The 70,470-nt window shown below is 49.9% G+C and overlaps 2 protein-coding genes across 3 annotated transcripts; both read left to right on the top strand.

Annotated features, from left to right (window-relative positions):
- The first annotated feature begins 21,600 nt into the window (after window positions 1–21,600).
- On the top strand, window positions 21,601–35,200 carry Prelp (proline and arginine rich end leucine rich repeat protein). Of its 2 annotated transcripts, none has more exons than XM_026397190.2 (3): window positions 21,601–21,716; window positions 28,841–29,832; window positions 32,611–35,200. In XM_026397190.2, the coding sequence occupies exons 2-3, from the start codon at window positions 28,857–28,859 to the stop codon at window positions 32,784–32,786; spliced, it is 1,152 nt and encodes a 383-aa protein (XP_026252975.1). In that variant the 5' UTR covers window positions 21,601–21,716; window positions 28,841–28,856; the 3' UTR covers window positions 32,787–35,200. The 2 variants fall into 2 exon arrangements, with proteins under 2 accessions (XP_026252975.1, XP_026252974.1); XM_026397189.2 differs by having other exon boundaries at window positions 21,601–21,726.
- Window positions 35,201–39,689: 4,489 nt separating this feature from the next.
- Optc (opticin) lies at window positions 39,690–47,501 on the top strand. The gene is made up of 6 exons (XM_026397209.2): window positions 39,690–39,926; window positions 40,608–40,743; window positions 42,277–42,435; window positions 43,329–43,531; window positions 46,711–46,806; window positions 47,331–47,501. Exons 1-6 carry the CDS (start codon window positions 39,690–39,692, stop codon window positions 47,499–47,501), a joined length of 1,002 nt encoding a protein of 333 aa, XP_026252994.1.
- Window positions 47,502–70,470: the final 22,969 nt, after the last annotated feature.

The following is a 70,470-nucleotide window of genomic DNA, read 5'->3' as shown; positions in this document are numbered from 1 at the left end:
AGTATAACGTAGGTTTCAGCTGGGTCCTGAAATATGCCTTCTTAGAATAAAACCCTATTTCCCAGCCTCCCTTGCAGCTAGGCGTACCCTTTGGCCTGCGTGGCCAATGGGCTATGAACTGTGATGTTCCTTCTACTCCTACCCCATAGCCCTTCACTTCCTGCCAGCGGGGAAGTCAGAATGGGGTAAGCCTGTCTCATGAGGCCATGCAGAGAAGGGAAGAGGGATGACATAACAGAGAGGTCCCAGCACTGCAGGACTCTATGAAGCAGGCTGTCAATGTTTTTTTTTTTTTCTCTCTCTCTCTCTTTCTCTCTTTTTTAAAAAACATTTTTTAGGGCTGGGGATGTGGCTCAAGTGGTAGCGCGCTTGCCTGGCAGGCGTGCGGCCCGGGTTCGATCCTCAGCACCACATACAAAGATGTTGTGTCTGCTGAAAACTAAAAAATACATATTAAAAAACATTTTTTAGTTGTAGATGGACACAGTATCTTTGCTTTATTTATTTATTTTATGTGGTGCTGAGGATGGAACCCAGTGCCACACGCATGCGAGGAAAATGCCCAACCACTGAGCTACAACCCCAGCCCTGTCAAGCTTTTTATATGGGACAAAATCTTGACTTTTCTTAAATATTGTTATTCTGGGTTTCTGTCATGCATGTGAACTGATGTCCTAACCCAGGCAGTGGATTTGAGTAAATGGGTATCGTATGCCCAGGACCTTACTGGCCTTTTGGGATGTAACAGGGAGACCTATGTACACAGGACCCAGTCCCTACCCTTTACTTGCTCGGTGAGCATGAAGAAGTAACTGGAGGACAAAGGAAATAAATATAAGGTGGGTGCTGACATGTTCAGCTCACACCCTGAGCCCCCTGAGTTCAGGTGAGAAATGTCTTCTTCCCCTCTGATGTGGTTAGGGAAGCAGAAAGAGAGAAGCCAGGAACAGATGTGATTATGTTCTAGAAAAGAGACCTACTTGAGTGGTGGCAGAACCAGAAAGAAGTTTCTAGAAACTCACCCAAGAAGCCCAGGAGAGTCCAGCCTGAGTCGGCTGCTTCCCCAAAGGAAGGAGGGGGTTTGACAGAACCAAACCAGAGGGGCTACCCCAGGAGGGAGGATGGCATTCTTGTTGTCCACTTCCTCACGGCCACCAGCCCCAGACCCGGCCTGAGCTGCTATCTGCTGACTCGGGAGGAGAGCTGTCGGGAGAGCATGGAAAACCCTAAGGCGATTACTCCAGCCATAGGTTGCTGTTCCAGGGCGCAGGGGGCAGGGCCTGGGCCCACTCAGCTACTCCTAAGCTAACAAGGCCTAAAGGACCACCAGTCCTGCCCCTGACTGCGGAACTGATGGTGGAACCTTCCTTCCAGAATTTGTTGGAGGGACAGGTGGCATTCAGGAACCAGTGTACAAAGCAGGAAGGCCCATGTCCCACCACAGCCACACAGCACCTGGGTGACACCAGTCTTGCTCTCGACCCCCGGGGCCACCTCCTCCTAGAGACTGTGCTCTTCTCTCCGAGCTTCCTGTGACCCAGACGCCCCCCACACAGCTCAGTCTCTGGACTGGCCCTCTGGATGGTCCCCACTCTCCCTGTCTGCTAGTCCTAGCTTCCCCATGGACGCAGACACCTCTCTGGGACTCAAGAGGTTTAGGACAGCCTGACTGTGCCCTTTACTGAGGAGATTTCAAAAATCCCCCTTTCCCCAGCCACACGTGGGAATCAAGTGCCCTGATTTTTTTTTTAAGATTCCTTTTTTTTTTTTTTTTTTTTTTAGATTTTAGTGTTGTCCTGACACTGTTTTCTAGAGAAGTGACATTGCAAAAGCTTACAGGGGTCTTGAACTCCAGACCTAGACTACTTGGGTTCAAATCCCTGCTCTTCTACTTACTACCTATAACTTTATAGGCAGTTCCTGAATCTCTCTGTGCCTCAGTGTTCCTATCTGTAAAATGGAAATAATAATGGCTCATTTTACAGGTAGGACTGGTGTGAGGAGGGGTCGAGGGGATGCACGTGGAGCGTCTAGGTCCTGTCTGCCATAGAGCAGGAGCTATGGAACCGTTAACGTGATTCTCACGTGGTCTCATGCAAGTCTCATAACACTGGAAAATAGGGAAAAGTGTCTCCTCTTCACAGAAGAGAAAATCAGGCTCGGAAAAGTTAAGTGACTCTCCTCGGGCAACAGGGGCTGCAAGTAACCACACGGTTCCTCAAAGCGGGGATTCAGAGCCCACAGACTTGGCATGTGGAAGCCCTGCGCTCTGGCATCCTCCGTCGCCCTGTCCTGGGGCATTCCTGTGGCTTCCCCACACATTTCTGAAGCCTCCCAAGACCAGTCCGCATTCCCACCCCAAACCCGCCCTGGGTAGGGGAATGGCCTCCAGCTCACAACACTCCTGTCTGCCTGGTGTCAGGCAGGAACCACCCTGGGCTCCTGTGGCAGTGTGGGTGGGCACCGTCGGGTGGGGGAGGGCCACTGCCCCATGTCCTCTCCAGGGCCTGCCTGCCTGCCATCCAGGTTGTCTCTTATCATTAACCAGCAGGGCTTGGCTGGCACAGCTGCCCATGGCCAGAGGAGCCAGCCTGTCCCAGACCCAGGACTCAGCTGCTGAGACGGCTGGTAGACAGCCGAGCCAGGAAGCGGGCTGGGTCGGGGTCCTCCGACAGGCTGAAGGTAGAGGGCGTTGAGCTGCCCGTCTGCATGGGAGCCTGATGGGATCTGGGAGGCAGATGGTGTGGCATGGGATGTCTGGGTGGGATCCCCAGGCAGGATGGCCTGGGAGGGGCCACCGGCAGCTCTGATGAGGTGTTTATGTGAGTGGGTGTGTTGTGAATGCCGATCCCTTCAGGGTGTTCTGGGCTTTGAAACCACAGTCCCTTTGCAGATGTTCTCTGGGGGTCTGATGAGCACCCTCCAACCACAGAGGTACCATCTTTATCTCTGTCACAGATGAGGAGCTGAAACTCCCAGGTCCTGACGCCAGATCAGAGGTCTGGTTACTAATCTCACTACTACACACAGACGGAAGCCAAGGAGACCGGGCTGGTCCCGGACACGTGCCTGAGGGAAGCGGGTCAGGAACAGGGTGGGGAGCAGAGGCCTGTGCTGCTCTGACCCTGCCGAGGCTTGCCAGGCAGGAGGCAGCCCCAGAATTTCGAGATCTTTGGATTTTTCCAGAGAAGCTGAAAATCTGGATTTTGAAAATATGAAATCTCCCATTTTTTAATGTTGACAACCAATTTAATTTCTATTAAAATGTCTAGTGAACTAAAGAAAACACATTCTTGGGCTGGACTCAGCTCCAGGCTGCCAGATTTGGGCCCACACAGTGCCTTCACGGTGCCAGTGAGTCCCGGATGAGTCCCTGCTGTCCTCCACCAAAATAGAACATTCAAATGCCCTGGGGTGGATCAAATTAAAGTCAGCATAAAGAAATGATTTGTTCAGTGCATCTCTAGCAGACTTAGTTTGGGGGCTGAGATACAACTTGATAAGAACACACAAAAGCCTCTCTCTCATGCACCCTATAATTGGTGAGACATAATAAAGACAAGTATATAAATATGAAAGACAAGTATATAAATATGAAACATTCATAGAGTGTTACTACAAAGAAAAATAAAGCCAAACGGGAGTTTAAAAGTTTTGGGCCAGCTGGGCATGGTAGCACACTCCTGTAATCCTAGCAATTTAGGAGCCTGAGACAGGAAGATAACAAGTTTGAGGCCAGCCTGAGCAATGAAGCAAGACTTTATCTTAGAATAAAAATTTAAAAGGGCTGAGGATGTGGCTCAGTGGTAGAGCACCATTGGGTTCAATCCCCAGCACCTCAAAAAAATAAAAACGTTTGGGGCAGATATTTAATTTCATATAGGGTGGCCAGAGAAGGCTTTCCTGAGAAGGAGGGAAGCTGACTCAAAAAGAGAAGGGAAGGAATTGTGGAGATAGCTGTTGGAAGAACGTCCAGAAAGAGGGAATGGCAAGTACAAAGGCCCTGAGGTCCAAAAGAGAGGACTGGAGGGATGGAGAAACAGGAAGGAAGCAGAATGGAGGGGCACACAGCAGACTAGAGGTGAGAGGCAAGTAAAGAGGGGAGAGAGAAGTCAAAGCTTTGGGTTTTACTCTGAGATGGAAAGCCACAGCGTAATAGGATCCTTCTTGTGGCTGTTAAGAATAGATGGAGAGGCTGGGTGTGGTAGCACACGCCTGTAATCCCAGCGGCTCAGGAGGCTGAGGCAGGAGGATCTCAAGTTCAAAGCCAGCCTCAGCAATGGCGAGGAGCTAAGTAACTCAGTGAGATCCTGTTTCTAAATAAAATACAAAATAGGGCTGGGGATGTGACTCAGTGGTTGAGTGCCCCCCGAGTTCAATCCCCAGTTCTCCCTCCAATCAAAAAAAAAAAAAATAGATGGGGAGGGGGTTGGGATTGTGGCTCAGTGGTTGAGCACTCACTTAGCACAAGTGAGGCCCCAGGTTCAATCCTCAGCATCACATAAGAATAATAGAGTAATAAAGGTATTGGGTCCATCTACAACTAAAAACAATTTTATAAGAATAGATGGAGAAACAAAGGCAGAACCAAGAGACCCTTTGGGAGACGTTAGAATAATCTGGGTGAGGGAATGGCGCTAGCTGGGACTGGAGTGGTGGCCGTGAAGGGAGAGAGAGGCCATCAGATTCTGACACTGTAAGTGACCCAGAGCTGTGCTGGCCCAGGTTTAACCACCAGCTCTCGGGTTGAGCTGATTTCTGTGGTGTCAGAACAGGGAACATTGCAGATTTCAGGTTACCAACAGCATGTCAGCTGCCTACCAAGATTCCCAGAAATTTAACAATTGGCTCTTGTAAACCAATACAGGCCAGCTTCAGCCCCCTCCACTGGGTAGAACTAACAAGATCTGCTAATGCAAAAAGACAGAAAGAGAACAAGGAGGACTCCAAGTTTGGGGCAGTTCATGAAATGAAATTGTCATTTATTTGGATAGGGAGAAATAAAATGGATTAGGCTTAGGATGGAATATCAGAGGTCTCAGTTTGGACATGTTTGAAAAATCCACTATATCTCTTATTCTTATACTTCAAAAAACACAATTATTCCTGTTTTACACAATGTTCACTTACATCTATCCACATATTGGCCAGTCAGTTGCTCTTCATTCTTTCTTGACTCTCAGATCTTTCATCCAGGATCATTTTTCTTTTGCTTGACTCTATTTCTATCCCCTGAAAGTACCTGTATTTTACCTTCACTCTTTAAATGTGTTCTCACTGAGGAAAGAATTTTAGGTGAGCAGCTATTTTCTTCCAACATATTAAAAAATTTTAAGATAGCTTGTCATTAATATTTTTCTTTTTCTTTTTTGGTATTAGGGATTGAACTTAGGGACACTTGACTACTGAGCCACATCCCCAGCCCTGTTTCATATTTTATTTAGAGATAGGGTCTCACTGAGTTGCTCAGCACCTCAAAGTTGCTGAAGCTGGCTTTGAACTTGCTATCCTCCTGCCTAGGCCTCCCAAGCAGCTGGGATTACAGGCAGGCACCACCACGCCCAGCTTTTTTGTTGTGTTTTGAGTTACTAATGTTTCACAATAACAGGGCTATCTTTATCCTTTTTGAAATGAATTCATCTTGTGATTTGTGGTCTTTCATCAGTTCTAGAACCTTATCAGCTGTCTTCTGTTTAGATGGTCTCTCTCTCTCTCTCTCTCTCTCTCTCTCTCTCTCTCTCTCTCTCTCTCTCTCATGTTTTCTTGGAACTCCAATTAAACATATGTTGATTTTTCTTACTCTGTCCTCTATGGTCAATGTTTCTTTTCCAGTTTCCATCTTTTTGCTCCCCTGGGCTAAGTTTTGGAGAATTTCCTGTGTCCTTTAGTTTACTGAATCTCTCCAGATCTATCTTTTGAGTTTTCATTTTTATTAATTGAATTGATTATTTCTAGAAGTTTGATTGGGTGGTTTTCCAAATCTAAATCAATTGTTATAGTCTATTAACTTCAAATATTTTCAAACATGTTTGTTTGTTTGCTGCTCGTCATACTTGAAAAAAATTTTTTTCCTGGGAACAATTTGAGACCTGAGAGATGAGGTGTCCTCCTCCAGAGAAGCATTTTTGCTTATTTTGCCTTTTTTCTTTTTTTGCTTTTTGCCAAGAACTTGTGGGGAGTACCGATCTGAAACCATCTTAAATCAAGTTCAGGGTATTGAGGTTCCTTAGACCACACGGTGATAAGAACTCTGCCAAATTGTTACCAGCCTGGTTTAATTTCAGTTCACCTTTACTCCAAGGGTATGAAAGTCCTATGTAGTCCTTGATTATGGAGAGGAATATGTTCCTCTCTTCTTCAAGCCCTGAGCCTCAATTTTTTATCTCCTTGCCTGTGCAGGCATCAAAACAAAAGTTGAAAAATTTATTGGGAATCACAAAATACCATGAGGGCCAAATTTCAATTTCTGTCTCAGGGTTTCCCATTTCACCCATAAATTTTACCTAGTTGTTTCTCTCTTTCTATTTTTTTCTAGGAAAAAAAATTTTTTAAATATTCTATCTGTCTTTTTTATTTGTTTTCAATAGTAGACTTTGTCCAAACAGCCTAGTCCATCATTACTGGACATTGAGAATTCCACTGAATGGTTTTGGGGCATCAGGAGTGACATGACAAGACATTTTTTGTGTGTGAAGATGAAAATATTTTACATCTAATTGGTGTGTGAGAAAACACTCAGCATCATTAATTGTCAGGGAAATAAAAATTAAAACTACAATGTGATATCACCTCGTACCTGTTAAAATGAATATTACCAAAAAGATTAAAAGTATTGGCAAAGAGGTGGAAGAAAAGGAAATCTTTGAATACTGTTGGCAGGTACAAAATGAGTACAGATTGAGTATCTCTTATCTTAAATGTTTGGGACTGGAGATTTTTGGATTGGATTTTTAAAAAATTTTAAAATATTTTCATATACATAAAGAAATATTTTGAGGATAGGACCCAAGTCTAAATACAAAATTCACTTGTGCTTCATATGTACTTTCTAAACATAGCCTGAAGGTAATTTTATAAAATCCTTTTAATAATTTTGTGCCTGAAATAAAGTTTTGCAATGTGGAGTTTTCCACTTGTGGTGTCAAATCAGTACTCAAAGAATTACAGACTTTGGAGCATTTCAAAATCTGAATTAAGGATGCTCAACTCGTTACAGCCATTTTAGAAAACAGTATGAAGTTTTCCCAAAGATTAAGAATTAAGCTATCAGATGATTCAACAAAACCAGTATGTTGAAGAGAGAGCTGAATTCTCATTCATTGCAACATCAGTAAGAATAAACAACATATGGGATCAAGCTAGGTGTCCATCAATAGATAAATGGATTTTTAAAATGTGGTATACATACACAGTGGAATACCATTCAGACTTTGAAAAGAAAGAAACCCCATCATTTGCATGAACATGGATGAATTGGGGGGATATTAAGTGAAAGAAGTCAGACACACAGACACACACACACACACACACACAAATGAATACCACATGATGTCACTTGTACATGAACTCTTGAAACTTTGAGCTCGTGGAAGCAGGGTAGAATGATGGTTGCCTAGAAATGAGGGTAGGAGATTGGAGATATCAGCAGAAGTACAAAATTCCACTTAGATGGGCTGGGGATGTGGCTCAAGCGGTAGCGCGCTCGCCTGGCATGCGTGCGGCCCGGGTTCGATCCTCAGCACCACATACCAACAAAGATGTTGTGTCCGCCGAGAACTAAAAAATAAATATTGAAAATTCTCTCTCTCTCTCTCTCCTCTCTCACTCTCTCTTTAAAAAAAAAAAAATTCCAGTTAGATGGGACAAATAGTTTCAAGAGATCTGTTGTACACCACGGTGACTACAGTTGATACCAATGTATTAAATACTTGAAAAATGCTAAGAGTAAATTTTAAGTATTTTCACCACAAAAATAGTTATGTGAGGAAATTCATGTTTATGAGCTCAATTTAACAGGTACACAAGGTACACATTTATCAAAACATCACATTGTACACCACAAATATATACAATTTTTTATTCATCAATTTAAACCTTTTCCCAACACATCTGATTGTGGTTACATGGGTATCTACATTAGTCAAAGTTCATCCAAGTGGACACTGCAAATGCATACCCGTTATCCTATGCAAATTATAACTCAAAAATAGTTGATTTTAAAAGTAAGAAAATGGTCTCTCTTGCCTCTGGTGAAGAATGGATGATAGAGAACCAGAGGCCTCACCCAGAATGCTGGATGGAGTCAAGATGGCGCCGCTCACCATGGAGCCATCTGTGAGTCCAGTGTCTGATTGCAGGTTGAGGGAGAGCCCCTGATTATAAATGCAGGGCTCATCAGTTTGTATAATTGTTGAGACGGATCCGTAGGTAGTACATGGACTGGAGTGATTCATTGGAATAAATCCAGGGCTAAATGGAAATGATGTGGAAGGACAGAGGAGCTAGAGATGAATGGGATAAACCCAAAGGGGCTTCTCAGGAAACACAGCCTCATCCTACAAGAAGAGAAGCCAGGATGCCTTCCTTGTTGGAAGGGAAAGGAGGGAGGGAGACACTGAAGTGAAGACAATGGTTAGGGTCCCCGGACAGATGGGGGTGGCTTGATCTGGAGATCAGAATGGGTGCAGAGAGCAGGTCTGAGGCAACCTTGACCTCGAAGGGGCAGGAAGGGTGGCAACTCTTGTTGAACCCACAAGAGGGTTTATGTCTCCAGGCCCTCTCAGTCCTCACCAGCCCTCCAGCTATTTGTGGGATTTGGGGGGGCCCTAGCCTAAAGGGACTATCAAAAGCACAAGACGTGAAATCTGTATTGGTGCAGTGTGGCTTTTGACAAGGTATTTCATTAGAGTCTCAGTGTCTTTATATTTAAATTAGGAATAACAACTAAAATGAGACGATATGTGAAGGTTTACATATGGCTGGGCACATGGTAGACATTTAATGCGGGGGAATTTATGATTATTATTCTTGGGGAAAAGACTAATGCAAGGGGAACAAATGAAGGAATAATTTAGGACAGGATATAATTAAGGATATTTTTAGGTAGTACAGACCAGACACCAGCTTTCAGGCTTGGAAGAAGCATAGGAAAAGAATAGAAAACAAAAAACAAAGTTAATTCATCATTCCTGCCTTACAGAAATATGTATTAGCAACCTACTATGGATTGTCTCGCCCTTCATAGCACCTCGGTTTGTGATACACTAAGATTTATTTGTGTTTATTTCCATATCCACCACTATATTGAGGACTCCAGGAGGGCAGGGATCCCGTCTCTTTCAATGGCAGCTGTATTCTCAGAGCCTAGCATAGCACCAGTCACATAGTAAGTGTTCAATGTTTGTTGAACACTTTGTCCAATGAGTTCCAGGCCTGTGCAGGGTTCTGGGATGATTTTATTGCAAGTCCTCATTAGGTAGCTCCTCTAAAGGCATCCTCCAGATCTCCATGACAGCAGAAGGTATCAGGCAGGGGCCTGAGGTCACCATGGAGGAAAGAGAGACAAGGCAGACAGAGATGGAAATGGCCAGGGCTGGCCCAGGAGAGCCCTGATGGGGCTGTTTGCCTTCACCCCAGGAAGACAGATTGGGGTGAAGGGAGATAGTAAGAGAATGCCTTGGTCAAGAAGTTCAAGGTCCAATGTGGTGGTTCGAACCTGGAGGAATACCTCCCAGGCCGGGGTGGGGGGTGGGGGGATTGCTGGAAAGTGAGAGTGCCCCCCCCTTCTGCCACCAACCTTGGGCTTGAGATGAGACAGGATCTAGCTCTGGGGAGGGTCCAGGCAGGAGCAGGGAGCCCAGCTGAAGGCTTGGGGAGTCTTAATGGCACCACAGGGCTCCAGGAGGGACCTGTCACCCCATAGGGCCCAATGGAAAGATGAGTGCTTCTGGGGACAAGCAGCCAGGATGATTTAATCCCACTGCAGTGTGGCAGCTAATGAATGTCACATCCCTCCCTGAGCTCAGCCACCAGGGTAGCCGCACTGCAATGTGGCTAATGAATGTCACATCCCTTTCCTGAACTCAGCCACCCAGAGTAGCCCAAAGACTGGAGGAGAGAGGAAGTCAAGAAGAGTGAAACCAAGTGCCCCTCCACGCACCCAGCCCCTTGGTGCAGACAGACACTGGAGGCCATCACAGCCCTGCTGTGGAGAGAGCTGGCTCTCCTTCTGTCCCCAGCTCTTGCCCTTCTTCTTCTGACCACCCCTCCCGTGCCTTCCCACCTCCCCTCAGTTTTCCGCTCTCCAGAACAAACAGGAGGGAGGGTGGCTGCCTGCCCAGAGAGCTACTGCACTCAGGAGGAGCTCACAGATGAGTAATGCTAGTGACATAATGGCCCCCGACAACACCCCGCCTTTGACCCAGCGCCTGTCTCCCAAGATCCCAAAGCGCTCTTTAAACCTAAGTCCACTTAAGACCAGGGAGGGCTCTTCTGCCCGCCTCCTCTCCCTCACAAGTTCGAAGCCTCTGGTGTCTGCCTCACAGGAAGGACCACAAGTTCAGGGCAACTTAGAGAGACTCTGCCTCAAAAGAAAATCCAAAGGGCTGCAGCTCAGTGTTGGAGAGCTTGCAGAGCATGTGCAAGACCCCAAGTTCATTCCCAATACTAAAAAGAAAAAAAGAATGAATGAAAGGAAGAGGCCTGGATTCCAGTGTGAGAGAAACAAGGTAAACGGAAGGAAAAACTTCCCAATAACGTCTTCTCATCTCAAAGTGCCAGGCTGATAATATTGGTGGGTGGTGCGGAGAGAGCCTTCCTTCCTGAGGGTCTCTATAAAGCAGACCCCACCCCATCCTAGGCTGCTTCCCCCGACGCCCCACGCCACTTTGCTAGCTCCACAGCCTTTCATTGTGCCCTGGCCCGTGGAGCAGACAGTCCAGGCTGCCAGCCACCTTCCAAAACATGTTTTGCCTTTTTGCCTTCATTCTGTGGCTTGGCTCAGTGAGGCCTGAAAATTCCCCACACCTGGGGTGGGCCAAGATGGGACTCACATCACTCTTTCCAACCCGAAGGCCCTGAACGGCCTCGTGAGATGGGACAGCCAGGCCTGTGGCCCTGATATGAGCCAGGGGCAGCTTCCAGGGACCCCATGGGGGCAGCACATAGGGATGCCATGGTGTGGAGGGTCTGGTCTTGCTTCACAGTCCCTATTCCCACCTCAGAGTAGCCCTGAAAAGAGGGTGCCCAGAATAGTCTTCTGAGACCTGGCTGGGGTGGCCGCATTAGATCACTGCAGAGAGGTGACCGGCTCCAAGGGGCAGCATGTGTGCCCGGCAAATTACTTCCCCAGCCCACAGGCCAGAGCTGTCCTGGCTAAATTCTCTGTCTTCAAACGCCAAGGCCAGTGTAAACACTACAAAGGAAACACAGTGTCTCTTGGCAAGGACACCTCATAACAATGCTCTGGATCCCTCCACGACACTATTTCATGAGCCACAGCCATTAACAGCATCTATCCTTTACCAGGTACCCCCAGAGCCAGGTGTCACAGGCCTGGGCCCTTTAATTACCCTGTAAGTGCCTGCATCTATCTTGTAGCTGGTGGGTGGGCTCTTGGAGAAGAGGCGGGAAGCCACCCCACTAGTGCCATGGGGCACTTCTAGTGGCCCTCAAGGCTCCTTCTGTCCTCCCTGGGCACTGAGTGGGGAGGAAGTAGATGAAGGCAGGCATTGCTCCTCTCCTGCCCCCTCGGCTGGGAGAAGCCTTTTTCTCGCTGCTCTTAGGAAAAGCCCCGTCTGTAGGGAACATAGATCAGCCACATCGGAGCATCCAGAAGCCACCCATCTAAAGGCAGAGCCACATCATGTGAGGAGTGGACCTAGGAGTCCAGGCACAACCCCGAGCAAGGGACGAGTGTGGGGACAGAGGGATCTGCTGGAGTAGGTGTGCTCTGACAAGTTCCAGGTTCGAGTGGGGCCTCCACTCTCCGGAGACCCAAGCCTAAGCAGGGGACAGGCATGTCAGCGACACAGTGGCTGTGGCTTCTCCCTTTGCCTCTGCTTGGTGTCCCCTGTCACCAGCGCCAGAAAGTGACAGAGCCCTAGGCCATGGATGGGAGTTCATGCCTTTTCCAGTGTCATGTTGCTGGTGACATCCTGCAGTAGCGATTCAGAGCCTGGAGGGAGCAAAAGGCCTCATCTCAAACATGTTCTTGGTTCCTGTCTTTGCCTCTGGCTGAGGCCTTTGGGAGACTCACAGATTCAGAAGGAAGCCAGGGTGGGCAGCCACGTGGCTGAGCCCCTGTGGCCTGTGATTTGGCCCTGAACAAGGCCAGGGCTGCACATAGGGGGTCAGGAGGAGGGGCCCACAGAGGCCAAGAGGGAGCCCAGGCACGGCTCCCAGAGCTGCAGGCCAACCAGTCATTTTTCCAGACTGGGCAAGCCAAGCCAAAGAAAGGAGAAATACAAAGGAAGGAGGCTGAGGCCTGTGGGAGTATTGAGAGGAGTGGGCGAGGGCGGGTGACACCTGCCAGACAAGATGACAGTTCTGTTATTTCAGAAAAAGCCACAGACCAGGCCTCAGGAGAGCAGGTTTTCAACCCAGCTTGACACCAGGGATAGCGTGGGCAGAGATGCAGTCACAGCTTGTTTTATTACACACACACACACACACACACACACACACACACACATGCACGCACTAGCCCAGAGCCTGCGGGTTCCCATTCATTCTACAAGTTTATTAGTAGAACATAGACAGCATGGATTCTGGAGTGAGGCTGCTGGGTTTGAATCCTAGCTTTGATGCTTTCTGTATACCTCAACACTTACTGATGTATAATACCCTGTGTTTTGGTTTCCTCATCTGCAAAATGGGGATCATGATAATAGTGCCTGCTCCTGGGTTGTCAGAGGATTAGACAAGCTACTGTACCATAAAGGTCATGTCTGGCATGTAGGGAGAACTCGGCAAGTGTTAGCTCTTCTGACCATTAGTATCTATTTGCTGGGAGCTGATTTGTGCCGTGGGGACTCTCTGACCATGCAGAGGAGACAGACATGGAAACAAACCATACCAGCATTGTTAAGTGCAGTAATGGAGCTGTGGCCAGAGGGGCATGGGTGAGGGCAAGCTCACTGCATGCGGGAACCAGGGACAGCTTTTCACAGGAGGTAACATTTGAATTGGGTTTTTCAGGGTGGATGGGAGTTCCCCAAATGGAGAATAAAAGGAAGAAGAACATGGAACCCGGATTGGGCCAAGGCCTAAAGACATGAAAACCCAGGGAATCTTGATCTCTTGATTCTAGTTCTCAGTCCCGCCGGAACTGTGGAAGGAAGAGAGAATGACAGGAACGTTGGGACATACTTGTGTCAGGGGCGAAGGCATTTGAATTTCATCCCATAAACAACTGAGAGGTATTGCAGAATTTTAAGCACAGGGATTACATGATCAGGTTTGTGTTTTGAAATAATACTCTTGCTGGGTCATGGAAAATAGATTAGAAAATGAGAAGACTACAGGGGGAAAAAAAGGAGAATTTTGCAATGACTCAGACAAACACACCACAGCAGAAACTTCCAGAGTTTGTAGGCTTGCTGCCAGGTTGCTGCTGAGCAGAGCGCAGGCTTCTCAATACCCACTGTGTGTCAGACTGGGGTGGTCCTGCATCCTCCAGTGGAATCCAGGTGTGGCATAGGCCGGCGAGAGCTGATAGAGGGGGCAAAGAACAGGGGAGGGCCAGCAAGCGGTACAGGCCCAGGGACGGCCATCCTCTCAGAGACCACTGGAGCACCTGGACCAAAGGGTCATTAATTACCCAGGGCTTGGAGAATACAGTGCCCTCAGGAAGAACATTCTAGAAGATATAACGCAGGCCAAGAAGGGTTTTCTAGACAGTGAGCAAAGATATGGAGAGGTGAAATGGCTTGGAGGGCTCTGGTCACTGTGAGACAGTCACGTGTTGGAGTCTAGAGTTTGAGAAATGGGCCTGGGAAGGGGTCAGAGGCAGAGCTTGGACTGCTCTCTGTAGGCTCGTAATCCTCACCAAGGGGTAGATCAGGACCACTCACAATGACCGGCCTTTAAAAACACAGATGTGGGGTGTAGGGTATTTGCCCACCATGCACAAGGCCTGGGGTCCCATCTGTAGCAGTGATGGGGGTGGAAACACAGGTGTACTTGAATCTGCATGGACAGGAGTGGGGCCTCTGGCACTGTTAAGAGCCTTCAGTTGAATCCAGAATATACTAGGGCCCCAAACTCAAGCCCCTGGATCAGACAGCCACAGAAATAGAACCTGGTCAGATTTGTCTTTAGGAAGTGGGGTGTCGGGGGCAGTCGGGTGTTAAGGTCTGTAAACAAGTCAAAATAACACCTGGTATTTTGCCAGGGGAATGTTAGAGTTCGTAAACAAGTCTGGATGGTGCCTGGCAAAATGTCAGAGGGAGTGGTTTGAGAAGTAACAAAAGCGAGCCATTAAGTGTGGAGATTCCTTATTGGTTGACTGATGTATCTAGTTTATGCTAATTAAGATAAGCTGTGCAAAATGTATAAATAGCTCTGTTGTCCTACAATAAACGGCTCCTACTCCTGCTGTATCAACGTACACAAGTTATTCGTCACCCCCCCCCCCAGCTATTTTGCTGCAGCCGGACTGCGGCAGTCAGTCGGGGAGATGAGAGGCAGGGAGGCCTGTCAGGATGCCACAGGATCTGGAGGGAAATAGTGCTCTACAGGAGAGAAAGGGGCAGCTTGGAAAGCCATGGAGGAAGTAGACCTGAGGGGACTTGGGAAGTAAATGAGGCAGGCTGACCATGATGAAGAAGAGTTCAGGGGACCCCCAGTTTCCAGTGTGAAGGTTTCTTTTCAATATTAAAAATAAAAAAGTTTTCACGTATGTGTGATATGTCAAACCACACTCCAATGTCCTGTATAACTAAATAGAACAAATAAAAAATTTTAAAGAACCATAAAAAATATAAATAAATAAAAATAAAAAAGTTTGCAGGCATGGTAGCACACACCTGCAATCCCAGCAGCTGGGGAGGCTGATGCAGGAGGATCATGACTTCAAAGCCAGCCTCAGTAAAAGTGAGGCACTAAGCAACTCAGTGAGACCCTGTCTCTAAATAAAATACAAAATAGGGCTGGGGATGTGGCTCAGTAGTCGAGTGTCCCTGAGTTCAATCCCTGGTACCCCCCTTCCCCCCCCTAAAAAAAAGTTTGTGCCAATAGCTGGACTTGCAAGAATAGAAAATAGTTAATGATAGATATAAAGTTAGGTATTTAGAAAATTATTTAGGGGCTGGGCTGGTGGCTCAGTGGTAGAGCGCTCACATAGCCATGCATGAGGCCCTGGGTTTGATCCTCAGCACCACGTTAAAATAAATATAAAGATATTGTGTCCACCTAAAACTAAAAAATAAATATTAAAAAAAGAAATTATTTAAAGAATTTGTGTTTCAGCCATCACAGAAGCATGGATACACACAAACAAGAGCATGGGTGTGGGTGGTCCAGGTTCAGATCTTGTACTAGATGTGTGACCTTGAACCTGTGGACCTGAACCGTCTGTGCCACTGTCTCTCACCTGTACTGTGAGTACCACAGCAGTCCCTGCTCACAGAGAGGTGTGAGGACCAGAGCTGGCTCGTGCAGAGGGCTGAGAAGGTGCTGGATATACGGGGACTTTCAGGAGGTTTTGCCATTATCATTACTGTGATTTAAAGATGCTGCTCAGGGGACCTGTGGATGTAGAGACCCCCGAGCCACTGTGGCAGGGCTGCTTTGCTCCTGCCCTACTTGACCTTGTGACAGAAGCCATGAATGACCACACGTGTCCATAACTGGTCACTGTGGCAGTGGGGGCTTATTTAGAATGACACCTGGAACCTGGATATTTAATCTAGGTGCTTATGACTTTCTGCAACTTATGATTTTTTTTTTTTACAACATAAAATTAAGTTACAGTGCAGTGGTGCATGCCCATAACTCCAGCAACTTAGGAGGCTGAGGTTCGAGACCAGCCTGGGCAATTTAGCAAAACTCTGTCTCCAAATAAAAATTTCCAAAGGGCTGAGGAGGTAGCTCAGTGGTAAAGTGCTCCCCGATACCACAAAAAAAAAAAAAAAAAAAGAAAATTAAGCTAGACTACAGTTTGAAAATGATGTGACTGAAACATCCCAGAACCTAGAAGAACCTGACTTGGGAAGGTAAAGTGCCAGCATTGCTCACAATGAGCCTGGCTTCTTAAGGTCTGAGCCTGGCTCCTTAAGGCCTCGGGGACCACAGGAGCAATGCTTACTGGGCGTGCTCCAGACTGTTGTTCAGACACAGGGCCTGGTGGCAGAGGCAGGGCTCTTATTGCCTGTGCACTTGGCGATAAGGTTTTTGGAATGACGTGGTCATTTTCACCAGGTGACCAGCCCAGCCTCTCTCTGTAGGACTGTTCAGCCTGCCCACAAGGTAAGGAGCCCTAGACAGGATCATGGACAATGAGCAGAAAGGGAAACAGGGGTCCTTCAGTACAACAGTGCTCCTGGCGTAGTGGACAAATAAGCCTCACTTCTTCCTTCCCTGACTTCGCCCTCCCCTCCCCCAGGTCTGTGGTGAGGCAGGAAAAGGAAGCAGCCTACAAACGACTTTGACCTCATTTTCCATAAGCCTAAGCGCTGGGGGTTTCTCAGCATTGACACAGTGTCTTGGCAGGAGGTAAGGGGGACAAGGAAACTTCTTTCCCCGCCCCCAGCCAGAAGAAGTGGAGGATGGGAGAGAACGAGGGGCTTCTGTGGGACCTCAAGGATGGGACCAGTGGCCTGCCTCCTGGCAGAGGCCCGGCAGCCAACCTGCCCCCAGAGAGAAATGACAGCCCTGCAGGAGGCTTCTGTCCCCTACATGCAGTGAGAAAGTGCCAGCCAGAAGCCTCACAGGATCAAGGGTGTGTCCAGCAGTATGGTTAGCCCAGGGCCACATGCATGCCCTTCCCAGAGATCCCGCCAAACCGCACTGGGCCCTGGCACCCGATAAACCTGCCTCAAGCTGCTGCACAGGCCCAGGGGAGGGGTGAAGGGGACAGAGAAAAACTGAGATGGAGTTTTCCACTTTCTCATGAAAGGAGCACTCAGATCCAGAAATTAGAGGAGAAAACGGAATGTACTTCTTTTACTGCTGAGTCGATGCACCGTAATGAATACCTGGCAAATGCAATGACCCAAGGTCACCTAGTTAGTATGGAAAGGAGGCACAGCGGGGACCTGAACTAGGTTTGGGAGACTCCAAGTTCAGCACTGTCGACCTTAAAAATCAGGAACCTAAATGTCCATCAAGAGGGAATGATCATATATATGGGGAGTGGGGGAGGAGCAAGGGCAGGGAACAGAGAAAGAGAGAGAAAGAACCTCTGACCCAATGTAGGGAGATCTTTAAAATACACAAGATTAAAGCACCTGGTTACTTATTTGTTGCTTCTATCTGCTTTAGACACATCTGCCAGGATACAAGACACTGGTTCCCTGATAACCTCCTGGAGGAAATCAGGTCATGAGGCTACAGGCCAGAGAAGATTTGTCTGTGTGTAAACTTCTACCCAAACCTTCGGAATTTTGAATCAAGAAAATCACTACCTATTCAAAAAATAAGAAGTTTTTTTTTTAAAAGAAAGTAACAGAGAATCTCCTTGTTCAACCCTTTTCAGTTCAATGAAACAGACCCCTACTGAGTGCCCAGGGTGTGCCAAACCCTTGGTGGGTGCTGTGGCTCTGCCACAGTGAACAGGACACCATCTCGGGCCACCAGGAGCCCACTCACCCCAGGCAACCCAGGCCCCCCAGGCTGGAGAGCGGGAAGGACAACCACAGGCCCCCCCCACAGCTGGGAGCCTCAGCTGGTGAGGGATGAGGGTCTGTCCAGGGCCAGCCTCTGTGGGGCCTGATGACCACTGGGCCCAGACTCCTCAGGCCCACACTGCCTTTCCCGGCACTGGGGAGGTCAGAGCCTGAAGCAGCTCCTTTCTGTGTGTGTAGGCAAAGGGTACCACACAACCTGCCCCTTCTCTGGTCGCAAGCACTCACTGCTGAGGACCAAAGCAGCACTAATCAGGAGGGTCAAAAAGCCGCGAGCCCCTAGATGGCTTTCAGACCAGACTGAAAATGCAGCTCAAATCCACCACAGTGGTCATCCCTCTCCTGCCTGATCTTCTGCATTTTCTGGCCCTGCCTTCTGTCCCTAAATCTGCTGTCCCAGCCCTCTCCTAGGTCGATGCTGCAGCGACCTAGATACCTACACTTCCCACTGTTTGCCCAGCATTCACAGCTATGTCCCTGGGTGTCCTCTGACCTCACAAGGAAGAAAGAAATACCTCCCTGGAGCCAGGTGCTGTGGTGTGGCACCTGCCAATAATCCAGCCACTTGGGAAGCTGAGGTAGGAGGATGGCAAGTTGGAGGCCAACCTGGGCAACTTAGAGAGACCCCGTCTCAAAATAAAAGTGCTGGGAGTGTAACTCAGCGGTAGAGCACTTGATGAGCAGGCGGGAGGCCCTGGGTTCCATCCCCTAGACGGCAAAAACGAAACAAAACCTTCCCAAGGTGAAGCCACACCTCTGTGTGTTGCCCAGACTCTAGGAGAGTAGGGGAGGAACCACCTGGCTTCCAGTGATCCTCACCTTACCCTGGTAGAGGCTGGGAGGGAGACTGGGCAGGGTGACTGCCTTCAAAGGACAGTCTAGGAACATGAGGCTCAGACATGTGGTATGACCCACTTGCCAGGTAGCTAGAGAGCAGCACGGCTGACATTTTAACCCAGGAGTCCTGACTCCAAACCTCAGACTCTTCACAATACTGTTAGAGGAGAACCTGAGGTCACTAGTACAACCTTGTGTTTTGTGAATGATGAATTGAAGTCAGAAAGGGAGAGGAGCATCTCTGAGGTCTCCCAACATGTAAGATACTGTGCCGCTCTCAAGAACCTGGCCCCTCTAGAGGCTGTTTTAGCCTCTATCGAAGGGATGAAGGCAGGTTGGTTAAGATGACCTGATACTCCCTCCCTTCCAGTGTTCCCTGATTCGTCCCAACTCCCATTTCTCAGCAGTTGCTTCTACCAGGGGCTGTGAACTCAGATGTCTTCAAGGACAGGAAGTTAAGTCATGGAGTGGCCCTGGTCTCCAGGATAAGAGAGCGGAGAGGGTCAGTGTGTGGGACAGAGAAGCGCTTGGCCTGCCTAAAGGCATCCAAACCCAATTAAAAAAAAAAAAAAAATCAATGTTTCAGCTGGGCCTAGCGGCACACGCCTGTAATCCCGGCTGCTCAGGAAGCTGAGACGGGAGGACGGTGAGTTCAAAACTACCCTCAGCAACCTAGCGAGGCCCTAAGCACGCTGCAAGACCCTGTGTCAAAGTAAAATATAAAAAAAGACTGGGGATGTGGCTTAGTGGTTGAGCACCCTGGATTCAATCCCCGGTACCAAAAAAAAAAAAAAAAAATTAATGGTTCAATGTGGACCAATAGTTTGTGGGTGTATGTGGGGGGCGGGGGGGTAGAAGAAATACGAATGAGTGTGAGTCGGTAGTTGTTGAAACTGGGTGTAGGTAATGAGGTCATTAATTAATATTCTTCCATGTAGGTGTATGTATGTTTTAAATTTTCCGTAATATGAATTTTAATCCATGTATTATCAAAATTCTATTAGGTCCTTGAGTCACATCAGATCCACAGGTCACCAATCAGAACTGTACTCTAGGCCTTGCTGAGTGTCCCACTGGCTGTGCCTCGCCTTTGGGCCAATTCTGTCTGCATAGCCTAGACAGGGAGATGAGAGAGTGGGAAGGAGACGCTCCTGCTTGGGAAGGGCTGGGAAGCGGGTCGTCACCTGCCCAGGAGCACAGGCTCTGGGGACTGGGTGGATGCAGTGACAACACCTGCCTCTGCCCACACTCCTCGTAGCTGTCCTGCCCCCTGGCACCCAGTTTCCTCTCTGCACCTCACCATACTCTGCTCATCTAGGTCTCTGTGAGCCGGGGTCTGATGCTCTCAGTCTGCAGAGCAGGCTGTGCCCCATCTGGGGGAAACATGAAGGGCACAAGTGGCCCAGTGCTGATGGGAATCTGGAGAGGCACCAGCCGAGCTCCCGCGGGGCCTCACCAGCAGGATCTGGAAGGCACAGGATCTGGGGAGAAAGCGGGTAGGGAGAGAAGGTGTGGGTTGGAAATTTCCTGCTTCTCTTCTCAGGCCGATTGCCATTCACTATAACCCCTTTCTAAACCTTAATGTCTTTGACAAATGTTTACAAATGTCCTGGTTTACAAAATGCTCCACATTTATGGTGTCATTTGATCTTCCCAACCCTCAAAGGTAGAGACATCCCCATTTATACAGGAGGAAACGGAGGCTCCTGGTGATTAGGCAACTTGCCCAAGATCATAGCTTGTGAGTAGCAGAGCCCAGGGCCGACCCAAATTTATTTATTATATTCTTTTTTTTTTTTTTCCTGAGACTCACTATGTTGCCTAGGCTGGTCTCAAACTCCTGAGTTCAAGTGATCCTCTTGCCCCACTCTCCAGAGTAGCTAGGAGTGCAGGTATGTGCCATTGTGCTTGGCTTTGACTTTAACTTTTATGCTCTTTTTGAGGGATGGGTGCGGGGGGGGAGTCCCCTGTCATTGGGCTCTGCAGCTTTCCAGGGACCCATGGAGACAAAAGTAAGTTTCACTGGGGTTCTAAATAGTCAATGGAGATGGCAGGAAGTTTCCTGGGGTTACTACTTTGACTGCAAGTGTGCTGAGAGTTTAGCTGAACAGTGTTGTCAAAGGCATTGGCGATACTTGAATGGATCTTCTGGGATATTGACAGTCACTGGGGAAATTTGGATTTCCCAGTCACTTTATGGGATGACCACACAGCACCCAAATCTCACCTAAATGTGACAGAGACACTGAAAGAAGATTCCAGCATTGTCCACATGAACTAGGGAACAGTGACCTTAGGTCTTCCATCAGATCTGAATTTAGTTTTAACTTTGCTGTGTGTGACTCAGGCCCGACTTTTGCCTCTCTGGTCTTTAGGCCAGCCAAACCAAAGTGATCTCCTGTGCCAGCTCACTGCACGGTAAGACTCCACTCTGTTAACAATCTCCTGGAGAAGATGCTTTGGGGAAGGACAGTCCCTGTTCAGAAGAAGCATCCCAGCCCCCTCACTGGGCTGGGAATCTAACACCAGGGAGAGACCAGCATCAAAGCCAGGCACTTGTAAGGAGGAATTCAACAGGCCCGTGCTGGACCGCTGGACCGGCCTGGCCTACAGAGGCTGCTTCCCATGCCTGTTCCCTTGTTAATTTAGCTTGTTTTCCAAACAGGGGCCAAACAGGCCTCTCCAACAGCAGCAGCAGCAGAAGGAAACATTATTAAAAGCGAGTCCGTTCGTGGGCATGGTGTGTGGATGAAGTCTTTGGAGTTTTGGCTGCCAAATAAAGACTTTATTGTTGTCATTCCTCCTTTCCCAAGCTCCCTCCCTCTCTCCTCTCCTCCCTCCCTCCTCTCCCTCCCTGCAATCTGCCCCTCCCTCCCCCTAACCTAACCTCCCCACCCCAGTAGGATCTGGTGGAAGAAAAGTCAGCAGGCACCACCACGGGAGATCAGAACTTCTAGCTGGCTCTCTGCTGCCACAGCTCCACCGAAGGGTGGGGAGGAAGAGGAGGACCGCCCGACCCAGAGCTGAGGACAGCAGGTGTGTGCAGGTAAGCCCAGGCTGGGAGAGGCCCAGGAGATCTGAAGTCTCCTTCTTCCAGCCAGTTACCCCCTGCCCTGTCCCATCCAGCTTACTGATCAAGCCTCTGTCTTCCCAGTGTGTCCCCGATTCCTTCCCCTACCCTCTCTCCTCCCCAAAGAGCTCAAATGCAGTCTGCCTCCTTTCCTCCCCGCCCTCTTCCTCTTCTCCTCTCCATCCTCCTGTACCCCCATATTTGCTGCTGCTAAAGTGAAACTTTCTTGCTACAGATGTTTGCTGTAGCCCAGAGAGCTATGTCGCACACAGAATTTCAACAGAGCAGGTGTTGCCATAGAAACTGGACACTAAGCCCATCTCTCTGCACCTTTCATGTATCGTCACACTTTGTCAAAGACACACACACTCTCTCTGCATCTTGTCTCTCACCCTCTCACACACCTCTCCAGCTGTAAGAGCAAAGAGAAAGTGTGTCTTCCCACGGAGATGGCAGAGCCAAAAGAAAATCATGTGTCCTGAGTCTAGGCCGGGCAGGGAGGGGACGAGTGAGACAGGAGCTGGAAGACTCTCTCCGTTCTTTTGAGCTTAATTGGGTAGGAGGGAGAAAGATGTAGCCTTCCAAGCAGATCTGCTCAGCAGTCCGAATTTCTGTCTTCCTGGTCCAAACCACTTGGCTTTTGGAAAGAAAGAAAGAAAAGAAAGCAACCCTGCCTGCAAGTCTTTTTTTTTTTTTTTTTTTTTTTGGTACCAGGGACTGAAGCCAGGGGCACTTAACCACTGAGCCACATCCCTGGCTCGTTTAATTATTTTTTAATTTAGACACAGGGCCTTGCTAAGTTGCTGAGCAACTTATTTTTTAATTTAGTTCTCAGGGCCTTGCTAAGTTGCTGAGACTGGTTTTGAACTCGTAATCCTCCTGCCTCAGCCTCCTGAGGCACTGGGATTACAGGCATGTGCTACCTCCACATCTAGCCTGCAAGTCTTAGAGGTCCTGATTCCCAAATCTAGGGCAGTTGTTTTTTTGGTTATTATTCTTTTTTTTTTCCTTTGTAGGCAAAAAAAAAAAAAGAAAGAAAGAAAGAAAAAAAATCTCTCCTTAAAGCCATTCCAAAATTAACACAACCCTTGAGGTTAGAAAGGGGATCTTGTGGTAGAGGGAAAAGAAGACAGTTATTCCTTAAGCTATCAGGAAGGGAAAACTGGGGACCCCTCCCCATCCCCTAAACTCACTGACAAGATGGGGAGTGGAGGTCCCATGGCAGGCAGGGTATGGGCTGGCAGGATTCCCAGGCACAGCTCATCTCCAGACACCAGGGGTGGTGGGGACAGTGGCTGTGAGGAGAGCTTGCTAAAAACACAGTGTGTGGACCCTCCTTCCAGGAAGGCTGAATGCAAACCAGGAATCCATGCTTTTAAAAATATATCCAGGGTCCCAATGGTTGGCCAGGGCTTGATAAACTGAGTTGGGGCCTGAGGGAGACCTTCTGCCATGTATAGACCCAGGACTTCCCCAGTGTTCTCTGAGCCGAAGGCTCTGTGGTTGCCTGGAGAAGGAGCTCCAAGTGTCCCAACAGGCCCTCCCTTATCTGGAGAGTCAGAGTGAGCACTGGAGGGAATAGGACTGTCCCCGGTGAGTGGCCCTCTCCATCCTGCTTGCAAGCCCAAGCATCCCTATCACAAAGGATCATTCCAGAAACATAGTTCCCTCAGTACAGCTTCAAAGAGCTCCTGTTTCTTCTTATCTGCCGAACACGATGCTGGCCGAGCTCCAACCCTCCTAGACTCCCTCTCCCCTTCATGACAGCTTTCGGTTCTGACGGGCTGTCTCAGAGGTCGGGCCTACTGTGAAGTTCTTTGCTCCCTCTTCATTTCCCTGGAGGGTAGCCCTGTGTATTGAACACAAGAGAGAAGCATCTCAAAGCCAGAGGGGCAAAACAAAAAACCAGGTGTGAAAGACTGTCCCCAGGTAGCAGGGGAAGGAGACTCCACCTTTGGTACCCTCTTACCAGCTGCAGAAAGTGTGGGGCAAGGTTAGTGAACCAGAGGGACAGAGTTAGCTTTTCCCAGGTGGCCAGGGGGCTTTTAGGGTCTCTCCAAACTCATGGATTCCGAGTCCTAAGTGGAGTCTTCAGAGTCACAAAGAAGTTGCTCTGCATGGAAGAGGCAATATCTACACTGCAAGAAAGACCCCTGCTTTTGAGCAGTGAGTGGGGCTGCCCTTGAACGAGGCTGAAGGAGAAAGGCCCTTTACCTTGAAATATTATCAATAATCCCTTGGCATTCACTGAGCACTTACTTTGCCACATTAACTTACTTAACTTTCAAAATAATCCAAAAAGTGGTTGGCTAGGGGTAAAGTGCCTACCTAGCATGTACGAGGTCCTGGATTTGATCACCAGCACTGGGGGGGAAAGAAAGGTATTAGTATGCCCAGGGTAAACACCTGCAGATCTGGTTGAGATCCAAATCTATAATTACTGGAGCCATCAGACAGATGATTCCTCCTCCTCCTCCTCCTCCTCCTCCTCCTCCTCCTCCTCCTCCTCCTCTTCTTCTTCTTCTTCTTCTTCTTCTTCTTCTTCTTTGTTGGTACTGGGGGTTGAACTCAGGGCACTCGACCACTGAGCCACATCCCTAGCCCTATTTTGTATTTTATTCCTAGACAGGGTCTCACTGAGTTGCTTAATGCCTCACCTTTGCTGAGGCTGGCTTTGAACTCGCCTCAGCCTCCTGAGCTGCCGGCATTACAGGCGTGTGCCACCATGCCTGGCAAACAGATTCTTCTTGTCCTTCTGAAGCGGCTGGAGATGCTGGAGATGCTGGGGTGGAGCCAGGCCTGGTGGTGCACACCTGGAATCCTAGCTACTCACCAGGCTGAGGCAGGATTATAAATCTGAAGCCAGGCTGGGCAACTTGGTGAGACACTGTTTCAACATCAAAGGACTGGGGCCATAGCTCAGAGGTAGAGTGCTTGCCCAGCATATACGGGTTAGCGGATCCTCAGTACTTGATCCTCAGTACTACACCAAGAAAAAGAAACCCAGGGAGGGAGCAGAGAGGAGGCCATGGTGGGCAGCAGGCTGTCGGAGGAGAAGAGTCTTCTCACTTTTCTCACTCTGGTTTCTTCCACTCTGGTTTCCCAGAAGGGAAAATTTGCTCTTCTGGACTCGTTGCCGGAGGCCATAAAACTTCATTCTGTTTACACTCTGCCTTGTGGTAGACACTGGGGAGACAGATGGTCTCTCCATAATAGTATTATATTTATTTTTAGCACTCTTTGATTGGTAGCACATTTAAAAGTTGCTTATCACATTCCCTTCTGACAAATGCAGGAGGAATGTAGACAGAGAGAAGGTTTTGTTATCCCCATTTTACAGATGAGGCAATTGAGGCTCAGGACAGGACCACACCAGTCCTAATGGGGATTGGAAAGAGTTCCAGGCTGACTGGGTGCACCTGTCTCATTCCTCTACGGATGAGCGAATGAGCGGGCAGAGATGCCTGATTGTCCCTGCTTCCAATTGCCCTCTGGGCTACAGGAAGAGATATAGAGAACAGAATGGCTTTCAAAAGTCTGGGTTTAAAAGAGAAAGAAGAGGAAGAAGAGATGGGACTAAGTGTGTAGCTCAGTGGTAGAGTGCATGCTTAGGGTGGGTGAGGCACTGGGTTCAAACCCCAGCACCAAAAATGGGGTCTAGGAGTGTCCATAGGCCTGGCTCGGGGACAGGGTAATCTGTCTGTGCTAAGCCACGAGGACACTGACTACCTAGGCAGATAATTTGTTGTAAGAATGTCGGTTCATAGTATGGAATAAAACTGATGCTAACCCTGCCCAGCCCTGGCAGACGACCCTGATCTCTCCACACAAAGCCAACTATCCTTAACCAGCTCCTAAGGACTTGACAAACCCTCTGGGCCTCAGCCCAGCCTTGTTCAAAGCTGAAACACTGTACCAGTCCTGGATTCTAACCTTAAATTACATGTGATAGATAGGAAAGAGGAATAGCTCACTTTAAAGATCAATGAACTCCCTAGAGAACCCACTCTTTTGTAGATAAATAAATAGATGAATCAATAAGTCCTGCCACTTGTAGAGATTTTGGACCTCGATTGCGTGCCTTTGAATGCATGATCTCATTTAAATCCTCACCCAGATGAGCTGGCTGGTGCCCGGGGAAGAGAGTCAGAGCTAGGGTTCAAGTTCAGATTTATATAGTTGGAACTGACATTTGAATTTTAAACTCTCTTAGGAAATGTGCCTAAATGTAGAGAGTGAATTTAGGGTTGTCCAAAGCAACTGCTGTTCCCCTCCATGAAGCAGCACCTTTGTGAGAGCCGGTGCTGGGGACCCGGGCTGCATGAATCACGTCGTTGTAGGTGTCTAACAAGCGGTCATTGACTAGCAGAAAGGGGGAGTGGGGTGGGGAGGTGTGCTTGCAAAAGCATAAGAAGTTTTAAACACACATGCACACTCCACCCTGAGGGAGCTTATTGGACAGAAGGCAGGAGTAGAGAGGGGTAGGTTTGGGGCTCTGGGGGAAGTTCTGTGACTCTCCTTGAAGTCTGGGTACCTCCAGGATCTTGGGTCTGGTTTTAGAGACTTAGGATATCACTGAGTTTGGGCCAGAGAACTGCTGTGCTGCCAGCCAAGCTCTGCAGGGCGGAGCAGGCCCCTGAAAAAGGCCTTAGAAACTAGCACTATTTCCTTGTGTGCTCAGGCCGTGGAGTGGCTCTGATTCAGCCTGGGGCTCCAAGCTTCTGTGGAAACTTGCCCCATGCCCCACGCCCCAGGGTGCATTTCCTAGGGAGGCTCTTGTAGGTTCTGGGAGGAATTTGGCTGGCCCTTGAGGACTGGAATGCAACAGGGTCAAAGGGACTGGTGGAAGGATAAGATGGTTATCCAAGAGTCTGGCACTGGAGATGGGGATGTGGTGGCCCTGCAGGGCAGAACTGGGACTGACCTTCCCATTCATGTCACCCTGACAATGGCCATCCAGGCTCTGTGACACTGAGAACCCACCCCCGCAGAGGCCAGCTCCCAAGTCACTCCCAGATAACAGAGCAGGAAGTTTCTGGAAGCTCTGCGAGCATTGCTTGCTTTAAGGGCACCTCACATGTGCTTTGGTGACAAAGGCAATGAAGGGGAACAAGGAACCTCAGCCGCCTCTAGACTTGGCCTTGGAGCCAGTATTCTCACAGCAGGAGAGATTTACTTCTGGCGTATTTCCAGACTTCTGGGTGATTAAAATACAAAGAAATTCACAAAGGGGCAGGGGGACAAGGTCCATAAGTTGGGCTTTTAAAAATGTTTAGGTTTAGAATATTAGTGTTTAAACTGCCCCCTTAATTTATATGTAATATGATTGTGTGCTATTTTCCAGAAAATTATAGGCTTTATAAAGTGTGAATTCATAATTCAACAAATATAAGTGATCTGGAGTCCAGCAATGAGGCTCAAATTTAAGGTTCCACAATGAACGTCTTGTCTTTTCAGTCCTTTCAGTGGGTCGCCAGACTGTCGCACCTCCACAGCAGGTGAGGCCAAGAACCTCACTGCAAGGCCCCTGGGGACAGAGAGGCCCAGGGAAAAATGGCCTGAGACCCCCTTGGAGAAGCCAGCCTCCCTCTCCACTTCCTTCCCACACACGCATGCACACAGGGCACATGCGAGTGTGAGTCTGCTTCTATGTGTGGAATGGGGAGAGGACCATGCATGTAGGTGTGCAAGAGTGTGTGGCTGGGCTCTAGGGTGTGTGTGCAGGTGTGAGTGAAAGCTGTGAACCCCAAGAAGCCTGCATCCCCAGGGCTCAGGACAGGGGGTGGACCACCACAATTGGGCAAAAGGTACAAAAAAATCCAAAGGGACCTTGGCTGGAGACCAGCAGGGATAGAATAGAGGTGATAGTCTTAGAAAGGGAAGGTACAGGGCACCCTTTCCCTGGACCCTTCCCAGCCCAGGCCAGGGAAGGAAGCCTGTGGGAACTGCCACTCTCCACTGTGGCCCTGGGTTGATTGATATTTCTTTAGGTTCATTCAACTCCAACCACATGGCCCTATCTGAGGTGTCATCAAGGCCATTGGAAAGGCAAATCCAAAAGATCCTTCAGCTTCCTATTCCAATGTTACTGAAGACAAAAGGAAGTTCCTCTTGATAGCTTACCTCAGTATTACCAACTCCAAAGGATATGGGGAACAGAAATACCAGGTCAAAGGAAAAAGTGCTTTTCCCCATATCTTTCTATTCCTTTCCTATTTATTTTCCCAGGAGCCTCCACATCTGGGGAGAAATACCTGGCATGGCTTATGCTGGCAAAGACCAGCATTTTCTGAGCCAAGTGCAGTGGGCGAGGAGAGGGGAGGCCAGAGCCCGGGTGAGCATGGGTGGATGCAGGGTGTCTGAGCACTTGCCTTCTTCCCATGAGCTCTGCTCCCTCTGGAAGGTGGAAGATTTCGATTTTTGTACTCAGTTGTCTGTGAAATGACTTCCTGGCCTTAGCAAGCCACTTTTTTCCTCCAGACTCACTTTTCTGTAAACAGTGGGTTCTTGGTGGGGTCAAACCATTTTTGGTAATGAAATTTTTTCTTTTCTTTTCTCAAATGAATGTTTTGGCTAAACCTCAATGTATACAACAGATTTTTAAAATCTAAGTTGGTACAAGAGTGGGCTGAGAGTACCCAGGGCCACCTCCTCAGTTCCCCAACCCAAGGGACCCTGTGGAAATGGAGGCACAGTTTGAAAAACACTGTGATGGGATCTCTAAGGACTCTTCCAGATGCAACACCCCAGGACTCAAGGCTCATACATCCTAACATGCCTCTTATAAAGGCAGGAATGATCTTTTCATGCCACAAATGGAGAGATGCAGGACCAGAGGGGTCAAGGGCCTTCTCCAACTCCTGACCCAGTTCAGTGGGCTTTCTCCCAGGATGGACCATCCTCCCCAGAGCAGGTTCATTGCTACTGTGTGGGAAATCCAGAACCTGGAGCCTTCTTTATCCTCACCTGCTCTACAGTCCCCGAGCTCTGTACCATCTCCCCAGGAGCCAGTCCTGCCTGACTCTGGCCATAGAGTCAAGGCATCTACCCCTGCAGCCCCCTAATGAACCCCTGTGTCTCCCCTCTGCAGGTGAATCACCTGGATCATGAGGCCATCCCTCTGCTGGCTCCTCCCACTTCTCTTCATCTTGGCCTCAGGGGCCCAAGGCCAGTTAACAAGACGACCAAGACCTGGGAGCCGGCCCAGGCCCAGGCCCCAGCCCCGGCCCAGGCCCACTCCAAGCTTTCCTCAGCCCCATGAGCCAGCAGAGCCCACAGACCTGCCTCCCCCACTGCCTCCGGGCCCTCCGTCTGTCTTCCCTGACTGTCCCCGGGAATGCTTCTGCCCCCCTGATTTCCCATCGGCCCTCTACTGTGACAGCCGCAACCTGCGCAAGGTCCCTGTCATCCCGCCCCGCATCCATTACCTCTATCTCCAGAACAACTTCATCTCTGAGCTCCCTGTGGAGTCCTTCAAGAACGCCACGGGCCTGAGGTGGATCAACCTGGACAATAACCGGATTCGCAAGGTAGACCAGAGGGTGCTGGAGAAACTGCCCAGCCTGGTGTTCCTCTACATGGAGAAGAACCAGCTGGAAGAGGTGCCCTCGGCCCTGCCCAGGAACCTGGAGCAGCTGAGGCTCAGCCAGAACCACATCTCCAGGATCCCCCCGGGCGTCTTCAGCAAGCTGGAGAACCTGCTGCTCCTGGATCTGCAGCACAACAGGCTGAGCGACGGCGTCTTCAAGCCCGACACCTTCCAGGGCCTCAAGAACCTCATGCAGCTCAACCTGGCCCACAACATCCTGAGAAAGATGCCACCCAAGGTCCCCTCGGCCATTCACCAGCTCTACCTGGACAGCAACAAGATCGAGACCATCCCTAATGGATACTTTAAGGGCTTCCCCAACCTCGCCTTCATCCGGCTGAACTACAACAGGCTGTCGGATAGGGGACTCCCCAAGAACTCCTTCAACATCTCCAACCTGCTCGTGCTGCACCTGTCCCACAACAAGATCAGCAATGTGCCAGCCATCAACAACAAGCTGGAGCACCTGTACCTCAACAACAACAGCATAGAGAGTGAGTGGGGTGGGGCCAGGGCTGCAGGGGCCAGGGCCAGGGAGGCTGGGGGCTCTACACCCTTTCTCGGGAGCCTCAGAGTGGGGGATACCAAAAGCATCCTCTGGGAAGGATATGGCTGAGTGGTAAGCGCTTGCCTAGCATCAGGAGGCTTTGGGTTTGATCCTTAGCACTGGAAAAGCATCCACTTGATCTCTGGACTGCAAATCTTAGCCTTACCACTTGCTGTATGTATGTGACCTTGAAAAGTTAGTTGACCCTTCCAGGAAGTGTTCTCATCTGTAAAAAGAGAATGAAAATAATACCTTGTAGCACAAGGTTGATAGGAGGACTTAATAGTTAAATATGGATGAAGTTACAAAATGCCATGTTTGGAGGGTAATAGGTTTTCTTCCTCCATCTGTTCTCATCAGTACCAGTTTCTCTGGCATCTGGATCTATTAATAGGGTAGACATAGAATATACTCCTGGACATTCTCCTAAAATCAGAATAGAAATATTGAATGCTCACCCTGAAATGTCCTGGGCTGGTGTGCTGCAGAAACCCGCACTAGTGAGAGAAAGCTTCTTCTCAAAGTTGGGGCTCGGTTTTGAAGAGTCTGTGAAAGGTATCCAGAGAGGCAGCTATTTTTTCAGCATACACAACTGGTAAAAATGTGGCAGCTAGGGGGAAAAATGCCTGAATGCTGGTGCTTTCTGAATCTGTCTGGAAGGTTGCAATATTTAGTTGCACATTGGAGAGAGAGTTGGCCTAAGCTATATTACACGGTCCTCAGCTTATTGCAGCCTAGAACAGGAAGTGGAGAGTCTCAACTTTGCTTTAATCAGAATGTCAGATCTGAGCAGAAGCTTCAGAAATGAAAGAGTATCTGGCTCCCTTCATATAAGGAATTGCCACAGTCCGGCTGCAGCAAAATAACGGGGGGGGGGGGGGTGACAAGCAACTTGTGTACATTGATACAGCAGGAGTGGGAGCTGTTTATTGTAGGACAGGAGGGGTATATATACATTCCACACAGCTTATCTTAATTAACATAAACTAGATACAGCAGTCAACCAATAAGAAATCTCCACACTTAATGGCTCGCTGGCGCCACCTCACAAACCACTCCCCCTGGCAAAATGCCAGGCGCCATCCTGACTTGTTTATAGACTCTAACAAGGAATGAAGGGTGAAGAGAATCAAGGAACAAGAAAGGGAAACCTAGAACACTATGAGAGGATCTTTGGTTTCTAATCCAAAAAGAGAGAATTTAAGTTTCTATGATCTTGGAACAAATGGACACAACAGGCCTGTTCATGTATCTGGGATAATTACAAGAAGTGAAGAAGGTGTTTGTTTGTTTATCTTGCAAGAAAAAAAAATTCAGGAAAATAGAAAAACAGTCTAATTTTACCCTGCAGATAGCAATTAAAGTGGAACACATTAACCCCAGGAAGATGAATAGGTTGAGAATATAGACAGAAAGGACACTTCAATTAATAGATGGTGACAGTTCCAGACTGTGGAAAAACATGTTGCAGAGGGGTATCTCAGACTGCTGAGGTTGAAGTCAGAAAAATCATGTCCTCCACTGCAAGCGCTCACCCCCACCCAGCCTGACTTCCACATCACTAACAGATAGAATAGGATGGGCACAGTGGGACCTGGGTCCGCATGATGATTATGTTTTCTTTCCTTTTTGGTACCGGGGATTCAATCCAGAGGCACTTAACCATGGAGCCACATTCCCAGCCCTTTTTAATATTTTATTTAGAGACAGGGTCTTGATGAGTTGCTTAGGGCCTTGCTCCTGAGGCTGGCTTTGAACTCAAAAATCCTCCTGCACCAGCCTCCTTCCCAAGACACTGGGATTACAGGCATGTGTCAAACCATGCCTAGCACGATTATGTTTTCAACAATTATCATATTGCTGCCACCTGTACATTTTGCAAAATGACATCATAAACATTCCCTCGTTGATGTCCAGGGCAGGCACCACCCTCAACATTTCACACAATGAGGAACAAGTGTCAGAATAATAAGGCACAAAATAATAAAGCCCTATGGGAAAATCCACCTCGGTCAGGGTCTTTCCACTACCTCAACCATGAAAGAGGAAAAACAGGAGAGGAAGAGAAGACAACAATGACTGCTCCCTCTCTCCCCTCCTTCGTCTCCACAGAGGACAAGCAAGGCCAGGCTTAGGGAGAAAAGAGAATCTTATTTAGAAGATGACATGCCTCGTCTGTCTCACAAGAGCGCAAAGGAGAAAATGGAATCTCAGGCCATGGACACTTGAGAATCAGTGGGCTCATCACCTCCCCAGCTCTCTGTTCCTCTTCCTGTCATCTCTACTCCTGTTGACATAACCATCTTCCATCCATCCTCACACTCCACCCCCACCCCACAGGCGTAATTCTCCAGAGTAATTCTCACATCCCCGAGGTTTCCGATCTTCCCTCCCTCTGTTCCTTCTCCACACTTAGCTAGATTCCTCTTTCTACAGCATAAACCTGATCATGGGGGTCTCTAAGGACCCCTTCCAATTTAACACCCCAGGATGCAATGGGTCCGTTATCCTCACATCCAATTCTCTGGAGTGACTTCAATAACAATTATTGATCATTTCCGACTTCAGTCATTTTGCAAATGAGTAAACAGCCTGGAGGTTAGGGCCACTCATCTATGGTCACTCATTCCCAAGGTCGGCTAGTTCCAGAGAGAATTCTAGAGTCCTTCCTTCTCTTTGCCTCCCATGTACCCTGCTGTTGACATCTCCCTTTCTTTCTCCATAGAAATCAATGGGACGCAGATCTGTCCCCATGACCTGGTGGCCTTCCACGACTTCTCCTCAGACCTAGAGAACGTGCCACACCTGCGCTACCTGCGGCTGGATGGGAACTTCCTGAAGCCACCCATCCCGCTGGACCTCATGATGTGCTTCCGCCTCCTGCAGTCCGTGGTCATCTAGACCTTGCCCTGGGCTGGACCTCCTCTGACCGCACTTGAAGGCGCCTGTGCCCATCATTTTTCTCTGTCGCCCTCTCTTGCTCTCAGCCCTGCCTCTTACCTCTCCCCTTTCTGAGGATGGGAGATGCCGTATGTTCTGCTGCAGCTCTGAAGCAAGACTTCCCAGGGCTTGATTTGGTCCCACCCAGTTCAAAGGCACCCCCTGCACAACCCCCCCAAACGGCTGGCCTCCTGTGGTCTCCCTCTGCTCCAGAAACACAGATGTATGCCTAAGGACTTCACATACCCTCTTCCCTCTTCCACCCATCACTCCTGGCTCAGGCTGGGCCATGGATTGACATCTGACCTTGGTCCTGGCCAAGTGAAACACAGAGATGATTTGGGGAAGCCCAGAGGTGAGCTTTGGAGAGTCCTGCTGGAGATTTCTCCATCTTGGGCAACGCTGCCCCAAAGAGGCTGAGAAATCCAGGTCTCCTCAACCAAGGATCCCTCCTTCCAAAACTGCTGTTCCACCTCCCTGTTCAGGGACACTGCACTGCTCTCTGCCATCCACATTATCCAGGAAGGAAGTGTGAGGGAATGACCAAGATGGGCCGGAGGGTGAGGGTTTCCAAAGGGCCTGCATCTGGCTGTCTCTGCACAGGGATAGTCTGAAGTCCCTCCTCCTTCTCCAGGCAAACCCAGTCTCCTGCTGGGCTTCAGATAGGAACAGTGGCTCAAAGAACTGGGATTCAGCTAGAGGGAGAGGGCTGGGGATCAGGGTCGGAGGCTGGGCCCATGTCAGTATAGATGGGCCCTGCAGCCCCCCTGACCCAACTTCAACACAAGTCCTGAGGCCCTGGGGAACACAGTGTTCACAGTGGAAGGTCAAGAGACACCGCCCCACCCTGCCATCTGTTCCGTGTTAGTGTGATCAGCCCAGTCACTTCCACCCCCAAGCAGGCGGTTCTTGAGGAACAAGGAAGAAGGGGCGGAGCATCTGGAAATCTCCCAGAAGCCTCTGCCACATTGGAATTTGGCCCCCATTTCTAAGACAGACACATCAGTGACACCTGGTGGCTGCTGAAGGTCACAGCTGGCTCCAGACTCCTCACCCTCTCTGTGGGGTGATGTTCCAAGGTTAAGAAGCTGGTATAGGATTCCAGCTTGGAAGAGCCACGGGTGACATGCATGGTGCCTCTCTCCTCTAGAGCCCAAAGGGCACAAAGGTGTAGAGGTTTGCATCTTTACTAACAGTGAATGAGCATAAATGGGAAACCTTGGAGAGCCCAGATGAGAATACAGTTTGACCTTGATCCTGACAGATCCATTTGCTCTCAGCTCCCACATCCATAAACACAGGTGGAGATAAGATGCTCCTTTGAGATCCCAGTTCTCATGTGCCAAGTCTTCATCTCTGCACTCTCCAGCACACCCTAATGCAGGACAAGTCTTACCTATTACCCCTTTCTTTGCAGTAATTTATTCCCTATATGATTGTCCCTCCCCAGAGGATTCTCTTTTCTCCTTACCTGGCCCAGGTGAGCAGCTCAGCAGGTCTCCAAGTGGCACCTGGGCTTCCTCACCTACCTCTTTCCCCCTAATTTACTCCAGGGGCTCTGACCCTCTGTAGTCCTGAGTGTGTATGCTGGTGGGGAGTATGGAGAGGTGGATGTTCTGGAAACAGGTAACACAGTGCCCACCCTCAAGTCAGGATGAGAAAAGCTCCAAAGGTTTCAATAAGTTGGATTAAGCAGAGTCCCTAACATTAAGGTATTTCTATTATACTCTCATTCACTTCTTTTTTGCACCTTCTAGGCCCATCCCACCCCTGACTCTTTTCCCTGCTCCATTCAGCTTCCTCTTCTGGCTGCAGCTGGTTTCTCCAAGGCTCCTGCTTAAAGTCAACATATTATTATGGCTGCAAGCAACCTGGTGCTATGGCCTGGATAAGCCCCCTTCGGACCTGTTCACACCTTGTGACCTCAGCCCCTTTGGTGAGGCCCTCAGGGGAGCACAGCTCCTGTGACTCCCCAGGGGGAGCCTAGTCCTGCAAACCTGAACTATTTTCTTTTAGTGGCCACACCATCATCGCCATTCCATTGCCCCATCTAGAATCCGTCTGCTCCCTGTGTTGCTCTCTGCAGCTGTACACCACAGGGGTAGCATTCAATTGGCATCATAGGTTACCCCCACCCCGGCCAAGCACACACAATGGGCAGGTTGCCTTTCTGTCGGTTTAGAAAGCCCCTTCTCTTTACCCAAGTTCATCGCCTCAGTGCTGTTGGCATCTACATAAACAGGTGTGTACGTAGGTGTGTATGTGTACTCTGCACATATAGCTACTCTCTCTTGAAGACCATGTTAACTTTGTGGAACAAGTTTCACATTTCAACACGCTTTACAGCAGAGGAAATAAAGTAATTTGAAAAACAACTTGCTTGAACTTGAGACTGTGAACAGGTCAAGATAATACCTTAAAGTCATCTGTATCCCTATTCCCTGACACCACCCCCCACCTCCACACCACTTACTGAGAAGATGGGTGGAGGAAAGATATTATTCTTAAGAATCTTCTGGGACAGTCATCTCAAAGCTTTTTCTCAGAGAATTTCCTCAAAACTCATAGCCCTCAAGAAAAATTATTCCTAATGTTAGACCAGAAATCAAACAGCCACATCTGAATCCAAACCCCCAGGTTCTTTTGACCCACAGACACTAAATTGTCAAGGTCTCCCCAGGCTCAGTTTTGAGGCACAGGTGGAAAGACAAAACAGTCAACTTTCCTGGCCAAGCAAGCTTAGGGATGAATTGGGGAAATGTAATGCGCACAGGAACAATGGAAAAGCCATTTTGAGGGCAGAGAATAAAGGGCCAAATCATTTGGAATGGTCTGTAGGCCATGCAGAAGTTCCTGAAAGGCAAGCAGGGGGTGCCCCTGGCTCCTCTTTGGAAGGAACTTGGCTCCAAAAGTGACTTACTAGAATCCCAGTTCATACCACCTTCCGTAGGAGAAAACTGCCAAATATGCCCTCCTGCTTCCCATCCTGCCTGCTGAACACCTGCTTCAGGTCCATTTGGCAAATGTTCAGGGACATCAACTATAGGCCAGGTTCCCAGTTAAGAATTTAGGCTGAGCAATACAGACCCCATGCCCTTGAGGAATTCATAACTTGGTAAAGGGGGAAATTCCACGAGCTGGATTTCAGTCTGAAGCGTTAGGAGTCATGCTGTGCACAAACAGGAGGGAGGAGAGGACCCCTGTCTCTGCTTAGAGGAAACTGGAAAGGCTCCTGTCATTTAAGCAGGCTCTTAGGGATCACTCGAATTTTGTCACATGGGAAAAGGAAAAAGCACATGTCTGGAATGGCCAACTCAAGGAGGAGAGGAGTCCACCCTGGAGAAGGGGGAGGGGGATTCTGAGGAGAAAGAAAGAATTGTGTTCCTGTCCTGGAGTTCCGTGGCTAGCAGTCCTCAGCAGGGAATATACCTTGCTATCCAAAAAACAGGAGGGTTCTTGAACTTTCCACCCCCACCACTCTCCCTGCCCAGAACATAGGCAGCAACAAGGTCATCTGGCCAGGCTTCTGTCCACACCGCCTGCCACCTCTGTTCCATCAACATGCCTTGTGCCTCTGCTAATGAGAGATTAGGATGAGGACGCCTCCCCCGACCACCCGCCCCCTTTGCCAGGCTCTCGCGGAGCTGAGCCGTCTGCAACAGCACGCGGGTGGGCCATTTCCCACGCAGGTCACTCATACACGTCCATGGCCACTCCCTGAAATCCATGGGAACCGGTGTGTAACCGCGAGCTTGCGAAAGCGAGAACAGAAGTCGGGAGAGAGTCTAGGACCAGAGCCTGCATCAGAAGGTGGCTCCCAGCGGAGGATGCGGGGGCGCGCATCAGGCAGCCGGCGCATGCGCGGTCGCGTGGCTGGCCGTGAGGTTGGAGGGAGCTCGGAGGAGGACCCATCGCAGGGCAGAGGGCATCGCGACCTGCGAGGGTGTCATGAGAGAGTGGAGAGGGAGGGAGGGAGGAAGCCAGTGGCGGGGGAATGAATGAACAGTAGCGTTGGCTGGAATAAAGTGTGGGACCGGAGGGGGGATGCTCCCAGACGGACCTTGGGGACAGAGGTCCTCTGGCCTGGCTATGGAGAGGAAAGCCGAGGAGCACAGTCTGCCAAATGTGCCATCTGCTTCCCCGGATCCCTTCTGGCTGCAGGACTACACCTCCCTCCATCCAGGAGAGGCCTGGGTGGTGTGGCTCCAGGGTGGGGAAGTGCCAGAGGCACAGGACCGTACATTTCTCAGGTGCCCAGCTTTCTTGGGTTGAGGGAAGGCCCCCTCCCACGCCGGCTATGAGGTCTGCCCCTTTACCTGTTAGACCAGGGCAGAGATGAGTTTGCCAAGACCATCTGTTCTGAGCGCTCAGAGACACATGGTCTCAGGGCTCCCTGGGATGAGGTCGAAAAGATGAAATCCTACAAACCAAGGCAAACTCTGGTGTGAGACTCAGGGAATCTAGGTGCTGGGTGTGGCTCTGAGTGATCTTGGGCAAGTCGCCGCCCTTCTCTGAGCCTTGGCTTCCTCATCTGTTCAATACAGGGATGAGACTCAGTTGGCCTTGAGGCTAGAATAAAGGATTAGCCAGTGGGAGGGAACAGGGGGCAGAGAACATCATGGAAGAGCCTGGCAGAGGTGCCGGCTGCAGGCTGGCAGAATCAGAGAAACATTTTAGCCACGCCCACTCACCGCCTGTCTGAGGCACCAAGTAAAGAAGAATTTCTCTTGATCAGTACATCTTTGAGAGGAGGAGGTACTTCCCAGCCAGCCCCAAAGGCTCCTCGTGGTGTCTACAGTGTTTATGATGAGGAAGTCCTTTCTGGTGTCCAAGCCCAACGCCCGTCCTTGGAGTTGTTGGAGGAGACTTCTGGTTCCATGTCCTTTCTTCCTAGAAGTTTTAAAGAATTTTCTGCATCCTCCTCCTGATCATCATCTGTGAACTTTAAGTTGGCTTTCGAATCCTTCCCCACCCCCTCTTCACCATCTCTTTGCATCCCGCAGGCCCAGACCCTCCCGCTGGTGATTTTGTTCAATATGGTTCCTTTCAGGGACTGTGGGTGTTGGGGCTGGTTGGCACTCCTCCTCGGCTCAGCCTCTTTTTATCTTTCGATTCCATCTATGAAGCCAATCCTCATCACTCTTTGGTTGGAGAGGGAAAAAAAACCAAAAAACTGGGAAGGCAAGTTCCAGCCCTCCACATACCCTCAACCCAGCCTTCTCAGAAAGTTCAGAATCTGAGGGTGAGGCCCCTTCATTTTAGGGTGGGCACGGCCTGCCCCTCAAAGACCTGGCCTTACCGGGAGGGTGGCCAGAAAGAGAGGGAGCAGACAGTTAAGAGAAAGAGAGGGGGAGGGTGGCAAAGCTGGTGGAGGGAGAGAGAGGAAGAATTTCCTTCATCCAGCAAAGGAATGGAATTGGGGACCCCCTGAGGAAAGAGGAGGGGAAACAGCAGGACATCACAAAGAATGAGAAGTCTGATTGGACCCACGCCTGCCTGCCTGCTTGTCCTCCTGCCCAGCGTCTGCCCCACAGCAGCCACCCTTTCCATCAGAGTCCCTCTGTCTGTATGCTGTAGGGCTCCATTTGGAACCAAAGGGCATCTAAAGGGTAAGGTTCAAGGTTGGAGGCCTCAGGGCCACAGGTGAGGGGAAAGAGCTGGGGCTGGGCCAGGGAGGACGGAGGGAGTCTAGGCCTCTGGCTGCAGAAGTTGGAGGAGGCTTCTGGTTGGGTAGTGAACTCTGCCTCAGGAGTTTATTTAAAATTCATGTAGTTTGATTTGGAGTAAGGAATGGGAAGTGAGGTGAAATGTGCCCCTTTGCTACTGCTGGGGGCTTAGCCCTTTGCCCAGCTGAAATTGAGGAGGAGGGTCTACTAGAAATGTGTGCAGGGACTTTGGGGAGGGCCGTGTGATCAGTCACACACCTGCTGTGTCTGTGTATCCACTCTCCATGGATGCATCCACGGCCATTCCACACACATCCCTCTGCCCATCTGTACAACATGGGTGAGCTAAATAAATGAACATTCACACTCACGTGACCATCACACATGGGCATGGTCACCAGTGCGCTCACACATACAGAGATGTACAGATATCTAAGGAACTTTCTGGATGTGTCTACTCTCTTACAACACACAAAGAATTCTCTGATTTCTAGAAATAGGTTTGTAAAAAGTTGCTTCTCTCAATCTATGTTATGAACTAACATTCTTTACATTGCATGTCAAATTTTAAGTCCATATCTCCAAACAGATGAGGTGCTCCTGAGAAGGGCCACACCATGTTCATTCTACCCCTGCCAGAGGCAAATCTAGTGCCAGGAACTTAACAAGGACCCCATACATGTTCGTTGAGTGAATGCATGATTGAGTGATCTCTAACACACACACACACACACACACACACACAACAAAGACTCCTTGAGGTTGAGGGTTTCTCTAAATCTAATTTAGTATCTAACTGTTATATTTTGAGTGTGCAGTTAAGGGAGAATATCTACACAGATGCACAAATGCATGCCGGGAGCGCTGGGAGGTGCATGGAAAAAGGGCTTTGGTGAGTGAGTCTGTGATGAGGAATCAGGATTATGTGGGTATCTGCATGTGCTGTATGAGATAACACCAGTGTGGGTGTGTGGAAGAGGTGCTGGGGGTGCCCCCAGTCATAGCCCAGCCTTTGGGGAGCTTGAGCGTGGAGTGAAGGTGCTGAGTAAGCGTGCATGATGAATGGTGGGAAGGGGAGGAAGTTTGCAAGCCATTCCCACCAGGCACAGACAGCCGCTCTTCCTCATGTGCACCCCCCAGGATGGGTGCTGTAGTGATTCCACCCAGTTCTCACCCCATTCCCACCCCCAGGCCCCTCATGAGGCTCTCCACGTTGTTCCTGAGCCTGCTGGCCTTGGTGCTGCAGGAGGCAGGGCCGGCTTCTCTCCCAGAGAAGGAACAGAGGAGGAGCGAGGAGCAGAGCCACTATGGGGAAAGCGATCCTTACTCGGAGCTGCATGTGGGGAGCTACATGGTGATCCCGGATGACTACAGTGAGGTCATTGACCTCAGCAGCTATGAGGAGCTGGCTGACTACGGGGACCAGCTGGCTGAGGTGAGGGACACGCAACTGACCATACCCTGCAAGACCAGGCCCCTGGCCCCTCTCCACCTGCCCCAGATGCAGGCTTCTCAAGCCTCCAACTCTCTGTAAGGGGCATAGGACCCTCCATAGGACATTGTCACTTACATGATATTAAGAAAGAGAACACAAACCTCCAGTTAGAATATTGATAGCAAATTAGAAGGACCCCCTCACCCCCTTAGAAGTCATGCGTCCCTCCCAGGCTGTCAGGTATGACAGTGTGCCTCATTGAGGTAAAGGTCAGCAAAGTCCTCATATTCTCCCCCAAAAGGAAATATCACCTGCATCTCTTTTCCTAGACTGTCCTCCAGTTTGAAGCCTCTGCTGTGGGTGCTGTGAGCCAGGTCAGCATGGAAGAGCACCTGCTGAGGGAATTGGGGACCCAGGTGCTAGCTCTGCCTTAGCTCCGACTGGCTCCCTGATCCGAGTCCCTCCCCTCTCTGGGCCTCAGTTTCCTCATCTATCTAATGAACATGTGGATCTGATACTCTTTAAGGTCCCTTCCTGGCTCACTCTTTGTGCTCTTCCTCCGTCCTCTTTCACAGTGACTCTTTGCAAGTTTGAGATGGGTCACTGAGGTTTCTAAAGCCCAAAGTTAGGTCCTTTGTGGGCAAAATCCAGCCTACAGTATGCTGTGTGCTGTGTCTCCAGGTTAAGGTAACCAGCCTGGCTCCTCCAACCAGGATCAGTCCCACCCAGAGCAAGGTGACTCCAAGGACACCCTTGTCAAACCCCACGATGACCAAGCCTACTCTGCCAGGCCCACTGGGCTCCCCAGCCAGCCATGGTAAGTACACAGTCAAATGGTTATCATATCTGTAGGTCCAAGGTCCGGCAGCCATGACCCAGCACCAGGTGGTACCCAAGTGGAGTGTGGTCAGGAGTAGAAACAGAATGTCAAGGCTGGCACCTAACAGCAGGGAGAGGAGGGGAGATAGCCATTGGGGGGGGTCGGCTTTCCTAGGTGAAGCAACTGCAAGCTTTCCCTGTGCCCCAGCAGAGCCACCCTACCCTAATTAACAGCATCACTCAGGGAGCAACTTGAGTGGTAATTAGATTAGAGACAATTAAAAGCCTGTAGAGAAGGATAAATAACTTTGTGGCTGTCATTGGCATGGGGGCCAATGAAGCCGTCACTGCTTTCAGCCTCACATTCACCTCCTTAGCAGCCCCAGCCCCTCCCCGTTCCCTCCCAAAGCCTTTCTGGAGCCGGGGATGCTGGTGTGGCCAGTGGAGAGGGCTCAGTACGCTGCTGGGGACCAGAAACTGGGGCATCGGAAGGAAGCAGCTCATTCTGGGCCTGCTTGCACTCGGCATCCCTCTTCTCAGGGTATTTGTGTGGGTGCTCCTGGGGGACTGGAGCATCAGCCAAGGCCTTTGGTCAGGATCCGTGACCTTGCAGAGCCATAGAAGCTATTAAACCCTTAAGAGACGGTAAAGAGCCTTAGCTGGACCTGCCATTCAAGGCCTTGGGATAAGAAGGGTCCTGGGGCCCCTGCTTTACCAGTCCTGCTGGTCACTGCTGGCAGGGAACTGCTACTTCATCTTGGGGCTGTTACTGCTACCGTAGTGCTTCCTTGAGTCGGGCTAATAATGGCCTCACAGGAATTTCTGTCCTGCGAGAACTGACAGAGCCTCCCATAGGGTCCTGGGCCTGAGTCAATACAGTCTTCCCAACTTTTTAAAGGTGGTCTGAGTTGGAATGGACTGCCTTAGCCGCAGGAGTGCCGGATACAGAGGTGGGGCCATGGACTGGGCCTAGGGGAGGGCTGTTTCCCAGTAGAAAATCGGGGTGCTGCTGCCGTAAGAAGGGGAGATGGTTGTGGCACGGGCATTGGCCAGTCCGTCTGGGCCTTACTGTGCTTCTCAGAGCCTCAGAGAACATGTCCAACTGCTCTTCCCAAAGGCAGCTGGCAGACCCGGCAACCAACCCCCGACTATTCCTCTGAATTCTGGCTTTGTCTCATCTTTACTGTACCTGTTGAGACCAGAGAGGAGACCTGTGGGAAAAAGGCCACTGGATATCCTAGAAATGCTCACATAGACCCAGGAAAACCTACAAAGGACCAGGGCCTGATGAAAGTACCGAGTAGGAACTGAGGTCAAGCTGACTGATTCTCTTAGGTTGAGGGCTGAGGGACAGGCTGAGAGCCGTCAGTACCATCTGGGTGCATCAGGCCAATTGGTTCTAGACAGCAACCCGCAGGCCATCAAGAGGACACGTGGCTCAGATACTCCCTGGATCAAGAGCCACGGGCTTCAGAGGCCGAAGGGAGTCTGATCAGGGGTCTCCCTTTGTTCTGTCTTCCACCTGGGCCAGGCCTGCCCACCTGCCTGGTCTGTGTGTGCCTTGGATCTTCTGTGTACTGTGATGACATTGACCTAGAGAACATTCCTCCTCTTCCCCGGATGACCACCTATCTGTACGCCCGCTTCAACCGCATCAGCCGCATCAGGACCAGAGACTTCAAAGGGCTGAGTATGTAATGCTCTGAGGAAAAGGGAGAGGGGGCCACCTGGCCACATGAACAGTGACCAGACACTGTTCTCCCCCACCTGTGTGAGTCTTTTTTAAAAATATTTTTTAGTTGATGGACCTTTATTTATTTCTATGTGGTGCTAATGATGGAACCCAGTGCCTCACACATGCTAGGCAAGTGCTCTACCCCTGAGCTTCAGCCCCAGCCCACCTGTGTGTTAGTCTTTCCCTTTTAGTTCTGTCTCTCCAGCTGTCAAAGGGAAAGATCCCCCAAGTCCTTCTAATTCCTTTCTTTGAAGAGTTTAAATGGTAGAAGTGTTCTTCTCATTTTTTTTTTTCCCCACAAACATCTGGGCAGGGAAGGTGGGATGAAGCCAACATTTTCAGTATGTCCCAGCACCTGTAGCTCTGCTGGCCTCTGGACCAGATCATCCTCCACCTACTGATGCTGTTGGCTGCTCTAGGCCTCATGTCCTGCCTAGGATAGGAGACCCGGGCTCCACTTCAGCTTCCATTGCCAATCACCCACAGCCTTTCCAGCCTGGGTGCCCATTGTGAAAAGTGCAGAGGGCTCAATATGCTGTTGGGGACCAGGTGGGATGGGTCCAGAGATTCCCGGGCTAGTTGGTTCTTGCCTTTCAGAGGTTTCTTCCAGTGGGATCCAAGGTGGGCAACCCAGAATCCAGGGAAAGGTATTGACAAATCCGCGGGCTTTTCCAAGGGGTCCTTTAGACTGTAATTTCTGCTGGTTTGGATCTACTGCAGGGAGAGAGCTGGTTAGAATTCCCTTATCTTGAGAGGGATGGAGCAGGATACCCAGGCACATCCAACAGGGTGCAAGGAAAGATCATGTGTCCCAGTATCTTTCTTTGTTCTCTCCCAATGTCCCTCAGCAAAACTGAAAAGGATTGACCTCACCAGCAACTTCATCTCCTCCATTGACAATGACGCCCTCCGCTTGCTGCCTGCCCTGCAGGATCTGATCCTCCCAGAGAACCAGTTGGTGGCTTTGCCCCTGCTGCCCAGTGGCATCGAGTTCCTGGATGTCCGCTTGAATCGGCTCCGGAGCTCGGGGATACAGCCGGAGGCCTTCAGGGTAAGTCAGGGACTCAGACCACCACATGCCGCCTGCCCCCACCCACATCATGCTTGGTGCACCCTCCAGGGTGTTCTGAGGTCTAAAAATCCATGATTATTTTTTATCCTTTTCTGTTTGTACTTTGGGTTGGAAGAAATGGATTCTGACTCAAGGAAAGGGAGTTTCATAGCATGCCATTCCAAGAGCCTCCTCCAGTACTATCAGGTCTCACGAGCCTGTTACTGGGAATGGGGGGCCAAAAACAGATCAATGCTAAGAAACCAGGCTCCCTGCTCCTCTGAGGGGCGTGTGTCTCCTGTCTTGGCTTCTTTCTCTGCTTCGGCTCCATTCACCTCTCTGCACACCTGCATCCTCAGCACACTCCCAGGATCTGCTCCCCAAAACGCCAGACCCCACCCCCAAATGCCTTTGGCTTTGGCTTGCAAAAGTGCTAACTATAACCCTAAATCCTAAGTATCATTTCCCCCCCCCCAAAAAAAAAAAAACATCAACAAACGATTGTCTATTATCCAGTTCTCAAGAGAGTCAATCCAATGAGTCCTTGGCTGTCTGTCTGTCTAGTTTTGATGGGAAAGGCTAAGTTATAGGATGTGAATATGCCCTCCTGCGATTATTATCAAGAATACAGTAACAATAAATATTGTTAAGGATGTGGGGGGAAAGGTATATTCATACATTGATGGTGGAACTGTAAACTGGTGCAACCCTTCTGGAAAGCAGTATGGAGATTTCTTAGAAAACTTGGAATGCAACCACCATTTGACCCAGTTATTCCACTCCTTGGCATATACCCAAAGGACTTAAAATCAACATACTACAGTGATGCAGCCACATCAATGTTTGTAGCAGCTGAATTTACAATAGCCAAGCTATGAAACCAACGTAGGTGTCCTTCAACAGATGAATGAATAAATAAAATGGAATATTACACAATAATATAATAACATTCCAAAAATGGAATATTACACACAATGGAATATTACTCAGCCATAAAGAAGAATGAAAATTATGGCATTTTCTGATAAATGGTTGGAACTGGAGAATATCATGCTAAATGAAATAAGCCAGTCCCCCAAATACCAAAAGCTTAATGTTCTCTGATATGTGGATTCTGACCCACAACAAGGGAGGGTGGGGAGGAGAAGAATAGAAGTTCATTGGATCAGACAAAAGGGAATGAAGGGAAGGGGGGCATAGGAATAGGAAAGATAGTAGAATGAATCAGATATAACTGTCCTGTGCTCATATATGAAGGTATGACCAGTGTAACTCCACACCATGCACAACCACAAGAATGGGAAGTTATATTCCATGTATGTATAACATGTCAAAATATACTCTAGTATCTAAAAACAACAAATAAAAAAACACATGTCCCCTTGGGACAGGGTTAGGAAGAACAGAGGGTGCACTTCCGCTGAAGAAGTGTGGACAAGGCTGACCCGTCCAGGCATGCTGGCTGGACTTTAGGAATGGCCTTCAAAAGCCCATTACTCACTTGCCAGCTGTGTCTTCTTCATTTGGACTCACTTTCAGCCTCTGTCTGTCTCTCTCAAGTACAGTCATCAACACCGGGTCACATATACGATGGTGAACTTCTAAGATTGTCTCACCTAGTGACGCTGTAGCCTTTTTAGTTCATGTAAGTACGCTCTGTGATGTTCGTACAACGGCAGAATCACCTGATGACACATGTCCCTGTCGTTCAGCAATCGTGACTATGGTGGGCTCTTTTGGCAAACTGTTTAGAAGCGTCAAATATCCAGGCACGGTGGTGCTCACCTGTAATTCCAGCAACTCGGGAGGCTGAGATGGGGGGAGCGCAAGTTTGAGACTAACCTAAGTAACTTAGTTAGATCCTGTCTTGAAATATAAAATACAAAGTGCTGGAGAGGTAGCTCAGAGGTAGAGAAGCTTGGGTTCAACCCTCAGTACAAGGAGAAGGAGAAGAAGAAGAAGGAAGGAAGGGAGGGAGGGAGGAAGGAAGGAAGGAAGGAAGAGAGGGAGGGAGGGAGAGAGGGAGGAAAAGAAGAAGAGGAGGAGGAAGAGGAAGAGAAGGAGAAGAAAGGAAAGGAGGAGGAGGAGGAAGAGGAGGAGGAGGAAGAGGAGGAGGAAGGATGAGCATAAATCAAATAAGGCAGCTGCCATTTTGAAACCGGGTGAAGGCACAGACTTTCCTGTTCTCTCCCCTCTCCCAAACACCTTCTGCCCTCAGCCTTCTGGGTGCAGTGCTACTAGCCCTCCTGCCATGGAAACCAGAACCCTCCCCTGGGATGTCCTCAGGCCCCAGTCTTCCCATCTCAAAGTGAAGAGCTGGGGTCTGGTGATCACAGAGCCCCCTGGACTTGATGGTCCAAGTCCAGCCCTGAGAAACAGCCTGACTGTCTCCGTCTTAGGAGGACTTCTTTGCCTTCAGGGCTGTTCCTTTGTCCAGGGGAAGGCAGGGGCTTTGGAACCGGAGGGACCTGGGCTCATGGGGGAGTCACCTCACCTCTCTGATCTTGTTTCCTCATCTGCAGATTGAGAGTAATGACACCTACGTGCCCCAATGGCCGCAGGATTTAGTAAAACAGCACTTACACAGAGCCCGGGCAGATGACATAGATAGTAGCTGCTCCATGAACACTAGCTATTATTCTTCCTTGCTCTCTGAGCCCCCAAAGGCTTATCTCATCCCAAATCCTTCTCTGACTCGCCTGCCTGATTGTGAAGGTGCTCTGCGCTCACACACCCTTGGTCTGGGTGTGCCTTGGATTTTCATTCTCTGACATCTCCCTAGCAAGCTCCATACATCTGCACTGGGGGAAAACATCCCGTCTGATGGCAGAGAAGTAGAGGCTGAGCTGAAATGTCCCCTGGTCCTTCCTCACCTCTACCTTATCCCTGTCCATCCCCTGCTCCCCATAGCTGTCCCTAACAGCCCCTGCCATGCCTCTAGCTGCTTGCACCTCAAAAACAGCAGCACTGGATAGGTAGAGGTAGTGTAGTGTGCGTAAACTCCTTAAAGGTTCTAGCTCCCCCTCCCACCACCAAAGAGCCCTCTACAGAGCACTGCACACAGCAGTAAACCCTGAGTGAATGGAAGGGGGTCACCTGACCCCGGCCACCCCAGGAACCTCCTCTCTGCCAGAGCCCTATGGGCCCACTAGCCTCCCATGCTCTCTGTGTCCCTGCAGGCACTGGAGAAGCTGCAGTTTCTCTACCTGGCAGACAACCAGCTGGACTCCATCCCCTGGCCTTTGCCTCTGAGCCTGCGCTCACTCCACCTGCAGGTGAGGAGCCTCAGCCACAGGGAGGCTGCAGTCAGGGCAGAGGGTGGCCACAGCCAGTGCAGAGGGTGGACAGCAGATAACAGGGTGGAGAGCCCCGTAAGGCCTGGGCATCAGAGGTGTGTGGGAGACATGGTCTCGTCTAGATGGTGGTCCATGGCTCCAGTTTGATTTTCTCTGTCTCTTCCTTTGAAAACACTCCCTCTCCTCTACCTCTTCATCTCGTCTCATCCACCTGCTTTTCCTCCTCCCTTTTCCTACCTCCTGTTTCTCTTCTTCTCTTCACATCACTGCCTCCTTCCTTCCTTCTCCCTCTCATCCTTCACCCCTCTTAATCTCTCCCACCTCTCTCCCTGCTTGATACTCTCTTCTCACCCCTCATTGTGTGGTCTGGGCTCTGGTGCCTCGGTTTCCCCAAGTGCACAGGAAGGGCAGGGCTGATGGGGGGGGGGGGCTGGTGGCACCTTGGGTGCTGCCTGGGGCCAGAGCGTCTGGGAGGCTGCTCAGCGGCTTCGCGTTCTTTCCAGAATAACATGATAGAGACCATGCAGACAGACGCCTTCTGTGATCCTGTGGAGCACAGACACACCCGCAGGCCACTGGAAGACATTCGGCTGGACGGGAACCCCATCAACCTGAGCCTGTTCCCCAGCGCCTACTTCTGCCTGCCTCGGCTCCCCATAGGCCGCTTCACCTAGTCTGTCCCTCCCTCTCTTCCAAGTAGGAGCCCTTGGAGGCCCCCAAGGCCACATAGAAGATCACCTGTCTAAACAGGGGTCTTTAGCCCAAGCATTAGAGAGCCTCATGCTCCAGTTGCAAAAATCACCACCTTACTCCCCACCCCACCCCCTGCGCGCGCACGCGCGCGCGCACACACACACACACTCACACACACATCAGTGTCCTTCAGTAGCCAAATTTGCATTTCTCCCTCCTCTTTCTTTAACACCTTATGGCTGCTGGCTCAGAGAACTGCAGTGTCTGCACAGAGATCTTCTCCATGTTCCCCATCCCTCCCATCCATACTGAATGCCAGGAAACCCATGAAAGAGGAGGAGGAGACAGAGGAGTTCAGCGAAATGCAGCAGAGGATGGAGGGGGAAGAAGAGAGAGGGGGAAGCAGTCTTGTGCTGGAACCACTCACTAACAAGGAGGCTTGCAAGATTGAATTTTCCAGAATTTTGCAAACCAGTTATTAAACACAGTCATTATGAAAAATTATATTCTATAACCTCACAATTAAACATATCACATCAAAATACATAAATGTAGTAAATAGTCAAAACTCACTGCTTCTCAATTGTTTTACTATTAATCACACTTCTGAAGTTGTTTGTGTGAGATATCGGTGTGGTGGAGATTTCATACAGTGAGGCACTACTGGGCATCTTCTCCCAATTCCTTGTTTGGTGACATCGTGTTCGATACTTGATGTTGGCCATAGTAAAAGATTTTTAAAATGCTACAGATTGGGGGGTTTTGTTGTTGTTTACTTATTTATTTATTTTTTAAGAGAGTTAGTTGCTCAAGCTTTCCAGAACATCAAAGAAAAGAAAAAATAAAGCCGGTGGCGCATGCCCGCAATCCCAGCAGCTCAGGAGGCTGAGGCAGGAGAATTGTGAGTTCGAAGCCAGCCTCAGCAATTTAGCAAGGTCCTAAGCAACTCATCAAGACCCTGTCTCTAAATTTAAAAAAAAAAATAAAAAAGGGCTGGGGATGTGGCTCAGTGGTTAAGCACCTTGGGGTCCAATTTCCTGTACCAGAGAGAGAGAGAGAGAGAGAAATAGCTATTTAAACTATCCATTCCTTACCCCTACACTGCCCTACTTGGGGTGAGTAGGATTTCTGTGGAATGTTCCTTAATATTTTTTAGTACTGGGGATTGAACCCAGAGGTTCTTTAGCACTGAGTTACATTCCCCATCCCTTTTTATATTTTATTTTGTGATAGGGTTCTGCTAAATTGCCTAGGCTAGCCTCAAATTTGTGATCCTCTTGCCTTAGCCTCCCAAGTCTCTGGGAACCTTCCTTAATATCTTGGGACCTGCTTAAATTTGGAGGGAGCCAATCAGAAGATGGAGAGCTGATCCAACTCTTTACCTGGACACCCTCTTGATAGCGCTGACCTTTTCCCAGCCTCACCTGCCAGTCTGAGCTTGGCACAACTCGCTGGTTCCTGGCCACGGTTGTTGCCATCCTTCCCAACCTCCTGCATGTTCCACCACCAGAGGGCAGCCTTGTGCAGAGATAAATAAATAAACAGAGTGATTACTCACCTGCAGCCTTTTGGAGGCTGGGTGGAGCCTGCTGTGTTAGGAGGCTGGGAAGAAGGGAGTCATTGTTTCTTGAATAATAATTCGGAATGGAGGTCCCCCCTTTCCCTGCTTCTCACAAGGAGCCACTGGGCAGGGAGGGTGTGATGGATGGTGTTGGGCATCAGGTTTTGGCTGAGGCATAGGGCAGGCATGGTGCAGGCAGTACCTTTACTCACTGGGCAAGGGTTTTATGGAGCACCTACCTGCTGGATGCCAGACACTATTACATGCTGGTGACAAGATGGTGTGCAACAGAGACATGCTCTTTTTCCTCACAGAACTTAGACTCTAGCACAGAAGACAGGTGTTGAACAAATAATCCCACAACCAGCCACACTGTTCAACTCCGGGTCAGTGCTATAAAGGGAAGCTTGCAAGAAGGGGACCAAGTCTAAGGGTCTGGAAGACCTCCTGGCACAATTGACATTAAAGCTAAAGCAAAGATCAAGTAGGAGTTAGCCAAGCCATGGGTTGCCAAGGCAACCACTCAAGGTCCCAGGTGGTCCTTGAGTCTGGAGGGACAGGTGTTTCTTGTGGCCCACATGGAAAAGAACCGCATTTATCTACCTCCCCCACCCTTGACTCGCACCTCACCAAGCACTTTGGATCCTCCCAACAACCCTATAAGAAGTCAGGGATTTATTATTCACATTCTTCAGATGAAGAAATTGACAACTAGAAAAGATAAATCACTTCCTGTCAGTGGGAAGTCTTGGAAGTGGTAGGAGATGTTCTTATGCCTTGGCTGAGGGGCATGCCTTCTCTCCTGGAGACTGGAAGGTACTAGCACACCTCACCCCATGGGAGGACTAGGCAGGCCTTTTAGATTGTGAGCTCTCGCTGGCTCCCAAGTGTGTGCCTGTAGAATCTGTGTGTGTCTAGCTTTCTCAGTCTCTCTCTCTCTCTCTCTCTCTCTCTCTCTCTCTCTCTCTCGTCCCCTAGTCCTATTCTCTTCCAAGCCCCATATCTCTTTCACATCCTGCTCTTTTGGATTATGAAAAAGGCCTAAGTCAGAACAGCTGAGGGCCTCAAGATTCTAAACTGAAAGAAACCCTCCATTGAGATTTTCCAGAACTGGGGCTCCTGGGTGCGAGAAGCTGCGTGATGCCCGGATGCCCATGGTGAATCTGAACATACAGAAAGTCATCAGCTCCTGCTCTGCTGTAAGGGAAGGGGACGAGCAATTCCAGGGCTGGTGGAGTTTGCCCGGCACTGCAGTGAAAACTCTGTGCACCTTGCTTCATTTATCCCGAGGAGGACCCTGGACAGCAGGGTGCTTGTCTCCCTGCTGCAGAAGAGGAAACTGCTTGTGAAAGGAAGCAGCCACATTCAAACAGCAAAGAAGCAGCAAGGCCGAAACTCAAACCCAGGTCCATCTGTCAGGTGTCCAAAGTCCTGCTCTTACACCATACCCTGGGGTGGGCGCTGGGTTCAAGTGCGAGTCAAGAAGGCAGCTGCCAGTGTGTCTTCCTGGGCCCTCTGTGCTCTGGGGAGGGCTTCCCCAAGGCCGTGCCTCTGCAGCTGTCCCCTGACGAATCCCCCATTTTTGGCTAGGAAGCTCAAGGAACAGAAAGCATGCCCTTGTTGGCTGTCTCCCTGAAGAAATTCTACACAGAGCATCTGTCCCTCACCCTGGGGAAGGGAGGGGACCAGCTCGCTCCCAGCAGCTGTTACATCTTGGTCTGATGTTAAGGAGGAAGGCTCATATTCCACGGGATGGAGGGAGGGTTGGGCCACAGCAAGGCCGTGGGGAGCCCCTCCCTGTCCAGGGGCATGGGCAGAATGGCGGGGAGGGTGGGGCCGGCCACACTGGGAGAAAATCAGAATGGAGCTGAGGAGGGGACCGCAGGGTCCTGTCAGCCCGGCACACTCCAGCAAGCAGTGGGTTTGTTGAGGATCTCCCTCTTCCAAGAACCAGACTTGCCCAACCTCGTTAATCCAGGTCCCCAGTTTCTCCGCAGCAGAGGGAGAGTAAGTCTGCAATGACGCCCTCGCACCTGCCCGCCCTCAACTCCACAGTCCTCGGTCACCCTGAAGCTCCCAGAGCAAGGCCCAGGGCTGGGGGGGAAATGGAGGGCGGAAGGGCTGCTGGAGGGGTTGGAGCTCAGAGCTTTCCTCGCCCTGACCTCGCCTGGACTTCCTTCCTGCTTCCTTTTCCCTGAGGGCTCCTCCCAGAGAACAGTCATCTCTTTCTCCTGTGCGGCGAATTTGCACTTTAAGGAAGCTCCTTTACATATGGGATCCGATTCCATAGTCCTAACTCTGGGAGGGAGGAATTATCATCCCTACTACACGGATAGGAAATGGGAGGCTAAGAGAGAGATGACCAACAACCCATGACATGAAAACCAGGTGGGTGGGGTTGGTCACTTCTGGGGCATTCCTACCAGAGAAAAGGGAAACCCCATCTCCAGCGCCCGGAGCCGTGGATTCGCATCCCCTTAAGCACATTTTCTTGTGTTTTGTTTTTGTGTGGATAAGGCAGTGTCTGACGTGACCCCAGGGCCTAGCGCATGCTAGGCAAGCCCTCCACCTCTCCAGCACCCGCCTGGAAGCACTTTGAAAAGCAAGCACTGAGAAAGGCATCCCCCAGGCTGGGAAAGCCTGATTTGGTTGACCCCAGCTGGATCGGGGCCTGCATCCTCAGGGATCTCAGCCTGGGAAAACCCCCGGGCTCAAGGACACACTACCCCATCTCTCCTCCCCTCACATGCTTGTGTCTGTGGACTTCTGACTTTGTCCAGGAGGGAGGCAGACAGACATGAGGCAACCAGTCGGGCTCTGCCAGTCTAGATCCTCCTTCCTCCAGCCTACCCGCCACCCCACCCAGCTCCACCGCCAGACACCAGCTCAGTGAAGCCTCTCTCTCTCTCAAGGTTGTCTCTGGGCTGGCCAGAAGATTCAGACTCCAGCAGCTCAAGAGCTTCCCTCCTGGCTTGGATGAGAATCTCTGTGAAGCAGGAAGGTGCCTGTTCACTTCACCATGTCTCCTTGTCCCCACCCCCAGCCCTCCAGGGTGACAAAGCATCAGAGGCCTCTCCTTCCCGCCTCACTGCAATGAGGCCACTCTAGCCCTTCCAGACATGTGGCCCTGGGCAGGAGTGTGCACCCCTCCTGAACATGCACCCCCTGCACGCCTCGCCCTCCTATGCCCCAGACACTGGAGCAAATGGCTTTTCTGCTGCTCCCATGCCACTGGTCCCACTCAGCCTTCAGACTCAGGAGGGAGTGGAAGTGCTTTACGCTGTGGCCACCTGCAAAGGGACTGTGAGCAAGGGAGTGAGCACTGGAATGAGAGTTCAGACTCCTGAGTTTGACCACCTGGGGCTCTGCCTGCCCATGGGACATGTGTCAAAAATCAGCACCTTTCTGGTGAAGCTTTCTGTTGCTCAAAGCCTATCCAAGCCCCAGGAATATGGTGCCTGGCCCTATCCTGTTGTATTTCTTGTCTGAGAACAAAGACCAAAGCCTCTCCTACCTACTGTCCTCTGTAGCACAAACCCACCTGCTCAAAGAGATAACTGATGGTGATGGAGAGCAAGACAAGGGAGCAAGCAAGCAAGATGGTGTTTTCCCTAGACAAATGGGTCTAGTCCAAGTCCAGGTTCTGATCCGAACTCAACAGCACATTGGCCTTCTAGCTGGCTTAGCTGCAGACCTTCCTGCCCCTTCTCTGGTCCTCACAAAAGAGGGAACAGCCCAGGCTCTCCACACCCATCCTCAGCCATCCTGACACCAGAGGTAATAATACTTGAACGCAGTCATAGAGAAGGGGACCCTTCCCTCCAGGGGGCTCCATGCCGCAGGGCAGGTACCTAGAGCCCAGAACCTGCACAAGCAGTGGTGCCCCTCTTGGGGTTCTAAGAAAACCTTCAAGGGGCCTTGCCCTCAGGGATAGGCAATCAGGGAAAGAAGCCTCTGGCCTTGGAGGGTGCTGGGGGCAGAGGAGAGGTGGGGAGGGGTGGGCAGAGAAGAGGTGGGGACCACTGGTGGTTCATGAGGTCCTTGGCTCTGGATAATCCGGACAAACACCAGCCCAGGAAGATGCAAACAGCTGCTATGCTGGGAATGTTCTGCAAGATAGGAAGCCGTTAAGCAGTTATCCAGATGTTTCAAGTTAAAGCACCCCGCAGAGGAGGAGGAAAAATGTCGTCTTTCCAAACCCAAGTCTTTCAAATCAGCTTGTACTTGGGATGAAATCGCCTTGCCAGGATAGAGCTGGCCCTTTGAAGAGATCCATCTGAAATTTGGGTTTTTTTTTTAAAGTCAGTGGATTAGACCATTGTCCCTACAGAGATTGTAGAAGGTTAGAAAGATAGGAAGAGGCAGAAATCCAACATTCCAAAGAACCGGAGAGTCCTTAAGTCCTTTGGTCCATGCCCCTGTGTGCAGGCAGGCCTTTACCAAGTGCAGATGGCAAGGTCCTTTCTGGTTTAAAACAGGGCCAGAAGTTCCAGGATGCAAAAAACTACCCACCACTATTTTTAAGACACTGTGTGCCTTGTGCTAGCCCTTAGCCTTGCATGCACGAGCCTGTTGTATAACCTCCATAGCAGTTTAATGAGATGGGCACTGCCCCAATGTGATAGAGGAACTCAAAGAGGTTAAGTTCTTTGCCCAAGGTCATGCAGCAAGTAAGAGGCAGAACGGAAAGTTCAGGCTGGTGTGTTCATAAAGCCCTCCAGCCCTCCTGGATTGGAGCTGGGTGTCTGGCATGCGTGCTAAATCCTGTTTCACCTCACACTTCCCATGGGAACTTTGCTCAAAACATTCCCTATAAACATTGTGCAGGCCAGCTCCGTGGCACAGGTCAGGGGCAGACCTGCTACAGAAAACTGACCATAAATGTCCCCTTCTCCACTCCTCTCTAAGGTCCCCCAACTGTTGGCACTGGCCATCTGGATTTCTCCTCCAAGGCTCTCCAGTCTGGGTCTCCCTTCCCACACCCCCTCCCTTCCTATCTATTGTCTCGGAGCCCAACTTCTTGGCTGCTGTACTCCTATTCACCAGCTTCTTTCCACTTCTCTAACCCTGAGCACAATAGACATCTTCCTGCTTATTGGTAAACAGAATCACAGCAGGTCCAGCAGGGCTATTCCAAGCCAGGTTTGGGGTCCCCAAGGAGCCTCTCTTACTGTGGTTTCCCAGTGGGGACATGAACTCCAAGAAGTGGCCCGGCCCATCCCTACCTCTCTGCTGCCAGTGCCCTCCCTCCTCCTGGACTATAGCTCACGGTGAAAGTGAATATCGGTCCACACACGATGCTTCTTTCCTACCATGGGGTGCAGGAACTGCCCACTCATGTCTTCACTGGAACGTGGAAGGAGAGGCACAAGTACCGTCACCACCAAGCAAGTCCATACCACCCTACTCCCAGGGCGAGGGCTGGGGCGTGATGGTGTTTTCCCAGTAACTTCTCTGAGGTCCTGCAAACACGCAGGGAAGGAGGAGGTTGCTGAGAAACAGGAGCAACCCAAACGCAGCAGGCAGCCTCAGAACCCGTGTCTCTCGGAGGTTACAGGGGATCTGCTAATGCTCCGCCAAGGAGATCCTCTACTTCACATGGAGCCTGAGTCTCAGTTTTCTGAGGAGAAACCCATCCACCAAGAGATTTCCAGCGATTCAGACCCTCCAGAGACCTTCCTTGATTCTTTGAACAGTTCTAAGTGCCAAGCACAGGGATGTCATAAATGCAAGCAAGTTCTCCTTCCAGCGGGACAACAGAGTAAACAAACAATAACAGATAAACAATAGATTTCAGATAAGGACCCCATGCTAGAAGGGACTGTGGCAGAGACGTGCAGCGGGAACAGAAGGTGCAAAGCCCCTAGCAGAAACAAGTGCTGCAAGTTTGAGAAAGCAAAAGGAGCACCCACCCACACACACCCCCACCCCCACCCCCACCCCCACCCCCGCCCCCGGTGAGCAGCCAGAATGGGGTTGGGGTGGGTCAGCCAGGCAGGGGGCCCTGAATCTGAAGGTCCCATAGGATTTTATGGTAAGTGCAGTGGATCCTTCTTGGGAAAACTCAAATGATCTCAGCCCCCTCTCTCCCAGTTAGTCATGCTAAAAACACAGGCAAGAGGGATGAGAGCATGATTCACAAACCGGAGGGTGACAGTGACCAGAGCGAATATAACCTAAATTTAAGGAGGAAGAATCTGTTGCTTGGCTACCAGGCCAGGGGACGGTAATGGGTAGAAATGGGAAGCTGACTTGGGGAAGGGAGAGACCCCAGGGTGTGGGGGAGGCTGAGACCAGGAAGCCCTCCTGGATTCCTGCTTCCAGGAGGCGCAGGACTTTGACAGGAGGGTGGCAGGGAGTGTTTTAAGGGAGTCCAGTCTGGTCATCTGCCCTGGGTCACAGTCTCAAAAAGACTCCGGCAGGGGCTGGGCTGCATCTCAGAGCTTCAGAGTCCTGTCAGTCCCCTTCGAACAGGTACGAGCAGGAAGGCTTTGCCTAAAAATTAGGGCTAGAGGGGAAGCAGAGGAGGCCCCAACCGCACTGCTCTGTGGGGACTGGACCTCCTTGGATGGATCACGGCCCTGCTCCAACAGTAACCTGCTGAGTGGTCTCAGGCAAATCCTTCCTCCTCTTTCTGTCCTGTGGCCAGAGTGCATTGGATTCCATCATCTGGAAGGGACAGGCCCAGGAGTCCTCGTGTGCTTTGGCTTTTTAATGGGGAGGATATTCAGGGACGATGGGCTTAGAGATCAGCTCTTGACCCCAGAAGTGGGCCCCAGAAGCCAGCCCCTCCCTAGACCACCTCCCAGAGATCAGGGGTGCAGGGCCTAACCACCAGCAGCCAGCCCTGCTCTCCTTAGCAGTAAGGGAGAAAGGAAGGCCCCCCTCCTGCTTCCCGTGCACCAAAAAAATAAAAAATAAAAAGCTTCCCAGCAGAACAGCAGAGCCGCCAAGCAGCCAAGCTTTGCTTCCGCCACATTAGAAATCAGCAAGCGGCGGAGTCTGCTCTCCTCCCCCACCGCCTCTCTCTCCTCTCTCTTTTCTTCCCCCTCCTCTCCTCGCTTACTCTGGCCTGCCTGCCACCTATCAGAGTCAAGGCCACCTCCTGGGAAGCCCAGAGGGTTTCTCATCAAATCAGCATTTGTCATAAGGAAAACAGGTTTATTTTCCTCACTTTGAGAAGGTGTCAGCGGTGGCGGTGGTGGCGGGTGGCAGCAGCAGCAACGCAAAGGGTGCTTTGTACATTCAAAGCTTCCCCCCTGCGGCGGAATCTGACACTCTCTTCCCTTTACCTCGCAAGCTGCTCCTCTGGCCTCTCTCTCCCTCCATCCTCTTAACCCTGACCTATGAGCCTTTGCTTACAGACCTGTCCACTCCTAGTTCTTCCTTCCTTCACTTCACTACCCTCATTCAGTAATTGAGAGTCCTTCCTTTTGTGTGCCAGGAACAAGAGGTGCTGAGGATATGAGACGCAGGGGGAGAGGGGTGTGCATGGATACATGAATAAACCATTAAAATACAAAGCAGTCACCGTGGCGACAGAGGTGAGCACACACACACAGCCTTGCTGTGGCACCAAAGGGAACAGTCAGTCCACGTGGGTGTAGAGATCAAGGTAAATGTCCCAAAGGCTGGAGCAGGGATCCCAGGCCATTAGGAGCTCCTGGCATCCAGGGTTGGTGGGTGGATGTCACTCCAGGCCAGGGGCTGCAGAACCAAAGGACCTTAGCACAGAGGAGTAAGAGTGGGTGGCAGGAGCAAAGGCAGAGCCCCAGCAGTTTTCCTGATGTTGGGGGTTGGGATGGGAAGAATCAAGTGGGCATTTGGGAAGTTCTGGGAAAGCTGGTTTTAATGAGGACAAGCCTGCAGTCATTGGTTAGGAGGTTGATGCAATGGAATTTGAAGACATAAGATATGAGTTCTGGGTGAGGAAAACAGTAGCAAGGTTGGATGAGAGAAAGTGTAGGAGGCACAGAAAGAACCATTAAGGGGAAGAACTTGCAATGGTTTCACAGATGTGGGACTCTTCAGCAGAGGAACCAGCTGGCTCCCAGGGAGGGTGTGAGCGGGCTTCCTGAGCACCCCCTGCATAGAGGCCAGGCCGAGGGCACTGCTTGGGAGGAACAGGGACAGGCCTAGGGGAAGCCACAGGGGCATGCAAGCAGAAGAGAAACTGAAGAGAGAGCCACAGCAGAAGAGACCAGCCTGGCACCATAGGGAATGCCTGCAATCTCAGCAACCTGGGAGGGAGACTTGGGCAGGAGGATCACATGTTTGAGGCCAGCCTTGGCAACTTAGCAAGACCCTATCCAAAAAGAAAAAAAAAAAAAAGGCTGGGGACATAACTTAGTGGTAGAGCTTCCCTGGGTTCAATTCCTAGTACCAAAGAGACAGACAGACAGACAGACTAGTCACCCACAAAGAAGGAAAGGGAAGGAGCAGTAGATAAAGAAGGAAGGAGTTGGGGCAACCCTCACTCAGAGGAGGATTTTGCAAACTGTCTTTTGATGTGGAATGACACTTGTCTTGGTGACTGTGCGTGTGCAGTCTGGGATCACTGCTGCCTTCATAGACTGAGGACAGCCTCACTCGCTCACCTCCTGGGTCCTCCTGGATGTGAACTGCTCTTCATTTTGCCACTCGTCATCAATACAGTGACCTTTCTATCCTGGCACCCACTAGGTATAAGTGGCCGTCCAACCCTCTAGCTGGGCTGTCGCCCATGGAAAAAGCCTTTGTGCTCAGAAGATTCCCAATCTAACGCAGAAGGTGTGTGCAAAATCCCCACCCATTGGAAAGAGACAAACAAGTTACACCGACACAGGAACACACCTGCCATGAAGCGAGCACACGCTAAAGAAGAGAAGGGAAGCCTGGGAAAGGGAGCAGAGACACCCTCTCAGGCATCCGCTCTGGCTCCCGAGTGCCAAGACCCATTGGGATGCGATGCCCATAATTCAGAGCCCATCAATCCTGCAGGGCCTGGTGCTCTGACCCCTTTGAAAACCTCTCTCTTCTCTGACAGCTGAGCCCTTCTCCTTGGAGGCCCGGGGCGGGGAGGTTTCTCTGTAGATGTGCTTTGGGGCTCTGCAGCCAGCATGATGGATGAGAAGGCAAGAGCAGCTCAGGGCAGCTAAGGCCAGAGGGGTTGAGAAAGGAGAGAAATACGGTGGCAAAGCAATTCAGAACAAGAGGGACACTGGGGGCCAGCTGAGGGTAGGGGAGCTGGATCCCTCTCTGTCATTTCCGTTTGCCTGTCTCTCTCTCTCTTTCTCTAACTAGGTCCTCAGTTCTGTGACTCAAGTGACACAGAGAGATTGAGGCAGCAGAGAGGGGAAGGTGAACCATCAGATGTTCACAGGATCGTCTCTTCCTTCTCTTCAGGGCCATGGATTTGGGGTGCAGTGAAGAGTTGCTTACCCGCAGCCACCCCTCTTCCCTGCCCCAGTGCCCCAATGCCCCAGAAACAGGCTGCGGCCTGGCTGTCTTGGCATAGACACAGGATCCATTCAACCTGGTTCTCACGGGTATAGGACACAGACACCGAGGACAGCGGCTAGCAGAGGGAAAGGGACATTTCCCGGGATGCAATCCAATCCAGACTGCAAACCAGGGACCGAGGTAGAACAGAACTGCAGCCGCTCTCCCCAGGAGCAGAGCTCTGCCATTGCGGCTGCTTGGCAGGCTTGGCAGTCCGGAGGTGTGCCGGGCAAGCCTCAGCCTACTCTTCCCCAGCCCCCGAATTCCATTTGTCCAGACCTTCCATGTGCTCACAAGACAACAGGGAAGCTGACAGAGTATTACTGTCCTCCCACTCACTCCCCGTCAGCTGCTGGGGTGGGGGAAGGAAGAAAGAGAAAGCCATGGCAGCCCCCCCCCCCCCCCCGCCCTTGCTAAGCTGCTAACATGACGGGATGCTGGGCATAGGGGAGGGGCACCGGGGCTGGGGAAGCCAGTGTTATTGGTCTCTCCTCCCTGACATATTGAGAATGGCTTCCTTATTGGTTGAGTCTCGGAACTGTCTCTCTTTCTGGAAGTGAATATGGAACCATCAGGATTACAAAGCGTCTCAGGGCTGGAGACCCACTTCCTGTGGTTCCCTTACTCCTAGGTATGGGGGTTATATTGACAAATCAAACATGTGCTCCATGTTGATACTCTGGGGCCAGAATTGTGGGGAGTTACATTGGCAGTGAGAGACACAGCCAGCCATGCAGGGAGGGGAGGGAGCTGGGGCCACCATGGGCTGCAAGTTTCCTTGGAGGAAGTAGCGGATGCACTGGCATGGGCCCCTCTTCATCCGCTTAGCGACCCAGCTCTTGTGGGCTGGGTGACCCATGGATAGGGTCCCACACAGGCAGCTGCCGAGGGCAAACTTCTGCATGGTGGGGGGTGTGCCTTGCCCATAGTCACGGCATGATGCAAATCTGTAGAGGGCATGACAGGCCATTGACAGCACGTGGTTCTGAAGGTGAGAAGCAGGAAGACTTTGCTAGGGTGGCCTGGCCTTTCCTCTCCTCTTCCTCTTCCTTCACGGGCTGCTGCTTATCCCTCACTCCTGCCCAGCTCCCCCTAATATTCCTCCAGCCCCCCAGACATGCCTCAGTTCAGGTCTGGGACATCCTCTGGGTCCCTGAAAAGAAGAACAGGAATCCTCCCTTGGGGATCTGGCACCCAGGATGTCAGGTGATGGTCAGATAAGCCAGAGGGAAGCAGCCGCCTGGACACAGGCAGAAGAGCCTCGCCCAGGTGCCAGCCAGGGCCTAGAAAGCCCAGAGCATCTGGGCCACATTTGTCCCACGGAGCTCCAGAGGCAGGCTGCATAGAATCCACCCTGCTTGCCCCTCCAGCGCTTCCCACTCTCTGCCTGCTCCTGCCCCAGGCCCTGGGCCTGGACCAGGCTCTTGCGGAGGGGGTGGGGCAGCCATGGAAGCCTGACTGTGGAGACAAAGCCTGCAGGGGCTTCTCCACTCACTTTTTCACACTCCTGCAGTTTGTTGGCGCTCTCTTCTTTCCAAGCCAAGAGGCCACCGGTCTCCTGGCGCGGGCCCTCCTTTTGCTCCGTCCAGGTCTCTGGGACCATGGCTAGGCTCCCCTTCCCTCCAAGTGTCCCACCTGCCCTTGCGGGTTTCCCTCAACCCTACCTGGTTTTGTGTACACCCTTTCTTTCATGCTGGACCCCAGTTAATAAACATCTTGCACCTGCTCTCCCCATATGTAGAAAAGCTGCCCTGGATTGCAATCCTTCCCAAAATATGGCCTGGGTTGTTAACTCCTGCAGGTGAACCTGGGTTTGAATCTTAATCCTGCCACTAGGTAGGTGATTCTTGTCTTTTACCTTCATCTGGAAAATGGGGGTACTACCCTGTCTCAGGCTGATTAACTTCAGTAATGTGCACACACATGGTGCTCATTATTTAGCACACAGAACCCAACAAACAGAAGCTGTTGTTGTGCTATAAGAGAAGTGTGGCATGCCTTAAGCTCTCCTTCTTGGAGCCCTTTTGGGACCCAGCCCAGCAGTCATGGTTATCAAGATGTGGGGCTACTCCAGGACCCTGGTATTCTTTGGACAGTTCCTGGAATGTGGGCCCCAGTCCTCCTCCTGGAGTCGCCCTCCTTCCTGAGAGTTCCTTCTCAGGAGACCTCCACCCTCCCTTGGGTGCCATCAGAACAGCCCAAGGGTGCAGGTGGGGGAAGGGCAATGGACAAAGATCCTTTGTACTGAAATCCCAATGGGCAAGGGCAGGGACCTAGGCAGCCCGCCTCTCTGATGCATTTCCAAGTTTCACTTAATGCTCATTATCATAACCAAGATCACAATGCTGGCTCCCTTCACATCTGTGGTATCAGCTTGCAGTGACTCATTGCCAAGTCTCAGGGCGTATTAGGAACCACCACGTGGATCCAGATGCGTCACTCCTTGGGGCTGGGAAGCAAGAACTGAAGCCTGAGGCCTTCAGAGAGCTGCAGCCCCAGCAACATCAGACCCCCCAGGTGCCCAGCGACTCCCAGGCCTGTTCCATCCCTAACCCCCAGAAGCCACAACTAGAAGGTCAAAAATTAGCTGGGAAAAGGAAAGAAAACGAAGGAGAGGGGTTATGGAATGGCCATTGGGTGCCACCCAGGAAGTGGGTGCTGGACCCCAATGTCTGGGACCATGCACCCAGAGATTTGATCACACCTTCACTCAGGTACCATCTCCACTGCACAGAGGAGATGCATCTGCAGCTCGGAAGGGCGCGATTCTCTTCATAACATCCCACTCATCCTCAGGGTTCCAGTCCTACCCACCAATCTGCTGCTCCCAGACAGGAGTGTGTCCTCACTGTGAGCAGCATTGGGCCAGCCTGGGGGTACTGCAAGGGAGTGGGGGACAGAGGACAGGGGCAAACCCAGGACGAAACAAGGCTGGTCAGAGGGGCAGAGACAGTCACTACACACAGGATGGGGGTGGGGTCAGGGTGCCTGGGCTGGGAACAGTAGCCACCAGAGGCCCTGGAGTATCAGCTGGGGCCAGAGTGTGTTTGTTCTTCTCTGAAAGGTCACAGAGGAGCTGGTGCTTTGAGGAGAAAAGGGGCAGAGAAAGAGGCACGGACTGAAGGGGGGTTTTTTGGTTTCTGTTTTTTGGTTTTTTTACAAAGCGTCAGTTCCAATGCCAAAGACCCAGCCCTAGGGATGAGACCCAGTGGGGAAGACCAGACAGAGACTGGGGCCGCTGCCCTGACAGGAGCCACAGGGGTTGCGGGTCATTCTGTTGGAGGCTCAGGAGCCAGTCTGCCAATAGAATTTCAGGAATGTGAGCAATGCCCACCATTGCATGAAGAGGGAGACCAGGGAGATGAGGAGGAGAGCCAGGAGCCCTCTGCAAACCATGGGGAGAAGGGGACCCACTGCCAGGGTGTGCTGATGTGTGGGGTCCCCAGGGAGCACTTATATCCACTTCTTCCATCCAATCTCCTCTTGGAAAGTAGAGGCCCCGGTGTCTAGAGAGCACTAGAGTACCAGCTACCAGATGTCCAAGACGTCTGCTTGTACAGATACTTGGCCACAAGATAATAATATCCTGTACCCAGGATATTATGTCCTGGCCCCTCTGGCACCAAAAAGCAGGTGGGGCCCCAGCTGGACCTAGAATTTACCAGTTTCAACCACAAAGGCCTGCAGTCATTTTTAACTTCTTAAAATGTGACCCATTTCTTATTTTCAGTAGAACTGAAAAATATTCATATTATATGCCCATTTATTTGTGGCTCTATGAAATCCATTTTCATAATGTTTAATATTTTTGATTTATTGAATCTTCACTTGAATTTTATTGGCTGCTCTTCCCCACTCTGCACTAGCTGCAAGGGCTTCATGTGGCCATGGCTTGCACAAACTCAGCCAGGAGTGACCACAGCATCCTGGGCAGTGAGTGGGAGGAGGCTCAGCACCAACCAGGACTGAGAGTGCCTCTTGGGCAGCAACGGACAAGGGCTCCAGCCAGCTAGAGTGGCCTTACCCTCCGCACACAGATGGGGAAGGACATCTAGAGGGCATACCGGGAGCCAGAGCTGGGGCCACAGGACTTTCACCCAGTTCTTGAGCCCACGCAGGCGGCTCTCCAGGCTCACGTGTGATGAGTCTTGAGTTCATCCAGGGTCCCCAGAGCTGGTCCCCCAGAACAGAGTTAAGCATTGCAGTCCGGACATCCCCATACCTCTGGAAGATTCTCCCTAAACGATCCATGAAATGGAGTTCATCTCACCTGTGAAAGTATGAAGACCCAGGCGAACCCCAGCTGTGCTCTATCCCGGCCAAGTGACCTTGGGCAAATCACCTGATTCTCTGAGTTTCTGTTTCTATAAGACAGGCTTCCTGACATGCCTTTGGAAAGGTTAACATGAGGACTCAAGGCGATGACATAGGTAAAGCTCCTAAGGCAATGCCTGACCCCTAGGAAGGGTTCAACAGACATGAATTCACTCTCCTCCTCACGCCAAGCCCCAGGAAAATGGCCAGGGTGTCGTGGCCACAACCCAGCCAGGTAATCCCACCTCACTTTCCACTGCCCCTGGCCCGGCTCCACAGAGACTCAAGCGTGCTCAGTTCACGCCAGCTGGCAGAGCCTGGGGTGAGGACACTGGGTGAGTGAGGAAGAGAAGCCTCCCTGGTGGGGGGAGTAGTGTTCACAGTAGGAGCCAGCCCCAGCCACACCCCAGCCAGAAACAGCTGCCTGGGGCAGAGGGAAGCCCGGGAGTCAGCCATCCCCTCTCCATGCCCACTTCCCTGCCACCAGACAGAGGCAGGATGTTGTCTGGATTAAGTGCTCCATATGACTCTGAGACCCTGGGGACCTCGCCTGCTTGCCTGCAAAGGTCCCCAATGGCCTGCTCTGCACCTGTCCTGGGGCCCTCTGAGGCTTGTGTTACCAACAATAGTTTCAAATCCCTGATTAAAATGCTGCAGCAGGGAGAATCAATAACCATTGGCAGCTGAGCCTCTAATAAGTATAATAATCGCCATTAATGGAAAGAGTGGGGGAGTGAGTGGGGCTGGTAATATAGTGATTATATTAATCTGCCCCATCGAGAGCTCTGTCTGCCTGCTCTTGGCACGCCGTGGCCTGGAGCCCATCAGGAGGCACAGGGGCTGCCAGCCAAAGCAGCCAGCAGGGCTTCACCCGGCTCCAGCCTCTGCACCTCTGCAGCCCCCACGCTCCCTTCTCCAACCAGCATGGATGGGAGGAGGCGAGGGAAATCTTAGCAGGGAAGAGGGGGAAAGCCAGAGGAGGGGAGCGCTCCAGGCTCCAGGCGCCTGAGGAGCTGGAGTCTGGTATTCAGGCTTCAAGGGTTTCTCGATTATTGAATGTCACTGAATAGCTGCTTGCATAGGTTTAGGTGTGCCAGGAGTGACATCCAGGCATTTTGCAGCTGGAAACTCATTAAGCCGTCATAGCAACCCACATGGTAGATGTTATTATTATCCTCACTTCACAGGTAAGAAACTGAGTCACAGTTGGTTAAATGATTCACCCAAGGTATCTATGCCTTAAGTTCAAGATTTTAGACTTGAACTAGGTGGCCCATCTTTACTGTCTGTGCACTGATCTCCTCTGTTTTGCTCCTCTCCTAAGCTGCTTCTATAACCCCTAAACCTGGATATGGTAGATACTCAATAAATAGGATTGTCTGGAGCCATGAACTATCTCTGGTTTTGACTTTTTAAAAAAGTTTTCAGCACTAAGGACTGAATCCAGGGCAGCTCTGCCACTGAGCTGCATCCCCCGCCCTTTTTATTTTTAATTTTGAGACAGGGTCTTATTAATCTGCCCAGGCTGCCTTCAAATTTGCAATCCTTCTGCCTCGGCCTCCCAAGTCACTGGGATTATAGGCATGTGCCACCATGCCCAGATGGTCCCACTTGCATTTATGACAAGCACAACTCCCACTTATTGTATTTGAGCCCCATCCCAGTCTGAGTATACTTTAAAACATCTTTCTAGCAAGAATTAGTAAGCATGGAAGTGGTCCAGGCCTGCAGAAGAACACACCTTCTCCCTTTCCCCCCAATTTGACTTGGTCTTGAACACAGACCATGCCTTTTTTGTGGCTGCAGGGATGGGACACCAGCTGAGAACACCCCCCCCGCCCCCGCCGCCAGGGCTTCTCTGGTGCTGCACTTGGCTGACCATTCCATGGGTCTTATCCCCTCTCAAAAGCCCAAAAGCAAGAGAGCTGGTTTGCTCTGCCACCACCTTCCAGAAAGTTTTCTTGGAGATGGGGACAATCCTGAGAGAGGAGTTCATTAGAAGTGGCCATGCCCACACCATCCTCCTGGGACCCAACCATCTTTCCATTAGAGAAACCCAACCTCAGCCCACAAAATCATAGCACACGAGGTATCAGTCTGTTATCTCAGAGGGTTAATGGATTCCCCAGGAACTGTAAGCCTCCAGCTCAGATCAATATTGAGAGCAATTCTGTCCAGGGCTCTCTTTTTTGTCCCACCTTGTGTTCTCTACCTAGCACAGTGTCCAATGCATATATATTGTTTCATTGTACAAATAAACAAACAAATGTATGTTCCTCTTGGTCTCATTCACCATCTCATATTCCAGACTACAGACAAGTTCTATTAAAGTAAATTGGTTTTTAGAAAAAGGGACATTTTAGTGTCTTTTTAGTGTCTTTAGTACTTTTCTTTCTTTCTTTCTTTCTTGCAGTGCTGGAGACTCAAGGCCTTAGGGTTTGCTAGGCAAGCATACTACTACCTAGCTACACCAGCTCAGTGAATAATTTTTAAAATTATATAAAATATACATAATATAAAATTTACCATATTAACAAAATTTAAGGGTACACTTTAGTAGCATTAAGTACCTTTATGTGGTTATATAACCATCTCCACAACTCAATTCTAGAACTCTTCTTATCTTGTAAAACTGGAACTCTGTACCCATTAAACAGATAACTACCCATTCTCCTGACCCTGACAAACACTGTTCTACTTTATGTCTCTTCTCTAGCTACCTCAAAAGTTTGGGGAGGTGGCTCTCTCATAATTCAGTTAACTATTATTTTAGGTTTTATTATAGATTGTTTCCAATCTTTCCTTATTATCAGTAATGCAGCGATTTTTTTTTTTTTGCTTTGAACTCCTAAACTCAAGTGATCCTCCTGCCTCAGCCTCCTGAAGAGCTGGGCCTACAGCTGCCTGTCACCACCCCCAGTTTATCAAATGCATTTATGCAAAAGTTTTTGTGTATGTAAGATTAGTTCCTTGGGATTGATTGTCAGAATCAAGAATCACTGGACTAGGAATGTGGATCAAGGATAGAGTGCTTGCCTGAATTCAGTGCCCAAAGCCCTGAATTCAAACCCTAGCACCTCAAAAAAAAATTTACTAGGGAAAAAATAACTTAAGCATTTTTAGGCTTGTGATACATATTGTCAGTTAGCCAAATGATGTTAGCAATTTGTATATTATGTCTAAAACATTATGTTGGGAATGTATAAAGATGTCCACATGACTATGTACTTATCCCACAATTTTTTTTAAAGTGCATCATTAATTGTTAGGCATAAATCTATATGTCATTGTTCACTAAAAATATGTTGTAGCAACTGGAGTTTGGTGGAAAGAGTGCTGAACTTGGAGTTGGGTCTATTTTCAGAAGGTGAGTATAGGGCAGAATGTGCCCTGAACTGGAAGGAGAACAAATAGATGCTACCCAGCACCTATCACTCCCCAGAGTCTCTTTCTTTTTCTTTTTTTCAAAGCAGTTTTTGTTTTTTGTGGGTTTTTATTTTTATTTTCTTTCCTTTTGATTTTGGTAGCAGGGATTGAACTCAGGGGCACTCGACCACTGAGCCACATACATAGCCCTTTTTTGTATTTTGTATTTTATTTAGAAACAGGGTCTCACTGAGTTGCCTAGTGCCTCGCTTTTGCTGAAGCTGGCTTTGACCTCCTGATCCTCCTGCCTCAGCTTCCCAAGCTTCTGGGATTATAGGCGTGTATCACTTCACATAGCTTAAAGCATTTTTTGAAACAGTGATTTATTTTTTATTTCTTGCAGGACTGGGGATCAAACCCAGGGCCTCATGCATGCTAGGCAAGTGCTTGAGCACTGAGCTACATCTTTAGCCCTTTTTTAATTTTTGAGACAAGATTTCTTTTAAGTTGCTCAAATTGGCTTCAATTTATGATCCTCCTGCCTTGACTTCAAGAATAGAGATTATAGGCCTGTGCCACTATGCACCCAGCTGGAAGTGATTTTTAAAATGTACAGCCAATAAAAAATACGATGGCAGTTTCTATTGTGTAGGTATATTATACATATTTTCTTTTCTTTCTTTCTTCTTTTTTTTTTTTTTTTTTTTTTTGGTGTGTGTGTGTGTGTGTGTGGTACTGGGGATTGAACCCAGGGGCTATCCTGAGCTACAGCCTCAGCCTTCCTTTGTTTGTTTTGAGCCAGGGTCTCAGTAAGTTGCCCAGGCTGACTTTGAACTTTGTGATCCTCCTGCTTCAGGCTCCACGTCACTGGGATTGCGAGTATGTGCCACCACACTTGGTTATGCCATGTTTTATTTATTGATTCATCTGCTGATGAGCATCTGGGCTGTTTCTATAATTTAGCTATTGTGAAGCACCATGATAAACATGGGTACACAGGTATCTCTAAAGCATGCTGACTCTGATTGCTTCAGATTTATGCCCAATAGTGGCACATACCATATGGCACAGGACCATATGGTAGTTTTATTTTGTTTCTCTGGTTTTGGAGATGGGAATCAGGGGTGGTTTACCACTGAGCTACATCCCCAGCCTTTTAGATTGTTTTGAGTCACGGTCTCAGTAAGTTGTGGGGTGGGCATTGAACTCGGGGGGACTCAATTGCAGAGCCACATCCCCAGCCCTATTTTGTATTTTATTTAGAGACAGTCTCACTGAGTTGCTTAGTGCTTCACTTTTGCTGAGACTGGCTTTGAACTCTCAATCCTCTTGCCTCACTCTCCCTAGCTGCTGGGATTACAGGCATGTGCCATTGTGCCCAGCCCTTAGCTTTTTTATTTTGAGAAAAATTCTTGCTAAGTTGCCCAGACTAGTCTCAAACTTGCAATCCTCCTGCCTCAGCCTTCCAAGTTATTGGGATTGCAGGTGTGGCCCACCACGATCAGCCTATTTTTAGTTTTTTAGAGCAGCTTCCATTGTTTTCCACAGTAGCTGTACTAATTAACATTCCTGCCAACAGTGTATAAAGGTTCCCCTGCCCCTAACCTTTACCAGCATTTGTTATTTTTTTTGTTTTGTTTTGTTTTCTTAGCAATAGCCTTTCTACATGGGATGAGATGGAATCTCAATCTAGTTTTTTATTTTTTTTTTATTTTTTATTTATTTTTTTAAAGATATATATATATATATATATATACATACATATATATATATATATATATACATACATATATATATATATATATATACATATATATATATATATAAAGTGAGAGGGGGAGAGAGAGAGAGAGAATTTTTAATATTTATTTTTTAGTTTTCGGCGGACACAACATCTTTGTTTGTATGTGGTGCTGAAGATCGAACCTGGGCTGCACGCATGCCAGGCGAGCGCGCTACCACTTGAGCCACATCCCCAGCCCTAGTTTTTTAATTCCATATTTTTAATTGGTGCATTATAATTACACATAATGGGATTTATTGTTACATAGTTGTATATGTGCATGCTGTAACAATATAATTTGGTCAATATCATTCCACATTAATGCAGGTTTGATTCGCATTACTCTGATAGCTAAAGATATTCTCATATATTTATTGGCCATTTGTATTTCTTTTGAGATTTGGCTGTTCAACTCATTTGCCTATTTATTGTTTGGATTACTTGTCTTTTAATGTTAAATTTTTGAGTTCTTGGGCTGGGGATGTGGCTCAAGCGGTAGCGTGCTCGCCTGGCATGCGTGCGGCCCGGGTTCGATCCTCAGCACCACATACAAACAAACATGTTGTGTCCGCCAAATACTAAAAAATAAATATTAAAAATTATCTCTCTCTCCCTCTCTCTCACTGTCTCTCACTCTCTCTTTAAAAAAAATTTTTTTTGAGTTCTTTATATTTTCTAGATATTAACCCTCTGTCCGATGAGTAGCTGGCAAAGATTTTTCTCCCGATCCGTAGGCTGACTCTTCACTCTCTTGATGGTTTTCTTTGCTGTGCAGAAACTTTTTAAGTTGTTGTAATCCCATTTGTTAATTCCTGCTATTATATTCTGAAACATTTGAATTCCTGTTCAGGAAATCCTTGCCTATACCTATATCTTGAAGCAACCCTCCCCGTTTCCAAGTGTCGGGGCCTCTGGGTGTCCCTCTTATGTGCTGTAGTGGACTCACCTGCCACAGCCCTTGTAATTCTTCGGTTTCCTGGCAGGTGTCTGAAGATCAGACTGTGTTTTTATCTCTGCATACACTTACTGACCCACTCCTGGCACACAATAGGTCTCAGTGTCTTGTGAATGGATGCATTCTCTGCCATCCACCCTGGAATCCATGCCCAGGAATTTCCAGCACAGGTGATGGAAGCCGTGTGGGAAGCAGCAAGCGAGGTCAGAGCCCTGGATCCTCCTATTAGGGATAACTCTGGAACCCCCGGGGGCCAGTCCACAGTTTTCCACTTTACACCTTCACCTTGAGACCCATGGACCTTCCATAAGGCACAGAGAGCGCTCAGGAGGGAGGCTCTGTGGAGGCAGGAGCTTCAGGCTGGTGAGAGGGCAGTAATTAAATTTCTCTGCTAACAAGCTCATCCCGGAACAGCCTCCCCTCCAGACTGGTCTTCTGGGAACACAGACCTGGCTGTTTTCTTTCTCTGCTGCTGGAGCCAGTGCCTGACTTGCTGATGGAAAGTTCAGGAGGCCCAGGAAGCTGCCGGCAGTTGGGAGGAAAGAGAGCAGTTGTTGGGGTGATGACAGCCCAGGACGGGTGGTTCTTAGAAGAGACTGGGGAAGCCTCTGGGCAAGGGTGGAGGATTCCAGCCTCCTCTTAGAAATGGGCCATTCTCCTGCCACACCCACTGCACTGAACACTGCCAGGAACCCTAGCAGAGCAGGCACCCCCCAAAATCTGTACAGCGACTGACTGCTCCATACTCTAGTTGGCATATATGGGAACATCAGAACTCCTCCGGCATCTCATATTCAATTCCAGGTTATACAGGGATGTGGGGCAGTAGAGGAAGGCACTACAATCTTTTGAAGGCTGGGGACCTCCTGAATATCTTACTCCAGACCTGGCAAATTCCCAGGAGATGTTGAGGAGGGCAGCCCTGGATTTGGGGGAACCGATCAAGGAAAACTTCCTAAAGAATACGAGTAAAGAATGCAGCTGAGGTGGGTCCCTAGAGGTCAGGAGCCTGGTGAGGCTTAGTTTACATCTCTCACTTGGCCTGGATGGTGTCTTTTGAACTCCCTTATGGAACTGGATGTCCAAGCCCAGGGGCAGCTGGGGGCAGGGTGGCTGCCCTTTGGCCAGCCACAGCCTTGTGGGCTGATGGCGACAGTCCTGTTCTTGTGAGGCACTTCTCCCACTTGCCGACATTTCATCTTTGGAGAGGGAAGTGACCAGAGTGGGTGAGGGAGGAGGCCCTGGGGGAAGTGGGTGCTGGGAGGACCTTGCCCGCCCCCCGCTGCCCTGGCAGGATCAGTCTTTCACAACAGAGTATTTAAGGATAAGGATGAAAAATTAAAAAGCAAAAAAAAAAAAAAAAAAACCAGCAAGCCAATTCCTCTTAAGAAACTTCTTTGAAAGGAAAAAGAGAAAATCAATATTTAATTCAGACCGCATTGATTTGCAATTTAGGTACCACACTCAGCAGTAGATCTCATCCAGATGGCT

Source organism: Urocitellus parryii, chromosome 9, assembly GCF_045843805.1.
Source record: "Urocitellus parryii isolate mUroPar1 chromosome 9, mUroPar1.hap1, whole genome shotgun sequence".
Classification (NCBI taxonomy): Eukaryota; Metazoa; Chordata; class Mammalia; order Rodentia; family Sciuridae; genus Urocitellus; species Urocitellus parryii.
The sequence above is the reverse complement of the archived record's forward strand: the minus strand, read 5'-3'. Positions and strand labels throughout refer to the sequence as shown.

Coding starts and splice junctions, on each gene's coding strand:
- Prelp (XM_026397190.2), top strand. CDS start 28,857: ATGAGGCCATCCCTCTGCTGGCTCCTCCCACTTCTCTTCATCTTGGCC. Junction 29,833..32,610: donor CAACAACAACAGCATAGAGA/GTGAGTGGGGTG, acceptor CTTTCTCCATAG/AAATCAATGGGACGCAGATC.
- Optc (XM_026397209.2), top strand. CDS start 39,690: ATGAGGCTCTCCACGTTGTTCCTGAGCCTGCTGGCCTTGGTGCTGCAG. Junction 39,927..40,607: donor ACGGGGACCAGCTGGCTGAG/GTGAGGGACACG, acceptor CTGTGTCTCCAG/GTTAAGGTAACCAGCCTGGC. Junction 42,436..43,328: donor CAGAGACTTCAAAGGGCTGA/GTATGTAATGCT, acceptor AATGTCCCTCAG/CAAAACTGAAAAGGATTGAC.